This window comes from Calidris pugnax, unplaced genomic scaffold (assembly GCF_001431845.1).
Source record: "Calidris pugnax isolate Ruff unplaced genomic scaffold, ASM143184v1 scaffold20, whole genome shotgun sequence".
Lineage (NCBI taxonomy): Eukaryota > Metazoa > Chordata > Aves > Charadriiformes > Scolopacidae > Calidris > Calidris pugnax.
Genome location: NW_015094510.1, coordinates 23,791,265 through 23,863,353, shown reverse-complemented (window position 1 = coordinate 23,863,353; position 72,089 = coordinate 23,791,265). Strand labels below are relative to the sequence as shown.

General features: G+C 43.8%; 1 protein-coding gene across 4 annotated transcripts; it reads right to left on the bottom strand.

The window, feature by feature from the left end:
• Positions 1–27,166: 27,166 nt before the first annotated feature.
• Positions 27,167–69,832, bottom strand: LNX2 (ligand of numb-protein X 2). 4 transcript variants are annotated; one of them, XM_014966092.1, is made up of 10 exons: positions 69,646–69,832; positions 55,075–55,596; positions 46,440–46,678; positions 45,087–45,286; positions 41,043–41,414; positions 39,374–39,520; positions 36,902–37,079; positions 34,347–34,578; positions 32,407–32,565; positions 27,167–29,598 (listed from the first exon to the last, which is right to left on the bottom strand). In XM_014966092.1, the coding sequence occupies exons 2-10, from the start codon at positions 55,473–55,475 to the stop codon at positions 29,463–29,465; spliced, it is 2,064 nt and encodes a 687-aa protein (XP_014821578.1). In that variant the 5' UTR covers positions 55,476–55,596; positions 69,646–69,832; the 3' UTR covers positions 27,167–29,462. The 4 variants fall into 4 exon arrangements, with proteins under 4 accessions (XP_014821578.1, XP_014821579.1, XP_014821575.1 ...); XM_014966093.1 differs by lacking the exon at positions 69,646–69,832 and adding an exon at positions 69,366–69,539; XM_014966089.1 differs by lacking the exon at positions 69,646–69,832 and adding an exon at positions 65,970–66,206.
• Positions 69,833–72,089: the final 2,257 nt, after the last annotated feature.

The following is a 72,089-nucleotide window of genomic DNA, read 5'->3' as shown; positions in this document are numbered from 1 at the left end:
TAGATCCCCCCTTCTTTGCTGTGTCACTCTGGACAGCCCATGTGCGTGGGTGTTGCTGTGATCTTCACACCAGGCGTGTCCTGGCGTTGTCAGTTGGTTAATGGGCTCATCTGCCAGCTGTATTTTGCTCTTTGTGACCTGACTATTGTCATTCCCCTCCCTGGCTGCTCCCATTTTGCAGGTGGAGGACTGCTCATGCAGAAAGGTTGTGGGCAATATTGGCAGTGCTGACTATATTAGCATTTACGCTAATGAAGGAGGAGAGTTGTTAAAATAACACTTTTTCCTTTGTATCAGTGTGCAACATATGGTGAATTTGTAAAGAAATGAAAAATTTCTAAGATGTGTAGTGTGGGCAAGTATGTGCGCTAGCGAAGTGACTCAATGAGAAGTTGAGATTCCTAGACTTAGTATTTGCCTCCTTCTACCCTAAGACCTTTAAAAGACATTTCACTTCTCTGTGCTGCCATTTTCCCTCCCACCTGTTATCTTGTCAGGTCAGCCAGCAGGCTCCCTGAGGGGCTTTCACTGTGTTTCACTTGATGTTCATACAGTGACGTTCATCATGGGGATATGGTTACCATGGCATAAAAAAGGACTGTCCATCAACCGAGCCACAATCCCTGACTGCACAGCTACTCCTAACCTGTGGGACACAGGAGGAAAATCTTTTAACATTAACCTCAATATAAAACATTCAAGTTAACTTAGTTGATTGGTTCTGGCGTGGTCAAGATAATGCTATGGTGCATCTGAGTTCTCCTGTCCAGCCAGGGTCCCTAGGTCCTGCTGTCATACAAGCAAGTAGGAAACTGTCCTGAGCAAGGAGAACTGTAGGAAAGGAACCCAGTAGTTGTATTGGGTTTGCATGGACAGGTTTTGGTAGTGGGGGTGCTGCAGGGAGTGGCTTCTGTGAGAAGATGCCAGAAGCTTCCCTCCATGTCCAACAGATCCACTGCCAGCTGGCTCCAACACAGACCTACTGCTGGCCAAGGCCAAGCCCATCAGCTACGGTAGTAGCTGATGATAATATATTTTATATTTTATATATATATAATTATATATATATTGAATTTTATATTATATTACATATATATTAAATATATTATCCCAGATATCTGGGATAATGTGTTTAAGAAGGGGAAAAAAACTGCTCTGTTAACTGCAGCCAGAGAGAGGAGTGACAATATGTGAGGAAAAAAACTGCAGACAGTAAGGTCAGTGAAAAAGGAGGGGGAGGAGGAGGAGGTGCTCCAGGCACTGAAGCAGAGATTCCCTTGCAGCCCGTGATGAAGACCATGGTGAGGCAGTTTGTCCGTCTGCAGCCCATGGAGGTCAACAGCTGAGCAGATACTCACCTGCAGTCCATGAAGGACCACACACTGGAGCAGGTGGATGCCTGAAGGAGACTGTGACCCCATGGACAGCCCATGCTGAAGCAGACTCCTTGTAGGAGACCTCTGGACCCATGGAGAAAGGATTTCATGCTGGAGCAGGTTTGCTGGTAGGACTTGTGACCCCATGGGGGACCCACACTGGAGCAGTCTGTTCATGATGAACTGTAGCCCATGGGAAGGCCTCATGTTGGAGAAGTTTATGGAGGACTGTCTCCTGTGGGAGGGACTCCATGCTGAAGCATGGGAAGAGTGTGAGGAGTCCTCCCCCTGAGGAGGAAGGAGAGGCAGTGACAACGTGTGATGAACTCGCAGCAAGCCCCATTCCCCGTCCCCCTGAGCTGCTTGGAGGTAAGAGGCAGAGAAATCAGGAGTGAGCTTCAGTCCAAGAAGAAGGGAGGGGTGGGGAGAAGCAGTTCTAAGATTCGGTTTTTATTTCTCATTACCCTACTCTGATTGGATTCTTAATAAGTTAAATTAATTTTCCCCAAGTCAAGTCTGTTTTGCCCGTGATGGTATTTGTTGAACAATCTCTCCCTCTCCTTATCTCGACCCATGAGCCTTTCATTATATTTTTCTCCTCCTGTCCAACCGAGGAGGGCAGTGATAGGGCGGCTTTGGTGGGCACCTGGCGTTCAGCCAGGGTCAACCCACCACAGTAGTATTGCTTCACAAATGCAGTTTCCTTTTCCTAGGTCAAAATACACTTAGCATCAGTTATGTAGGAATAGGTTAACTAGAAGAATGTCTTGTCACTTCTGATTTACCAGCTTCAGGAGATTTATGTCATTTTCTGAATATATTTTTCCTCCTGCAGCAAAGGTTCCAATATGGAAGGAAAATAAAACGGCAGATTTATCTCATTCCGACGTTATTCTGACTTCGTCAATTTGATTTTAATGTAAATGTAAGAACGAAGTATCCTTTCTATCATTAAGTTAGAATAACCTTCCCTCCTCCCCACCCTGCACATACACCTTCTAGTGCTGCTAGCTGTAGTAATTAGCTCAATGTGCTAATGAGAGTTTCCAGGGAAAATGCTGACAGAATTAATTAATGGGTGAATTTCACTTTAATAAATGTATAGGCAATTTTCTAAATGCAGATGGCACCGTCCACCCTGATAGGGGCTCAGCCTAGTGCTACTTAATACAGCAAGTGTCTGGGGAAAGTGGTTAATTTCTAAAATGCTTCATGATACTGATTAGAAGAGAAATAATGCTTATGTTTGCTTCCCGATGCATTATTCATTTCTCAACAATTTGGAAATGTGGCGCCCTTTTATACGTTCACCGTTTCCAGACCTGTCCCTTGAATCATGAGAAAGGAATGAACGTGCAGTGTCATTAGAGCAGAGCCTCACGTGTTTTTCCTGCAAGCCTGTGCCCCTTCTCAGTCACAAGGTTTATTTTGTATCATAAAAGCAAAGGGTAGCATTGGGACCCTCCCTTTGATTATAACACAGGCTAAGGGGTGTGACAAACATTAAAACATTAGATTGCAGACACCCATCCTGCCCTTGCAGGTACTGATGTTTGTTACTTCTTATGGTCCAAGCTCCTCCATAAACGTGGTATTTATTAACTTAATAAATAATACAACATTCCCAATCTTAATATGAGGACTGAAAAACAAATCATGGAATCATAGAATCATAGAATGGTTAGAGTTGGAAGGGACCTTAAAGATCATCTAGTTCCACCCCCCCTGCCATGGGCAGGGACACCTCCCACCAGACCAGGTTGCTCAAAGCCCCATCCAGCCTGGCCTTAAACACCTCCAGGGATGGGGCATCCACAGCTTCTCTGGGCAACCCGTTCCAGTGTCTCACCACCCTCACAGTAAAGGATTTCTTTCTAGTATTTAATCCAAATCTCCCCTCTTTCAACTTAAAACCATTACCCCTTGTCCTACCGCTCCACTCCCTGACGAAGAGTCCCTCCCCATCTCTCCTGTAGGCCCCCTTTAGGTACTTGAAGGCTGCTAGAAGGTCTCCTTGGAGCCTTCTCTTCTCCAGGCTGAAATGTTTCTATCCATCAGATCCCAGCAGATTTAGGGATTTTGCAATCAGTGGTGTAAACGGTGGGTTACTTTTTTTACTGTTCCTTTCTCACTTGCACGCAGAGGCTGTTCTTTGAACAGAGAGGGTCACATACAGATGCACGTTCCCCTTCTGAAGGCCCAAGCCAGCTGCCAGCGTCACAGTGCCAGGGACTGGCGGTGTGTGGGGTACCACCTCCAGTCAGAGACCAGAGAACAGTGCTTAATGTCTGCTGCAGTGGTCCCATGGAGAAGGGAGGGACGTGAACAGGTCTTAGGAGGGACTGGCACCTGACAGTGACTAATGATGTATGCTGACAGAAGGACGTACAAACAGCAAGTAGACAGATTCTTCCCTTGGTGTGTACCCTTCTGGCTCAGAAATAGTTGTGTTTGTGTGCATTTGTCTATGAGTTTGTGCTTGTATATCCATTCCTGCTTACAAACCTGTGGAAACATGTATTTCCATTTTCTCAAGCTTTTTTACATTTGTTTGTAATAGCACTTGATTATCTCTTTTCTTGTGCTATTTGTGTCTAATCCCTTTTACAACTGATCTGTGCCGGTGTCTCGTATCTTGTGACAATGTTTTCCACAATTTAAGTAAAATAGTACTTTGCTGTTTCTTTAAAAACTTACTCTTCTTTGAGAAATAGCAAATAGTTGTTCTCTTTTGTTTTCTCAATGTCATTCATCAATTTACATCTCACTGTCTTACCTGCATTGATTCATTCTTTTTTGGAAACTTCAGTGTCCTCGTATTTGCGGTCACTTCCCATAAAAGCCATTCCATACTTTTAGTATCCTTATCTCATCCTTTGTCAGTTCTAGCACAGGCCTTTAATGTTGGGAGACCAGAACTGTATTCAAGGTCTGAGTACATCCGTGCTGTGGCATAATGGTGTTTTCTACCTTGCTCTCTGTTCTTTTCCTAATAACTCCCGACATCATATTTACCTTCTTGACCACCACTGAGTAATGAGCTGGTATTTCAGAGAGCTATTCAAAGATCTCTTCCCTGGTGATAATAGCTAATTTAGAGCCCATCACTGAGCACGCATAGTTGGGATTTTTTTCCCCCATGCACATTACTTAGCATTTATCAATGTTGGATTCAATCTTCCATTTTATCCTCAAAGTCACTCCACAGCATAAAATCCATCTGCAGCTCTTCATGGCCAGTTGTCATTGTTACTCCCCAACCATTTCGCAACATCAGCAAACTTTCTCACCTCACTATTCACCCCTTGTCCAAATCACTTACGAAAATGTTGGCCAGCACAGCTCCCCTGTGGTTGTCTCCCTCATTGTGAAAAACTGCCTCATCTTTTCCACCTTTTGTTTCACATCTTTTAACCACTTTAGATTAGTTATTAATCCTCATAGGAGGGTTTTTCATGACAGCTCCATTTCTGTAAGAGCCTTCATGAGGGACCTGAGTGAGAGCTTTTGGAAGAAAAAAAAAGAATTAAAAAAAAGCCAGGACAAAGTTTCTTGTGCACAGAGGAAAAAGTACTTATGAAGGTGTGTGAAGCAAAGCTCACATTGACCTCGTTGTACCTGAAGGTAAAATGCAAGCAAATAGGAAATGAAATATCTGAGGCAAGTCTTTGGATGAAAAGGCACTCAATGGAGCCAGGGTGCTCTCCCAGGCAGCCAGGGAATCTCAGTCATTCCAGAGCTTCAGACCCTGACTGGAGAAGGCCCTAAGAAACTTGACAGCTTTTAAATCATGCTTTCCAGTAGTCAGTGCTAAGTCCCAAGCCTCCATCCACAGCAGCTGCAACTCTGGATATTTTATTTCTCAAGTTCTCCAGTAACTGTCCTGGCCAAAGACAGTGTTGGTCAAAACTTCGGTGGTGGTCCCCATGTGCAACCCACATCATGTCTTCGAGCAGCACCTGCGTACAAGATAATTTCATGTCCCTCATTTTAGCTAGCAAATTATCTTTCTCCCAGACAAATCAGATATTAATTGTCATTTATTACCACAAATTATTGTAATTAGAGCTGGTTTGCTATTAATGCGTTGCAAAAAAGTGAATCACCATTTAATTCAAGCTGCCATTTTGTGAGTTAGTCGTGACTTGCCTGCGTCCTTCAGGCCGGCGGCAAAGGTCAGGTATGAACTGCGCTGTTTGGAGAGTGCAGTGAGCTCCCCAGGTGGAACTGGGGCTCTGGGGTGCAGTTCATCACCCGGCTACACCTGGTAATGGAGAAAGTGGTATTTCTCAACTGAAAGGGCACGGCAGTGTGAGCGGGTAGGCCCGCTGAGGAAAGCGCTTCAGCTCTTCTCCGATTCCCTCACCTCTCCCTCTGCACCCACCTTGGCAGTAACTCCCCTGGGCTCAGGGCAAGACACCGAGCCAAACCTGAGCATCTCTTCACCCACCCCCTGTGTCAGTTCACCCCCAACTTACTCCTCCCTGGGGGCCCACCACTCTCCTCCGAACTCAAGGTTTTGCTCAGGCTTCAAAGACCTGTAGTCTCAGGGGTTAAAAATATATCTTTATGTTCTTCAAATAACTGAAGTGATAATTTTCAGGATTTCATTTACATGGTTTGTTTTATTATTTATTTAGAGAGCTTAATTTTGGAGATAAAGGTCATGGGCCACAACAAAACAAAACAGTTTATATTCCATGTTTACCTCTTCAGTCTTCATCACAGAGGAAAGTGTGACAAGGTGCATGGCAAACTTCCTCTGTCTTTATCATAGCAAGCTTAAAAGAAATCCAACTCCTTTAAGAAGTCTTACATTGTTAGCAGTTAAACACAAATTGCACTGTCAGAACTTGAAGGGGAGGGCTGAAGAATGTTGTACTTAAGGTTGAGAAGTCTTCTGTGGGCACACACATCCCACTTTGGTCCTGACTTACACTGCTCAATGCTTTTACTGTATAAAACAGTCTCAGCAGCTGCTGTAAATGGCATTTCTCTTGTTCCAGGCCATGCTATGTCAAACCACCCATTGCATCGTGCAGGAACTACGTCTGTGCTGTGAATCGTGACTGAAAAACTGATCTGGTTTAAAAATAAATATTTTGCAGGTGTTTTTGGGAGGCGATGCCAAGAGCCCTGACTCTGTTCACAGCGTGGCTGCAAAAAGGTAGCTCCAGAGCCAAGATGTAACACGGTACCAGGTGGGCGAAGGACTGAGCTGCAGGAGTGAGGGGCAGAGATGCGCTGCTGCTCAACCACAAAGCCACAGCCTGACGTGGAGGCAGTTCTCCGTCCTCCATTGCTCTCATCTCCTTTCCCTGTCCTTTCCTTCCCACCCACCACGCGGGCACCTGTGCTGTCCTGGCACCGGCGCTTCTGCGACTGCTGAGCCAGACTGCTGGTGCCGCTGAAAAATGACTTTGCAAAAAGGTGGGTTATTTTTCATCCAAGTAAGTACAGTGGTCCTGGTCACCCTGCGCTGCACAAATGACTGTGGTGGCACAGTTGGTGGGCAGACTAGAAGCAGAAGCAAATGCTGAAGATGGGGTTGGGAGAAACACGGAATGACTGTCTTGTTAGTGGCAATGTAGAAATGTCAATACATTTGTAGTATGCCAATACAGTAGATGCCAATACATTTGGAATGCATACAGCCCAAGAACCAGACTCTGTGCCTTCCATGTCCTACCACGTACGCCACATCCAGAGACCAGGATCCCTCATGCAGCACTGCCCCACCATCACTCAGGTGATACCCATGCGTGGGCAGGTATTCGTGATCATCTGGCTGGTGGTAACACTCTCAGCAGTGGCATTGACTTAGCAATGGTGGGATAGATGATGCTGTCAAACTCCAGAAATACCAAGAAACATGCCTCCGTACCACGTGGTGTCACCAAGGTATTGCAGAAGTGTTTCAGGTGGCCATGGGTGGGTGCAGGGAGCTTGCTTTGTCTCCTGACTAACCTAGTGCCTAATGGTGGAGGTAGCAGCACAAAGCAGAGCCTGTCTCCTGAGAGGATCACGTGTGCCCTGGGTAGGTGTTGCTGAGACTGCCATAGCCCAAGGGCCTGATTGTTCAGTGTCATGAACGTTTGGGCTCGTGATGCTGCTAGGGTGTTGGTGTGCCTCCATCACTACCCTGGAGCCCAGAGAGGAGCCCACATGCAGGCAGAGGAGTCAGTGGCTGCTTCTGACACCTGAGGCTCTCCATGTACATGTAGCCATGTCCCTCATATAGACTCCACAGCTGTTGTGTGTATTAAAATGCACAGTTCAAACATGGCAGTGTGACAGTAATGCATCCATATTAACAGCTTTCCCTCTGGTCTCCAGCTAAAAGCCATTTCCAAGATACAAGACAAAGTCAGTGTTGCTGAGCAGGTTTCCATGTCAGCTCTCCGTGTGTGTGGGTTTCCTCTCCTCACTGTGGTTCAAAATAAGTAAATGCTGCAGCCCTCCCCATGAGCCCAGGGCACGTGTGACAGGTAAGTAGTGGAAGCTGACAGCCCATGACCACCTCTGAGCCCTCTGTCTTGGTAAGGTGATTGTCCCCTATGCCACCAGGGCTCTATGGTGTGGCAGGAGCTGCTTGTTTCTCCAGAGGCAGGTAAATCAGAAATCTGGATTTCCAGACAACTTTTGCTCTGGTTTCTTTCCTTAGCCTGCTGAAGCAAGTCATACCATCCCACGTCATCCAGCACTGCCCTGACATTCTCTTTGACCAAACAATTTCTCCGTTTAAAGTGGCTTGTTCCAAGCTGGCTGTAAATCATGCAGGTTGAGTGTGTCTTCCCCTAGATCTCTCTCAGGCCAAGAACACCCAGGTGGACAAAGCATAATCCTTCAGAGAGCATCTGCAGCCCTGAGGGTGGCAGAGCCCCAGCAGCATCTAACGTGGGTGAAGTGCTGGGACATCCTGGGCCCCCAGGGGCACAGAAGCTCTACATAACAGTGCACTGGAGAGAGGCTCAGACAGCCCATCACTGTGCACACAGTGTTAAAAGGGAGAGGCAACCCACTGTCATCCATTGGGCGTTTAGATGTGCTGTTGGGGGATATGGTGTAGGGGAGAACTTTAGAGTAGGGTAGATGGTTGGACTTGATGATCCCGAGGGTCTCTTCCAGCCTAGATGATTCTGTGATTCTGTGAAATACACTCCATGGCAGAGCCTTTCCAAGGACACCTACTCCAGGGGCAGCAAACATGGACTGCAGCCTCTGGACCCTCTTCTCCAGCCTTCTCTGGAAGCTTCTCTGGAGAAAGCTGTGCAGAGAGAGGGAAGCATTGCTGGGATTAAAAGCTCCATCAGTGCAGGGACAGTAATTACGGGTGGGTAATCTGTTCATCTGGGGAGACAACTGTGTTCACCAGTTATTTTCAGTTGCTGCTACAGCAGTAAACCCACTTCTGTCCATCTTCTGAAGAGAATGGTGGTGGATTTCTTCTGGGTGAAAGGAGAGAAGGTTAGAGAGAATTAAGGAGGCTACAGCTCTTTCGTTAGTACAACCTGGCACGCTCTGTGCTGTGGATCATTTTCCTGGGAAAGAGGCTGTGTCTCTGCATCCAGCCTGGAGAAAGATGTAATAAGCAGCTATTAGCATCGTGCGAAGGTTGCTGGGCACTGCAGCGAGCTGGCTGTCAGCTCTGCACCACCTTCCTGCCATCTGCGCTCTTCAAGAGGAAAAGTCCTTGAGAACCCATCCATTTCTTAAAATTGAGAGATTTCATGGAATTCACCTGATGATAACTATGTCATGAGATTGGTTTGGTGTTGTTTGGTTTGCTCCTACACTAATGTGTTTGTCTCTGTGCTCACAAGCTTTCGTTTTCAGTAAGCTGCACACTGATGGCTTTGGATTTGGTTTGCTGCTGCTTAAATTATGGTGCTAGCCCACGCCTCTCAGACTTTTAAGACAGTCTTATGGTCCTGATCTTAACATGCTCATCAGGGCTTAACACACTCTCCGTAAGCAGGGGGAAAGGAAAAATACTTATGGGGGTGGGAGAAAGGGATTTCTTCATCACCGTCCAGGTTGTACTTCTGGGGTGTAGAGGAGTAGTCTGGAGGTGTAGTCTGGAGAAGAGAAGGGTGAGGGGAGACCTTATTAATGCCTACAAGTATTTCAAGGGCAGGCTGAGGGAGGAGGGAACCAGACTCTTTTCAGTAGTTGCCAGTAAGAAGGGAAGGGGCAATGGGCCCAAGTTGGAACATAAAGGGTTCCACTTGAATATGAGGAAGAACTTTCTCACAGTGAGGGTGATGGAGCCCTTCTTTGGAGATTTTCAAGACCCGCCTGGATGCAGTCCTGAGGGGCGTGATCTGACATGCTCTGGGTGGTCCTGCTTTAGCAGGGGAGTTGGACTAGATGATCTCTATGGTCCCTTCCAACTCTAAAAATTCAGTGAAATTCAGTGGGAGGAAGGCATTTCTTCATCACCGCCCAGGTTGTACTTCTGGGGTGTAGAGGAAAAACTTAAACCTGAACTCTGAAAAGTCCAGAACAACCCCAACTAGTGATGATGTGGTTTTCTGGGTTTTTCAGGCTGGGATCTGTTGCAAAGCATCAGGTTGATTGATGGGAAACCTGACTGTGATTTTCTATGCTGTTTGCCATGTCAGAGGGACCCACCAGGTGAACAGGGGTTTCTGGGGGGTTGCACAGGCAAAGACAGGGGGGAAGAGCCAGCCATGGAGATGTTGCTGCCCTACGTCTCCAGCAAAAGCATGAAGAAACGGGAAAAAGCGCTGTCCTGTCTTTCTCTGCACCCTCACCAGCGTGCTTGCAGCTTTCCCACCATCTGTCTGTGTCTGTCTCTTTCCTTAACACACATACACGAGTAAGAGCAATTTTGGCAAAAGGCAGGATTGAAGGATCTAAAAAGCACATTCCTTTCCCTATTTGGGTCTCCTCTCGCAAAAATACTGTTCATTTTCATTGCTATTGCGTGAAGTAAATGCTAAACAGCCTCCGTTGAGGACAAACCAGAAGCCAGGCGGGTGGCAGAGCGGCTGAGGTGCTAGACGTGGGGCTGGTGGCCTAGGGAGCAGCTGACACTTTCTGGCTGGGTCTGCTGCTCTGCACCGGGGGTGGTCGCAGTGGCCGTGACTGCCAAAGCTGGAGCTGACCTCGGGCTGTCTTTGTCGGAGATAAAGACGAGCGTGGGTATCTCGTGGGGTTTCATCTGTTTATAGTGGAACAGGAGGAACTTGTATTCAAGGACGTGATAAATCCCATGATAAATCTCTCCCTCCCTGCCTCCACCACACTCCTGTGCGTGCCGAGGACCACACAAAAATCCTGCTTTCTCAGAAATTTCTTGGGGTATATTTTATTTACAGAGCTAAAAGTGCGAGAAAATGAGCAAACACAATAGAGGGATGTGCTATTTAAGCAGTTCCTCCATCATGGTCCTTTCTGGCGTGATTCTTAGGTGTGTGAGCCCAGGTGAGCTCCCCGCTGACCTGGCTTTTCAGCTTGCAGATCCTTCTTATAAATTCATAGCATTTAAGGGTAGAAAGGGACCTTAAACCACCTGGGCAGACTGCCTGTCTATCACAGGCTGTTACACTGCATTTGCTCACCTCTGCCTGGAGCCCAATTACTCGTGTGGGAATGGAGGCATCCGGCCTTGAGCTGTCGGCGGCTGTTGCCTTTGGCACTGGGAGGTAATGGTTAAGCACCCTGGCTGGTGGAGCTCTGTGCTCCACTTCCAAGCTGGATTTGTGGGGCTGCAGCTTCATTCCTTAGCTCTTGCGATGACTTTCTCCTCTGTTATCGTACAGTCTCTTCGCAACTCCTGTTTGCTGTCTGAACAAGTTCATACAAACTGTAGCAAGGTCAGCTCTCACTATCCTTTATAAGCTCTTCAGGTTTTTCACAGCAGCGTTTTCTCCAAGTCTTGACATGTGGTCATGTTTTGGTTTTGTGTGTTGTGGGTTTTTTTTTTTTTGTAACTTCTTAAATATTGAACACTTCCCAAAAATGCAGAGGCCAGAAGTGTTAGTATGCATGATTAAAATAGCTTTTTCAGCCCTGGTTGGTTATGCAGGGGTCACAAGGGCCCTTTAGGCACACAAGGGATGTTTTCCCCCACTTTTTGCCTGAATTCCTCATCCCTCCTTGGACACAGCCCCGCTGTTCTGCTCCCTTCCTTACAGCTTCATGTCTGGCTCCAGGATTCAAAGGCCTTTTCCTCTCAAGGCTCGGCAGACTGAGAAATCCAGCTTATGGGGCATAGCTGTCCTGTGCCTTCCACTGGTCCCTGGGCCAGCTGGGAAAGTGCTGCTCTCCTGGCCACTGAGGAGACTGCCAGACCCTGCTGAAGCCCAGCAAAGCCACCCCTGAGTGCTGAGTGCTCTGGCACTGCTGACAGCTGCTTTCTCCTTTCAGGTGTGAAATTTTAAAAATTATTTCTAAAAAATTACTTTTATCATCTTGTGGAGATGACGTGATGCAAGAATCTGGGTGGCTAGTGGAAAATGCAGGACAAAGCACCAGGACCAAATACAGTAACGAGGCAGAAGCCAAAGCAAAGGTCCCAAGGGCTTGGGCATACGTCTGAGGGACCAAGCTCTCTGAGCCCCAGCTGTGTGCTGGCTGCTGGGCTCCAGCTGCTTCATGAAGAGCTTCTAGGTGGTGGTGAGGCAATGGACATCGGCTTGGACAGAAGCCCAGCCCAACCACAACATCTCACCTTTGATGAGTGGTGGGAGAACAGGCTCAGAAAGTGACTGTAGCCCAGGCTGGAGGGTGTAACTTGGCCTGGCACATCCACCTGGCTGGGCTTTACATCCAGGCCTTGGAGGCCTGGATAATTGTCATTTGGCAGAGGTCCCCCAGTAGCTGCTCCAGCACTTTGTAAGTCCTCGCTTAGCAGGTTACTGTAGAAACCCATCCTGGTGCAAGAGCTCATGGGACATTTGCCTGTGCGTCCCCACACAGCCGGAGCATCTCCAGCCTTCGGAAAATGCTGTGAGCACAGTGGATGGATCAGCCTTCCCTAAACTGATGGGTGCATTGTCCATCGCAAGGACATTGAGCCAAATTTACACTGGTGCAAATAGATGCAGCTCCTGTTAAATGTGGTGCAAAAGCAGGTGTATAAACCAAAGCTGAGTTTCATCTGGAGCCTCTTTATTTTGTAATATATTACTAAATGAATTGTCAGATTTGATATTCTCTCATAAATGTCTAATTAAGGAAAAAGCAAACCTCTGCTTCATAAAATCCCTGACTGATAGTACTAATAAAATGTCATCAATGCAATGAATGTTGTGATAATGCTTTTAGAGACTAATTGCCTTTCATCATCATTAGCACAGAACTGGACGAAGATACTGCTGTGCCGCGGTGGCGTTGCTAGATGCAGGACAGGGACTGGCCATGAGGAAGAGGAGAAAGGAGGAGTCTTTGTGTCAGTGGCTGGGTTTGGTGCCTTCCTCACCTGTCCCTGGACTGGAGACCACCTTGCAGCCCTGGGAGCAGGCAGCTCTGTCCCCAGGCCCTTGGGAGTTCACCCACACAGGTTGTCCCCATGCCTGCCCTCTGGCCCATGGAGCATTACCCTTGTGGCAAGGAGCTGAGCGTGAGGATCGAGGTTCCACCACAGCAATTTGGGAAGCCCCCAGCTCATCCTCTCAGCTGTGTTCCAGGCAAGGAGGAGGCTGCTGGCTCCACTTTCATGCCGCTGGACAGGGATGAGGGCAGAGCTTTGCTTCTTTCCCAGCGTCACACCAGTGAGCTCTCCCTGCATCCCATGCTCACACCCCAGCCGTACGAGGGCTTTAGAGTTGGAGATGGTTGCATGGAAATTATGTGCAAATATACAAATTATTTCATTATGCTGCTGGCATGAAATGCCACACACAGAGTGGATAAAAACTTGGCAGCTAGAGAAACGGGGAAAGCGAAAAGGAGTTCAAAGAGGGATGCTAAGCTCTCTCACCCTCCTCTTGCCCTCCGTGTGAGCGAGCTGCAGGGGGAAAAATACTCCTGAGAAAGCGTGACATCTCCACCTAGCTTTCCATGGCTCCCTCCATTGCGTTTGGTTAATGTAGCTGAACTTCAACACTTTGGCTGGAATTTATTCACATATCGAAACACCACGGTTGCAGTATGTGCATATTCTTCCCAACCTCATCTAGTAAATGGTGAGTGGTAGAGAGAAGAAGGGACCACGAGCTCCTCTTCTCTTTGTCCTCCAGAGCAAGAAGTTGAGACCGGCAGAAAGACGAGATTTTTTTGGCATCCTTTGTTGACTAACGCAGCGGGGCCGGGGGCCAGGAAGGGATGGGACAGTACATGTGAAACACCTGGAGTTACAATTCTTTGCCAAAATATGAATAAACCTTTCCAGCCCACGTGTTTTCCCACCCCTGCCTGTTGGTTAGATGGTTGTACCGGCACGAGGCCGGAGGCTGCCAGCACTGACCCAGCATCGCTCTGGCCCCGAGTGCCACCTCCCTCCCAGGACCCCTCCTGCTCCAAACCCTAACCCTGGCTGGCTTCTGCTGACCATGTCCAGCCTCACGCCGGGAGCCTCGGCAATTAGATCATTTAATAAACCATCTCATTTCGGGCTGTTTTGTGTAAAGCATTTTACCTGGCTTTATTTCTCGCATTGCTTTGTATTCCTTCAGACTCCAACCCCGCAAATCGATGCGGTGCCGCTATTGTTGCCTCTAAAATGTTTACTCCTGGCTCTCTTTAGGACCTAAAAGGCTGAAAACTGCATCGTAATTGCCCAATTAGTCCTAATGCTGCGTAGTGTTGACTGTTTAGTTACCATATATTGTGTACAGAACTAATTGTGGTGAAAGTAAATGAATGTGAAGGAAACAAACAAGCTACTAGAAAATAATTACTTGGAGTGTTTCTTTTTAGTACCTGTACAGCAGATTTCATTATAGTCAACAGCTTCTAAAGCTGCTTGAAATAGCGGTATTTGTCATTTTCATAGAAACTTGATAATGACATTAATTTATCTTAATGGTCTGTTCTATTGTTATAAATAGTAAAATTAGCTTAAATTGTCTTGCTTTTGCTGGTTTTGGATGGCTCCAAAGGGCCCCACAACAGCAGATGAGTAGATAATTTGGTGTGCTTGACAGATTTCCAATAATTTGTTATGTGGAACATGAGGTAATGCTAGTACCATTAATGTTCATTTTCCTCTAAATTCATTACTGCCCTTTTCCCTTTTATCTTTTTTAATGTCTGGGCCATTTTTCTATATTTCAAGTGGAGCTACAAAGCCTATTCATATTCAGCTATAGTAGCTATTAACATTCTGCACATAGAGAACATCATGTAGAAAAACAACTCTTTATGAAATGATGAGGCTGGTGGCTATTTATGCTGGAAAGTAGGCAAAATGGGTTGTTTGCTGGTATTAGGGATTGGCTGTAATTAAGTCAAATGTAATTTTAAAGAAATTTAAATGTTTTCATTTTTATAGCCAAGGTAAAACACAATTCAGGGAAATTCTAAGAAGGTGTAAATGCATTAATAAAAACTATTTTCCCTGTTTTCTGCCACTCCTGTTTAAACTTCACTGAGGATTTTATGCACGACTAGTTATTTGCACAATATTTTCTACCCAATTTAATCCTAATTAGTCTTAGGAAAGTATTAACATTAACGGTACTTTCATGTGGGTTTGCTGATATGGTAATGATCTGAACAAACAGGAGAGCTTTCCATCAGGGAAGAATTACTTTGTCGCCTTCTCCTTTTCTTTCTTTTTACTTTTGTATCTGACCAACATTGGCATCCTCTTCCCCTCCAGGTGCAGAGATGCAGAGCAATGGAAGGGGGGGAAGGGGACGAGGTTTCCCTGTCTGTATCTCACCACTGTGGATGTAGAGTATACGAAAACCCATGCAGAAGCAGGGAGACATGAGGTTGGCTGCCATGGGGTGACTATGGAGGGATGCCTGGCACCACAGCCATGTCCCCATGAGGTGGCAGGGGAGCAGAGGCAGGACAGGAGGGGAAGAGGGGAACCCCTGAGGGAGGATGTCCTTGCTCCAGCCCTGGCAGTGCCTCGCTGGTGAGTGGTGGTGGTGAACCCCTGTTTGGCCAGGTGGATGGGGGATGACCCTGCAGACACCCTCTTTCTGCTGGAAACATGAATGCTTCCACCAGACCATGTTGTTTTGATGAAACTTCAAAGAGAAAGTGCTCTTGAGTGATGGAAGTATTTTTGAAAATTCCCGTTTCATCAAATTTCAGAGTTATTTTTCAAAAAAACCTTCATTGGGAACATTCTTCATTTTTATAGTATTTTTACATTATTTTTAGGGTTCACAGAATTGCAGAATCACAGAGGGTCTGAGGTTGTCAGGGATCTCTAGAGATCATGTGGTCCAATCCCCTTGCTCAAGCAAGGCCCCCTAGACCTGGTTGCCCAGGACTATGTCAAGACAGCTTTTGGATATCTCCAACCTGGGAGCTGGTATTTCTTCAGTTTAGGTGTATCAGGCAACACGCACCTCTGAGAGACCATGAATTAATACCATATACAAAAACCAGTGTGCTATTTTAAACTTCTCTTTAAAAATCAGCCGCTGCTTACGCCCAATGGAAATGTCCTACCTTTAAGTCCACGTCCCAATGCTGCCACTTGTTTGTGATAGCATGATGATGGGACTCCCTCACCCAGGCTTAGCCACACAGGAGGGCCCTCCGCTAACCCCCTCATCAGTCAAAGGGCACGAAAGTCTCCAGCCCTTGCTCAGAGTATGTGGAGGGATCCGCTTCCTGGCCTCTCTGTTGCTCGTGAAGGCATGATTAGAGGAGATGCTCAGCCTCCAGGTGGGTGAAGTCAGCTGAGATGGACCCTCCCACAGCTGCCCGTGAGCTGGATGGGCATTTTCCCTCCATGAAACTGGGGACTCCAAAAGGGAGTACCCTAATGCCAGCTGGCATCACCACCCAGCTCCCTGCAGCCGACAGCAGCAGCCAGCTGCTGAGTGCAGGGGCTTGCCAGGGGTGGTTCCTTCCTAAGTTACCTGATGTTACCCCTAAAGAGATCACATTTCCCTGACAGCCCCAGGCAACCAGCTTTGAGCTGGGTTTTGTGTGAGATGCATCATTTCCAACCCAGGAGCATCAAACTAGAGGTGGCTTGAGGTGATGGACCCCCAGTGTGGACCTCCCTGAGTACCCCACCCCTTAGGACTCACTTGGGGACCCCGTGGACTTAATGTTGTCTAATGCCACCTGCGTGCTGGGAGGGGAGGTGAAATCTTCATGGCTTAAAATTTCGTGACTGCTCTCAAAACCATTCTCTCTCAGGGCCTTTACGTCTGACTTATTTGGAAAACTCCTCCTCCTGTCTATGGTGGAACTCATCTCACCCACCTTTAGGCGCTATTATGTGAGAGTCAGTACCTTGGCTGCTCATCCCCACTCCCTTTCAAGATGGGGGTGGGGGGAATGCTATGCCCACAGTGTGAGTCATCTGATTTATTTTGGACAACGACATTAGGATGAGATGAACAGCACCTAAAAGTGCCAATTTCTCTCCATTAAGGGGAAAGGGAGCCCAAGCTCCCTGTAATAAACATTGGGTATCAACATGACGGATGTCTGTGCCCAGGCAGAGCATCTCTGTCCTCATGCCTCCCAAACAGACTGTCAGCAGGAGGGATGCTCAACTGGTGGAATCCTCCTCCATCGTGAAGCTCCCAAGAAGCTCAAAGGCTGTGCAGCTACAGCTGTGTTTTACTTCAAGGTATGGAAACACAATGTAATTCCGCATTGCAAAGTCTTTCTGGACTTCCAAAGCTTGTGTTTCTTTCCAAGTTTGGGCTGAAGCTTACCTGCGGTCTCCCCAAAGGTCTATTTTGCCATTCCTGTCTTGTATATATGAGTTTTAAATATAGATATTTTTTAAAGATATGCTTGTCTAATTTTTAAATTCTGGCAATGTCACTGTGCGTGCTGAATTTTAAGAAAATCCTTTTTTTTTTTGTCACTGCTCCTGCACACAGAAATATATTGACTTGACTGAGCAATTATAATTAAAATATCTGATATTCAAAGCTTCCAAAGACTCACCAAATGACAGTCAGACACACCTGGCTGAAGCTGGAAACAGCACATTTTATCTGTTGTTTGCAAGCGTCTGTCACAACATGCCAGGTCTGCTCCTCACTCCCTGGTTAGCTTTTATCTGTTTGACAATGAAAAATCACGCTCAACGCTCAACAACAGGGAAATTTGCATCGCAAAGATGCATTTCCATGTCTCCGTGCTCAGCCTTCCTTCCTCCTGATAACATCGATGGGTTTTACATTTCAGGATCACAACCCGTATGATTGGTAAAAAAACCCACCAGTTCTCAAGCCCAGGTGAGCAGCTCTTTATTCTTCACTGTGAGCAGCAGACTGTGGGAGAGCAACGCAGCCTCTGAAGGATACGGCTGATGAAGTATTTATCCTAAGCCAAGGAAGGTATCCATCTGGCTGCTCGTTTGTAAAACAATAACCCAAGAACAAGCTTCAAGCCTCGCATCTTATTCACTCCCGTTGACTTTACCCAGAGTCCACTAGATAAAGTTGTGGCCGGTGCCCGGGAAGACCCTGCCCGCTCGCAGCAGCTGGTGGACAAGGGGAAATGGTTTTAAGTTGGAAGAAAAAAGATTCAGATTAGATATCAGGAAGAAATTTTTTACTATGAGGGTGGTGAGACACTGGAACAGGTTGCCCAGGGAAGTTGTGGATGCCCCATCCCTGAAAGTGTTTAAGGCCAGGCTGGATGGGGCCTTGAGCAACCTGGTCTGGTGGGAGGTGTCCCTGCCCATGGCAGGGGGGTTGGAACTCGATGATCTTTGAGGTACCTTCCAACCCAAACCATTCTATGATTCTATGATTCTATGATTCTATGGAAACCACGAGGCCACCAGCATCAGGCAGCAGCATGGTGGCAGGGTCAGCCCTCAGAGTGGGTCTAAGCAGGGGGCTGTCAGCATCCCCACTGGAACCTCCTCTTTTGGGATTTCACACACATTGAAAAACGTTGATTTGGTCTGAGAGCCTGCAAGGAAGAGTTTGTTTAGGGAGCAAGTTTTTTTGGTTTAATTGTACTTCAAAGAACAGGCACTTGAATGCTCCAACCACAATAAACAGCAATAGCTTCTATGATTCTATGATTATATGATTCTATGGACACCATGAGGCCACCAGCATCAGGCAGCAGCATGGTGGCAGGGTCAGCCCTCAGAGTGGGTCTAAGCAGGGGGCTGTCAGCATCCCCACTGGAACCTCCTCTTTTGGGATTTCACACACATTGAAAAACGTTGATTTGGTCTGAGAGCCTGCAAGGAAGAGTTTGTTTAGGGAGCAAGTTTTTTTGGTTTAATTGTACTTCAAAGAACAGGCACTTGAATGCTCCAACCACAATAAACAGCAATAGCTGAAGAGCTGTGGTGGCCTCGGCAGTGTCGGGTTCACAGCTGACTCGATGTTCTTAAGGGTCTATTCCAACCTAAATGACTCTGTGATTCTTGTGTTGATGCAGGACAAATTAAGGCAAAATCAAGCTGTTACGGACACTTCTTGTTGATAATCCGTGCGTGGTGTAGTTGTATAGCCCATGAGACCATAACACACACAAAAACATGGAATTAACCAATTCTAGCAAAAAATGAAGGTTTTTCTGAAAGCAGATGAAGGCATTAGACTTCATTAAATTGGGGCAAGTTTTCCTCTGCCTCGTGGAAGACGGGTGTGCAGCACCAGCTGTCTGCCGAAAGACATTTCTGCGGAGCTTCTCGATGGACTCCACTCCTGATAAAAAAAGCCTTCCCCCTACCTTCCTTGACAGCAAAAATCATGAGACACAGAAATAAAATGAAATAGGTGTAGACAGAAATGAAGCTTCTGGACGTCTTCCAAGCCTGCCCTGGGGCTGTACCACCTGTCCTGGGTGTAGCTTGCAGCAGCACTTCTGGTCCACGGGCACTGGGTGGGTGGTGGGGTCAGTCTGTCCCAGGTCTTGGTACTTTGGGAAAGGTATAAAATATATAACAGGTGAGGGGAAGGTGATTTAGGAGAGAAAGAAGCACAGGAAAAATGGGTGTGGAGGGTTTTTTTTAACCAAGCTAAGACTGATGTACAGCTGGGTAAGAAGCAGGGCCATGCCTCAAGGAGCTGTGAGTCTGGAAGGAGAAAGTGAAATTCAGTCTTGCCCATACTGGGCCACCCCAAAGGCTGCAAACTTTTAGGTGATTATCTATAATTTGTTACCTATAACATATATATTTTTATAGTTAATTATATGGGTAATTATAATATATGGGCAATACATAAAATACGCCAGAAAATTACCTACAAATTCCCTGTCCTGAGTTTTTGACTGATTATGCACCCTCACTCCTGACCACATCCAATCTTGCCTACTGGCTGGGAAGCAGGATGCTTTCAAACCCGATCCTTGTCCAAGAGCTGCTGTTGCAAGTGGCTCTGGGCCCAGGCCAGGGGTTTTGGAGTGTGTTGCTGGAAATTGGGGCCACCCAAGCTCCGAGAGGACACCTGAGGAAGCCACGGCACTACAGGTTCACATACAGGGCCACTGACTGAGGGAATATTTTGCTGTGAGTGTGAGTCCCAGGAGACACAGCTGATGAAAAATATTTTTCTATGGTTGATGTCTCACTAGATTTCTAGCAGTGGCTTTTGAAGAGGGGAAAAAAAAAAACCAAACCAGCAGGTGTTTCATTCAAGAAGCTCCTTGTGAAATACAGTTCCTCTAGACTGCAGTTCAGGTTGCTCCAGACAACTGAGAGATATGTCCTGAAACAATCATTTTTGATGTCAGGGAAGGTACTGAAACTCACATAGATGATGCTACCATCCCAGGGAAAGGCAGAACAGCCCCCAGTAGGGATAAAAGTGCCGGAAACTACCGCTATCCTATTGACAATTGAAAAAAAAAAAAGAAGAGAGAAGAAGAATTATCCTTGGCAGTCTCAGAAGCCACCTCCACTGTGGGTGAAACAGACAGACGGAATGTGGCTTGGCAATGGAGTGAGGTCTAGGATTCAGCAGGGAAAATCTCTGGAATTTTAAGTCTCAGAAGCCGTACTGAGACCTCACCTGGAATACTGTGTGCAGGTCTGGAGCCCTCAATATAGGAAAGACATGGACCTGATGGAGCAAGTCCAGAGGAGGGCCATGAGGATGATCAGGGGGTTGAAGCACCTCTGCTACGAGGACAGGCTGAGGGAGCTGGGGTTGTTCAGCCTGAAGAAGAGGAGGCTCCGGGGGCACCTAATACGAGCCTTCCAGTACCTGAAGGGGGCCTACAGGAAGGCTGGGGAGAGCCTGTTTACAAAGGCCTGCAGTGACAGGACGAGGGGCAATGGCTTCAAGGTGGAGGGGAACAGATTTAGATTGGAGATTAGGAGAAAGTTCTTTACTGTGAGGGTGGTGGAGCACTGGAACAGGTTGCCCAGGGAGGTGGTTGAGGCCCCTTCCCTGGAGATATTCAAGTATAGGCTCAATTAGGCCCTGGGTAACCTGGTCTAGTTGGGGGTGTCCCTGCTGACTGCAGGGAGGTCGGACTAGATGACCTTTGGAGGTCCCTTCCAGCCTGGACCATTCTATGATTCTGTTATTCTATGATCATAAGGTCCCTGCTAGAGAAGCACTTCATTGACTTCATTTCAGTCCACAGTGGGTGGGAACAAGGACCAATCACGCACCCCAGAGGGGACAGCCTGAGGGAAGGACTTCTTGGGCAGGAGTTGGGTTCCATCTAAACATGAGGAGGAACTTCTTTACTTTGAGGGTGGCAGAGCACTGGAACAGGCTGCCCAGAGAGGTTGTGGAGTCTCTACCTCTGGAGACATTCAAAACCTGCCTGGACACATTCCTGTGCAACCTGCTCTAGGTGGACCTGCTCTGGCAGGGGGGTTGAACTAGATGATCTCCAGAGGTCCCTTCAAACCCTGTATCATTCTGTGATTCTTTGAATCTGCTCTGAACCTCCAGTATCCCCACTGCAGAGGAGCAGCAGGGCTGGTTTCACCGTAGGAGGTGCAGAGATGGCTCCTGGCCCATCCTCAGCTCAGTTAATATGCAAAAGTCACTGGGGAAAGAGGGACCACTGGCTTTTCTGCTCTCCTGGAGAGCGATGCCCTGGACACACCTCTGCTTGGCAGGCAAGGAGCTATGAAAGGAGGCAGATGCAGCAGAAGACATCAGCTATTTGTGCCCCTGCCTATAGGGCAGGTTAACTGGGGTGTAGGAGAGGGGCTGGCTGCTGGCTCCCCAAGATTGGTTGCAGCCCACCAGCAGCACTCCAAAATTTGACGACTATCACAGTTTGAGTTTAACCGAGCCAAGATGGAGATGGCGTAACTGAAAATCAACAAGTCTCAGAATATTTGCTGTTCTGCCCCTGCATGAACTCACACAAATCTATTTTTCAAGGTTTATAGTAAAACCCATTCGTGCAGCTCAGGCCAGGCTGGAGTTCTTTTCTGCGTCATTTGTTCCTTGGCTTGTTTTTCTTTTTCCAAAGTTCTCTGCAGGTCACTCCCCCACAAGTGTGGCGAGGGATGGAAGAGCACATTGAAATCATTATTGATAAACAGTTACATCTTGAAGCTACACAGAGCCATTATTTCACAAAGACGCGAACAAAATGGTTTTGCATCGTGTGAATTATTTTCCTATTTGAAACACAGAAATCTCTCTCAAATAGCTTTAAAACCCATATTGTAGTGAAACATCCAGTTTGTTCCATTAACTACTCACAGAGTCAACTGGAGAACCACTGTTATTAATTTCAATGGAAAGCTAAAATGCAGTTCATTTTCTATAATTGCAGGCCCATCACCTAAAGACCCAGGAAAAGCTTTTAATCCAAGGCATTTTTAGAAGGGTATGATTACACCGCATATCTTCATAAGGTGCATAATTACCAGGGCGTCAATCACAAAGAAACACAAAGAGCCAAACTTCCCGGGCTGTTAGAGAGCGGTCCCCTCCCACCACCCCAGGGACCACTGGTGTATGGGGTGCCAGGGTGGGTGATGGAGATGAGGGACCTCTCTGGGACGAGGCCATGATGCTTCCCCCACGCAGACTGTGTGATACCTGTGAGAGGATGATGCAGAGAGACCCCGAGCCTGGAGGAAGCAGCATCAAGCTGGAAGACGCCTTGGGAAAAGCAGCACTTAAAAGGTCATAAGGGAGCAGCCGAGCATCACGGCAGAGGGACTGGGACAGGGACCGTGCAACAAGGTGAGAAAAAATGACAGAAAGCTTGTGAAGAAAAATCTGAGGTTAAATGCTATTTGGTTTAAGGATGAGATTCACAGTAAGAGGTGCAGAGGGCACCCTCAGCCCAATTCATGTGCAAAAAGCACTGGGGAAAGAGGGACCACTGGCTTTTCTGCTCTCCTGGAGAGCGATGCCCTGGGTGCATCTCTGCTTGGCAGGCAAGGAGCTATGAAAGGAGGCAGATGCAGCAGAAGACATGTCAGCTATTTGTGCCCCTGCCTCTAGGGCAGGTTAACTGGGGTGTAGGAGAGGGGCTGGCTGCTGGCTCCCCAAGATCAAGTGTTCAGCAGAATACAATTTCACTCCAATGGCACAGGAGAACCCAGCACAGCCAGACAGCTGTCCCAGGGCCAGCCACGCTCACACTGTGAGGTTTAAATTTGAGGTCTTTGCTACCTTGACTGTTCAATCAAAACAAATCGTGTAGCTGCAGCCTGGCTGTGGGAAGTTGAGACTCCAGCTGGAGGGAAGAAGAAAGGGAAAGCTTTGGGTCTGAATTACTGTTTGTCTGTTTTGCTCAAGGAGGGACGGCCATGATCATCTGTTGACATTCAAGGCTGCTGCAGCCCCGAGGTGCAGTGGCAGGACTCGTGGCCACGGGCAGAGTCTCAGTGCAAGGCCACTGCTTCCAAGCAGGGTCCTTTGTACTCGCAAACCTGACTCGGGGAGGAAACCCAGATCAGTGGAAACACATAGATGCCAGAAGAACAACCCACTTAAATCAGGCGTTTGATGTGCATTAGCAGCCCCTTTCCTTTGGCTCTTGGCTTCGGTCCTCTCCTGCTTTGAGCACGGATGGATGCTGAGCGGTGGCTGCAATGGCAGACGTGTGACAGAAGTGACGCCGTTTCTTTCCAGGGCTGCTTCATCAGTAAAGAGGAGCCATCTCTTGCTGTGTCCCACAATGAGGGACCCTTTAATTGATTGCAAAAAGAGCTGAGTGTACTTAGCACCTCGGTGGAGGAGGACTCTGAGATGGGTAATCGTGGTGGCAGAAGTAGCTGGTTGGGAAGCGATTTAATGAATAAAAAAGTAAGAAGCAAAAAGGTCAAGCCTTGCCTCTGCTGTGCTGCATTTAATCTGCACATGTAGGCAGGACTGCAGGCTCCCCAGTTGTGGGGTTTTTTTTTAGCTGGCACGTTTCCCCAAACACGATAACATTTTTTAACTTCAGTGGCTGACATTTTGTAATATGTTTAAGGATCTGTAATATTTTATGCTTGTAGCTTTTTGAGATTGTTGTTCCAATATGCCACTGATGCTGGTATTAAAGTCTAATGTGATTAGAAAGCTCAATTGTATAACCAAGGGGTTATACTCTTTATCTATCCTAATCTGATTAAAATGCTTCTCTTCAGTAGCTTTTCGCAATCGCTTTATAGCAAAACCTGGGAGCAAAGCCACCAGCACTTTGGTTTGTCCCAGATCGAAAGAAATACCAAATGGGTTCCTTAATTGCGTACTGCACTCGTTACCCTACAAAGCTGGGTCCATACTGCAAACCCGGCTCCGCTGGGCTTCATTGGAGCTGCTGGATGAGAAGGGGCTCCTGGAGCTGGTGGGACGCCCAGGCTCGCCCTGAGGTTGGTTATGGCTCAACGACTGCCTGCTTTAGGGGCAGAAAACAGGTATTTTTGGGTCTTGCTGCCTGGTGCTGAGCAATGAAGTCACTACAAGTAGCTAATGTCACAGCTACATCTAAACCCCATCATAGCATTAAACTCATCATTGTAATTACATTCTCTCACTGCTTATGATACCATCTCCCTTACGAGATGTATCTTGTCCAACCTAGTGGTAAACTAGTTAATGCAACAGAACACATCCACCTCTAATTTCCATTGCCATTTAGTGCTCATATGCCACAATTTATCACAAATCTGAAGGCACAGTACGGAAAATGTGCTGCAGAGAATGTGATTAGTCCACAGATAGCTAAAAGCACAAAGAAAGATCTTGATATTACTAAAACTTACCTTCTCTCCTTCAACTGTTTCTCTAATGATCACCAACACTGGTACAGCAGAAGAGCTGTAGAAGACCACAGAGAGCTGCTGAAATAGTGGTGGTTTTGCACCCCCATAGAGGACGCTTTGGGGATAAAGCAGAGCTGCTAGATGAACCCCCTGCACAGCAGAGGTTACTCTGTGTGCTCCGAGACCAGAGTGCTCCTGATGTGTTTACATGGACCCTTGCAGCTGCATCTTAAGCGGTGGGGGCAGTTGTTCTGCAGACCACCTCCCTGCAAGACCCCCAAGTCACCACTGAGACCATGACTGCTGACTCCAGTGTAGCTGAAGGTCGTGATTGCCATCCCAGCAGGCTGCTGCAGGATGCAAAACGGCCTTGAAGCCGCTGCATCTTCTCTCTAAACTGGATCCATGGTCTCCACAGCTGGTTGCTGTGGCTAAGGCAGGGTAGAAAAGGCATGGGAGGGCAGTTGAGGTGGTTAAGGTAGCTGGTCCTACCTGGGAAGGAGGGTGAAGAGGGGCAGCCCCTCCTGGATGCAGTATTTGCCCCAAGGAGTCACAAAAGGGGCTCTCCCCTTCCATCTCTTGCCCAATTCCTCCCCCTCCTGCAATGGGAGTGCCGACTCTCATTCCTCCTTTGGCAAAACAAACTTGGCTTTTCCAGCTGCGGAGCGTGCTGTTTCTGCTTGGCTGTGCTTGCAGCCCACAGATTCCTCCAGCCAACCTTTACCAGCAGAGTTTAACAACAAAAACAACCCCCAAACCCTAAAACATTCTTTCTTCTAAAACAGCTCCAGGTGCAGTTTACACCATGGCTGATGCCAAGCAGGCTCTGCACCTTTGACTGGACTCTCAGACATCTTTGATTTCTGAGTTGTCTGAAGTTTTCTGCATCATGCTACAGAAGGGAGCTCATCACCCCCATATCAATTGCAATCCATCACTGACATGGGCATTGCATCCGTATGGCACTGCTAATATTAGGAGACTCATCCATGTGACAGGGCAACAAACAGAAGGATAACACCAACATTTAGCTAGAACTAAATATTCCTGCCCACATAACATTTGTTGGCCCAGAATCATAACGTTCTCCATCCTCTGGCCAACAAGTAATCTAAGAATTGTTCTTCACTAGCAGCACAGATTTATGTCAGGTGTGATGAGGCCATTGTAAATCATTTTCTCTCTCTCCTTTTTCTTTGTGTTGGCAGAGATCCACTTTTTAGCTGAGTACGCTTGCTTAGAATTTTCCTGAGACAACTGGGATGAGGGCTGTTCACTGACCTTCCTTGGTGTTACAACATCTTCACAGCAGCGTGGCATCACACACGTGTGACCCTAACTCTGTGTTTGCCACCATTGCTGCCCTGCCTGGCATACTCATTTCTTTAACTCATCAGGATCTCCTATATTAGTTCATTAACAATTTTTTATGATCCATTAAAATTGCCTCAAAAATAAATGGTCAAGTTTCTTGAGTAAAAGGAACTTGCCTTGCTTCTGATATTATCTGGGTCATACTGTATCTGACAACCAGGCTTAGATTTTCGCTAAACCCACCCCAGATGTATTAGGGAATCTGCAAATAAATGAATTCTTAATTCTTTTGCAATGTTGAATTTTCCCCTCAGTTTTTTCTGACTCTGAATAGGAAGCTTGGAGCAGCAAATGAAATATCTTCAGATTTTGCTTCATTGGCGTGCTGTGAAGCAGAATAAATTGGTTTACATTCTTCACTGGAAATCCCTAGGGTTGTTTGGGGAAGGTGTTCCTCCCACGACGCTCCAGCACACAGATGACTAGGTCCACCACCTCACACACCAGTTCTGTCCACCTTCAGCAGCAACAATGAATTGGTTAATGTGTCTGGAAATCAAAATTCTAAAGGTCTGGCTCTTACGTTACAAGTACAAAAGATAGTAACCCACTGGCAGATGTGGCTGGTTTCTTCTGTGTTTCTGTGCGTGGGCATGGCTTTGTTTTAGAGGACCTCATCTATTTGTAACCCACTAACTACCGCAAGGGATAAGAATCCAGGTTCTGGGCAACTTCACTGCAAATCATTAAGAAATTGCTTTTAGACTTATTCCAGCTTTGCAGACTTCTAAAGATAGAGCGTACTTGCCCGCAGGAAATGGAGATGGGAATTGATTACCAGGAGGCTCAAGTTGCAGCTGTAAAACTGAGGTTTCCAGCAAGACTGTCTCCTTGCATCAAATCTGTGCTGTGAAAACATCCTCCAGCTGATCGGTACCAGCTGGCGCGGAGGGGAAAAGAGGAAACGCTGCTGGAAGTGTGAGGCACAGATCCTACCTCCCCTTTAAAAACGCTGCTCAGTGCTGGGCTTACTGGTCAAACAGCTGGTACACTGCCCTGGCTGGATGACCATGCCCTCAGATTCCTTTGCTACATTCACTAACTGTATTTATGATAAATCACAGTCAAAAAGAAATATCTTTAAATTGAGCCTGCACTGAGCTACGCGTATCTTTTGCAAAGAGCGAGACAATACTTTGAGTTATGACAATGAGTAGAATGAACTTTTATTTTCATTCATCCTTCATTAATACCATACAATTAGACAGTAATATCAGGGAGAAGAAAAAAAAAAACAAACCCCAACCAAAAAACCCTTGAAATAATTTAAAACAGAAGGCACAGAAAACCAAACCCAACTATGCAGCTACAAGAGAAAGGGGAAAAATTATTCAGGAAAGGAATTAATTCAGAAAGGTTTTTACCACTAGATGTTCTGATCAAAAGCTACAGCACACAGAAACAAAACCGCACAGTTTAAGCTAACCCATGCTTTTGTTACACATACATATAAAAAGAAAAAAAAAAACCACCTGATTTTTGCAGGGTTTTGAATGGAAAGTGTGATTTTTAAAATAAAAAACATTAAATCTAGTACATATGTCAAAATCTTCCCTAAAAGCTACACTAAGATGTACTTTACAAAAAAAATAATCTGTATTAAGAGCAAAGCATACAGCATCTGGGGGTGGGAGGAAACTTGTTCACAAATCAGTTATAGTATCAAATAAGTTTGGTGTTTGCTTCAGAAACAAAGGTTCTCAGTACAGTAATATACTGTAGAGGACATTCTTTTGTATTTTAGTATTATGAAATTAAACTGACAGCATACATTACAGAGAGGAATAAAACCACTTCATTCATACGAGATTTTTACAATTTTTTTTTTGCAAAAGAGTAACTTTATTTATTTTTAAAACAAAGCTACTGGAATTAATGACATGCGATAATATGCCCCGATATTATACCGGCTAAGTTTGAAAATAAAGTTCATGCTTCACAATTGAAATATGCCGTGATTCTCAAGTACATTCTCTGGTAATTAATATTACAAGACAGAGGTCATTCATAAAATGAGTTCAGGTTGGGAACCTGGTTTATAAATGAAGCTCTTTTTCAAATACGCAGAACACTGACAACACACAGGATTAGCTCCAGGTCAGCACATTTCTCTCCGTGCTCCACCTCTCTTTTCTAAAACAAATGGGTGCTTAGCCTGCAAATATCATGGAAAGGCAAAGTCTAGAAGTTACAGATTGGTTTGTAAAAATACTAAATACAATCCAAGATAAATAATGTTACTCTTACTGACAACTTAATAGCAGGTGCTTTCTAAAGGAAAAAAAAATATAATATCCCGAAATGCAAGAGAGAACGTTTCAGCATTTGATATCAAGGCATTTGTACATTTGTCAGGAGGTGACAGAATAAGAGTGAACTTTGCAGCTAACTTTGCAGTCGGACTTGAATTCGAAAAGCCTTCCTTCCAGCCTGCCCACCTGTAAACCATAACGTATGGTTTCTTAATAGCTTGCTTTTTTTTCCTGGAAATAATTCTCTCATTTAGAAAGTACAAGTCAAAGTATTGTTTTCCACACATGAATAAAGAGAGCTGACAACTACAATAGAAACGGTAAAAATGATCTTCGTAAAAATGTTCATCAAAATTCTCTGACATAGCAAAACATTCATTTGTAAAGTAAAGTCTAATACTGCAGGCCATTCACTGAAAGGCGACCTCGGGCACACGTATTCTCGCCAGCGTTGCAACAGTAATGACTTCCATATTTCTTGTTGTTATAGGATACAAACTCTGTAATATAGTAAAGTTTCCTAACAAAGAGTCCAATTATTGCACTTTATAAAAATTCCAGTAATATCAGGCTTTTGTCCTACTTTTCTACGAACACTGATGCCCTGCAAGAAAAATCTGGGGGACCAAGTTATTTCTGATGAGCGAGATGGATTCCTTGAACCAGTCTGAAACACTGAATCAAAGATGGAAAGGCTTTCGAATCGAAGAGACGTACCTTTGGAAACAGACTGTGATCGATAGCAGCAGATCGATGTGTCACTGCGGTGCTGACACACGTTCTCTTCGCAGGGAAGAATGAGCACATGGCTGTTACCTTTATATATCATGTATAACTTGAGGACTGTGCAGAGAAACCTGAAGAACCACCAAGTTCTTCTGCTGACTCTACAAGCCTGATGGGGAAAGCTCCATGACAGCCATACAGGCGCAGGAGTTCCTCTGTGAGCACACGTATATTTGCATTTGCATCACCAATGGGTACAGCAAACAGAAATGGCTATTTCAGCATGGAAAGATAATATAGAGTAAGTCTGAGAGGCCTGTAAAAAAATGAAAATACAGCAGTTTTGGCCCTGCTTATAACCAGCTGTATCAATAGTATCAATAGGGGAAAATAGATAGAGGAGAATTTTGTGCCAGCTCTATAGTGAAACACGCTGCTTGAACCAAAGTGATTCAAAATCTAGATGAGGCTTCCAGGCCAGCAAATCACTGTTAAAGTTACTTTGTTCCTCTGCTCCTTCAGCATGGGAACCAGTGCAGAATGGCTCATTCCAACCGTGGATAGTCCGTTTACAGCAACAATCATATCACCACACCTAAAAGACACAAGAAGAAGAAGAAGAAAAAAACAAACCAAATGAAGACTACTGCTCTGCAGTATCTAGTACACACCAACCAACAGCACTTCATTGCTGGGGTGACAAGTTTGCATCAGGTTGGAAGCGTAGCTAAAAAACCCAAAGGGGTTCAATTTTAAGTCTGTTTTACTGCTGAACCTCATCTGGGAATTTCCCAAATCACTAAATTTCAATTCTCATACAAAGACAGTTCTGCGTTAAGAGCTGACCTTCAGAGAAATGTGGAAAGAGAGAGTTGGAAAGATCTAACCAAGTCAAGAGAAGATAATGAGATAGCATGCGCATGAGAGAAGCATTTCTGTTTGTTTGTGTGGATTATAACACATTTACACCAAACATGGCTTTACTGTAGGAGGTGTAAGTAAAGATACTTATGGTTACCGACGACATTTCAACTGAAAACCTCATTTTCAATGCTTTACGATTTTGTCAAATGTAACCATTTGGCTTGAAATCTCCTTCAGCAGATGGTCCAACTGAGAAGCTATAGCTTCTCTGTGTTTTGAAGCAGGAAACAGAAATTTGGGAGGGCACTGTTTGCTGGCCTTGAGAAAATTGACCTCGAAGGGTTAAGTTTCAGTTTTTACAAGCTCAAGAGAAACTTCAAAAAAGCACCTAAGTTCTTCCTACACTGAGCACACTCCATCTGCAGGTACCTCTTCTCTGAGACTTGACTTGTATGTGTGTTTGGCATCCCCCAGAGCAGTCAAACATAACCTGGAGATCAAACAGGACTTTTCCTAAAACTGATCCTCCCAACTATTGGAGGCACCAAAATAGATGGCAAAAAGATGGTCTCTGGAGCATTCCCAGCGCCCTTCACTAGGGCAGAGCAGAGGAAGAAGAGGTGGTGTGACCTACACAGGCCAAGTATGCATTCAAAAGCACTTCTCTGGCTGAACCAAGGCACCCCATCACCCAAACCCCACTGCTACAGTTCACTGAGTGGGGTCTCACTCACTCAGCCTTCCTGCTTAAGTCATTTCACCTTCTATAAAATCACACCACACAGATTATGTAGGCAGAAAATTCTCTTAACTCCTGAACTGTGAAGTTATTTTCTTCCTTCATCTCTGGCTGAACAAAACATTTAGACAATTTGAACAAAACAGAACAGCTTCAAAAAGCCCTGCCCCAGGATAACTCATGATGCAGGTTGTAAGGAGTTCTCCCTTGTTCGTTGCCCATTTTTAAGTCCATATTCTCAGTGAGACAGTACATTTGAACAGAGGGTTCTACATCACAATATCACACAAAAGCATCTTTTCCATTCCTTACAAGGGGGTAAGTGTGACCACAACTACTCTTCTCCCCTTCTTAGGAATGATGCTTGAATTTCCATGTGTGTGAAGACTCTAGTTATTATTTCCCCAATCTGAAATTATTTACTTTGAGTTGAACTGAAATCTTTCATTTAATCCAAAGCGTTTCATAGTTGGCCAAAAAAATGTAATTTTATGTTCAGCCAAGCTATTTTTTCATTTATTTATTTAGTCATTGAACTGAAAAATCAATTACTGGCAAGGCTCTAGGCATAACTACATTTTTTCTTAAGTTACTTTGTAAGTAAAGCTACACATAAAAATCATGCCATAAAACTTCAAGTTGCATATTCTTTACTGCCACCTTCACAAAAGATCAGTTTATGAACAAGAGAACCTGTAATAGGAACTGTATGTCCTAGTTCTGAACTAATTCTACACAAGACTAAGATGCATATATGCATATTAGGCCTCAGGGCTGCATCCAAACACAATGTCTAAGTAGAATCATACAATTGTTAAGGTCAGAGGGGTCCTCAGGAGGTCTCTAGTCCCACCTCCTCCTCAAGGCAAGGTCAGCTCTGAGATCTGACCAGGTTTCTCAGGGCTTTATCCAGTTGGGTCTCAGAAACCTCCAAGGGCAGAGATTGGGCAACCCGTGCTACCACCTGACTGTCCTCATGGGAAACAAGTTTCTCTTCCTCTTGCCTTGCACCTCTGTGAAGAGCCAGGGCTCCATCTTCTCAATAATATCTTTGCAGGTACTGGAAGGGGCTGTTTGGTGCCTGCAAAGACATCTCTGCTCCAGGCTTGAGCAAGCCCAGCTCCTCCAGCCTCTCCTTGTAGGGCAAGTGCTCCAGCTCACACCATCTTAGAGGCCTCCACTGAACTCTCCTCATTTATCAGTGTTTTTCCTGCCAACTAATGACCCTCAGGGAACTGATGTGGTGACTTGGTTCCTTAACTCTCTTTTCAGAGGTAATGACTTTTTCTACTACTTTCTTGCCTTTCCAATAAAGCAGCAGCATGTGTCTTCAGGGCCAGAGTTTCCAGCAGTGCCTTCAGAAGGCTTTATGAAAGGATAAAGCAGTTTTCCCCACTTTAAAGAAGTAAATTTAATTTTCTAGCCGTTCTCTAAGAAGACAAAAACGTTATGAACTAACCAGGTTCTGCACATATACATTTTCCAATGTCTCTTGGCCTATAGGAGCGCTCAACAGGGAGACGGAGACAGCAGGTGACATCTGGGGCTGGGAAGGAGGACAGGAGATGGCAGAGGTGCCAGCACAAGCACCACCTCTGACACCCTTTCCCCAGCAGAAACACCTCATACTTCCCTGCATCACACTCCTCAGGGGAGGCAAAGCTCTGCTGGGCTGCATGATCCTCCCCAGTACAAGACGCTCCAGCGTATTTCCTTAAGCAATTAGTTGCACCAGCTCGTAACTATTTAAAAGTGTTGATTATAATTATTATTGCTATTACTACTATTATTTTAGCTTACTTTAATCTTCCATCAAAGTAGGCGGGAGTTCCAAGAACAATCGTTTTAATGAAGAAAGGCTGGTTCGTGTGGTTCTCCTCGTAGCCACCGACGATGCTGAAGCCCCAGCTCCCTAAATTGCTGCGCCGCAGGACTACGTCATGGCAGCTATGTAGGCAGCTGTGGAATGGAAGCACAGGATAGCAAGGGAAAAAAAAACCCACCAAACTCATGTATACCACATATAGATATTTTTATAGTAGGCACAACACCTGCTGTCTCATCACTACCTCTGAGCTAGGCGTGGGAGAGCAGGGGAGGGATGGTGATTCCACTCCTCTTCCCAGAGTAATCTTGCAATATTCAAACTGATTACCAAAAAAAGCCCCACAATCTTGAGGCAGAAAAGTGCTTTGAAAGAAACAACGCAATGCTGGAATAATCACCTAAACACAGTTAACGCTGTAAACTGACAGTAATAGAATGGCATTTTAGGGATTTCACAGGTGGCAAGAGTGTGGGTGGAAAATGGATGCCTGACATATTTAGTTTGCAAGTCAAAAACGCAGAGCATCTTTCTTCCACCCCCAGTCAGTTTAGGCTTTTTCTACTTTAAGTAAAGATCTAGAACTCCATGCATCATCTTCGCTACCTCTGAACTGATGCATCACCAGTAATGAAAATATAAATGATTAACCATTTTATTACACAGAATGTAAATTATTCAGATCATGCTTCATTAACTGTACCAGTATATGTTATCTCCCCCATGGAAATTAATTCTTGTCAATGAAGTTGGCAATGACTTCAATTAAAAGAAAAAAAAACCCAACAAACCACAACATAGAAATTAACTTTTGGGTAAAAAAGATGCCAAGTTCTTTACTGATGTACAACACTCCTTTAAAGAATAGCAGCACAATGCATAACATAACTTTAAGGTCCACACATGGGCATGAGTAGGATATAAGCAAGAAACCTCTGCTGAAGTGTGGAAAGGAAGTACATTTGCCAAATCTGAGAGCTGCTTATTGAGATTAGGTAACTCACTAATTAATGGGAAAGAAATTAATTGATAGTAAAACTCAGAAACAGTGTGAAATCTTTGGAGGGCCAGCGCACAGGTCTGTTATCTTCAACAGCATTCTGCTTCCAATACGCCTGGTTCTTGTTCTGGTTTTATGCTTAAACTACAGACCTGAGCCCAGTAACCCGATCAGAGGAAGAGGAATTAATTCAGTCAGGGCGTGAAGGTTAACAACTATTTGCTGTAGTGGGAGTTCTACTTGATAGCAAGCAATGCTGCAAAGAGCTTACAGCTATAGCCACGAAAGAGTGAAAAATAGAAGAGTAAAAATGAAACATAGTGATGTCCAGCAGACTGCAGGTTAGTCAAGGGGAGGGAGCTCACTTGGAGGGAAACCTTGAAGAGTTTTTGTGTTTGGAAGACGTGATAGTGGGTTCTTGAAAAAAAACCCAGACCATGGGGATTTGTAACTACAGGCTGCGTGAGAGACCTGTGTCAAGAGTCTGTCAGAATGCCAAGTCTGTCCAATATTGTAAAGTTATATATTTGGCCTCATACCTTTAGGTAGCAGACCAGCCAAGAGACATGTGGGTATATACTTTGTGTTTTTATTAATAATCTCTCTGGGTTTAGATATTCAACAGAAAGTTATGATATGGTTAAACAATAGAAAAAATGACTTGTGTTCAATAAGAAGAATTCATGTGGGTAGTTTCTGAAGGAATAAGCCAAACCATTCTTCCAGCTTCCTTAGGAAACCCTGCTCCTGTTCACAACCTGTTCATAAGGACACTGCCAACCAAATGTAGCTGAGATGGTCAGGCGGGCAGAAATAAGGGCAGATGGGCTGCAACTAATAAGGTCTCTGCTTTTGTGTCCCTCCCGGACTTAGCTTGCAACTAGTAACTAATTAATTTATCAATTAATTCCATACCTTGGAAGTCCCAGCCACATGACCCACGATGGCGACCAGCTGGCATCGTATTCATTTTCACTGATGGTACTCAACTGTTCTTCATTAGCCTGGGGCTGCTCTTCTACGATCTGGACTTCCAGGGCTTTCAGGGCGACTACTGAAGAGGCAGCACTAGCCTTCAGCATGGCCACGGCCTCGCTGTGACTGAGGTTAGTCAAATCAATGCCGTTGATGTTCAGCAGCACATCACCTGTTCAAAGGCGCAAGTGAGAACACATCAGTCCGTCAGAGCCGTTCCTACCGACAGCACCTCCCACGCCAGGGTTTCAGTTAATACTGTATTTTTTGGAGATGAGACGGTCTGAGCTAACAGCCCGAGAATGTGAACAGCTCTGAAGCCTTACGCTATCACCTTGAAACATGAAGGTGTTGAACTATTAAGCTGGATCAGTATCATTTATTTCCACAGAACAGATCAAATGCTGTGGCTTCTATGATGTATCGCCCTGAAAAGCACTTCACCATCTCGGCTGCAACTGCTATTGCAGATGCCACGATGTAATCGTTTCCAGTAGTGGATCTTAGGCCTACCCTAACTTAAAAAGGGAAGGAAGAACAATGCAGGCACCACAAAGTAACCAACTTTTGTAGATAAATGCGGCTCCATGGAGTGTTTTAGGTCATCTGCTTTTTCTAACTTGTTACTCAGGAGAGCAAAATGGAATTCAAAAACTACTGGAAAGGTTGTCCATTAGAAGAAGCCTGACCAGCAGGTCTCGGGAGGTGATTCTGCCCCTCTACTCTGCGCTTGTGAGACCCCACCTGGAGCACTGTGTACAGCTTTGGAGTCCTCAACATAGAAAGGACATGGACCTGCTGGAACGGGTCCAGCAGAGGGCCATGAAGATGATCAGAGGGATGGAGCACCTCTCCTATGAAGACAGGCTGAGAGAGCTGGGGCTGTTCAGCCTGGAGAAGGCTCCAGGGAGACCTTATAGCAGCCTTCCAATATCTGAAGGGAGCCTACAGGAGAGCTGGGAAAGGACTCTTTGTCAGGAAGTGTAGTGACCCACAAAGGGGTAGTGGTTTTAATTGGAAGAGGGGAGATTTAGATTAGATATCAGGAAGAAATTCTTTACTGTGAGGGTGGTAAGGCCCTCGAACAGGTTGCCCAGAGAAGCTGTGGATGCCCCATCCCTGGAAGTGTTCAAGGCCAGGCTGGATGGGGCTTTGAGCAACCTGCTCCAGTGGGAGGTGTCCCTGCCCATGGCAGGAAGGTTGGAACTTGATGATCTTTAAGGTCCCTTCCAACCCAAACCATTCTACGATTCATTCTATGAAAACCATCTACAAGGGTAATCTTGAAAGAGTCAAAGCTACAAAAAAAATTTCCACAATTTTTATTTTATTTCAGAATATTTTTTAAAAGCCTCAGGATGCAAACAAGAATGTTATTTACTGTCCAAGTGGTGACAGGCTGCTCTTTCACACAATGTCTCACTTATCGATGAAAGCCAGAAAAAACAAAGGAAAAGTGTGGACACCTGGGTCACATTCACATGAGAATCATTTTTTAAAAGCTTTTTCCTCACAGGGAAACCTGAAGTTGGGGTGCAGCTTAACTTGAAATCACTTTTTGTTGCTGCTGTGGCTACTTTAATGTTACACAATGAAAGAACAATTGCAATTCTTCGATCAAGTGTGTTTTTCATAGTAGTACAGAAAAAGGAAGCGTACCCGTTGGCATGTGGGTGTAAATCTCCCTCTCTCAGAAGTATATAAGGATGCTCCCACACTGTTCTTTTTAAATTTGCAATCTGTGAAGTGTTTTTTTCCCCCCCTAAATTTCTTGCCTAAAACAGTCTGTAATTCTGTGAACTCTGAATCACAGAGATCCCACAGGCAGTCTTCGTTTCACATACGGCATAATGTCTTTTAACCATCAAATGGTTTGCTATGGATGAGGCAGGACTGCCTCCACCTGCACCGAGCCTATCCTCCACCTCCTGGTTCCCTTCTGCAAAGCCGAGGAACACGGATGGGAGCTGCAGCACCCCTGAAGACCAGCAAACCCAAGCTCTCCCAAAGGGTAAGAGACCATTCAGGAACCAGGGTCAACACTGACACAGCTTTGGGGGTGAACTTGGCTGGGGTGCACTGTGGTCCGTCATCAGAGCATCTCTGCTGTTCAGATACTACACTGACCGGCGGAGATTTCTCAGACAGAGGTGGGGCTCAGCCCAGCACATTAAACACAAAAACAGGATGCGTGCACTAAGCACCACACCAGACCCTCAGCTCAGGGGATTACCATCAGCTTTAAAGAATTTAAACAGATATTTCCTGATCTTATTTACTTCCCCTGCTACCGTTCTCTAAACATCCCCTTTCCTAGAAAAGGTGGAAGTGCCATACTAAATACTCTATTTCCATTATTGAAACACGAAGCAAAGCATCTATCAGCACTTCCCTACATCTGTGAGAAGACTTTTTGACACCATCTGACTCCAGAGCACGTACTCATCAAAGAGCAGTCAGAAGCCACCCGTGCCATCAGGGAAACCAAGCCCCACCTCGTTTAATCCTGCCGTCTCTTGCCAAACACCCGTGAGGCTGCACACTTGTCACGAAGATGGGCAGTTCGCCACTTTTGCTACCTCTGCCTCCTGCCACTGTCATTCCCAGAGATTCATGTGGCTCTTTTTTCACAGTAATGTGCTTTTCTTGGCATGTAACACACTGGGAGAGATCCTGTTTGAGAAGGATAAATAACATCGTTAAAACTTTAAAAAAACCCACAAAAAACCAGAACAAAACACAACTAAATACACCCCAAAGCTATAATTTGGCACTTGTACAGAGTGGTTTAAAAGGTGTCCCTGCCCATGGCAGGCGGGTTGGAACTAGATGATCTTTAAGGTCCCTTCCAACTCTAACCGTTCTATGACTAAGTAGTGCAAACTGGCACTACTACAGGTCAGAAAAAAAAAAAAAAGAAAAAAAAAGCCACTCCTGTAGATACATAAATATGGACAGAAATTTATAAAGGCTCTACTTGAAAATCTCACTCCAGTTTTCCTTAGCATCCCACACTGGAACAGGCTAAATTTTAGGACTGCACTACAAAATCATATGGTCAAAGGACTGGGCACAAACTAGAAACAAATCTTTTGACGTCTTAGTGAACATCAGCATTATCTCATTTGTGGGCAGAATACGGCCTGGAACTACAAAGAAGCTTCTGAGATATGAAAACACACATGTGTTTTCATGATGACAAAGAGAGACCATTCAAAGCCCTTACACGTCATGTTTTCTTTCGCAGCTGGCATGGAGAATCTCCCAGAGCACAAAGGCCAATCAATGCTACAGGCTGGTAATGGGTGCCTTGTGCAGACTCACTAATGATTTACAATGAAGACCCAAACTCAAAGCAAAAAGAGATCTTGTATTTAATTTTCTAACACCTGAATTACAATGTTTAACCCGTATTTAGTTTTGCCCCATCAAAAGGATCTAAACCTGATTCAAAATATATTTTACTTGCTGAAAACCTTCCCCTTTGGGATATTTAGTGATACATTCAAACCACAGCACGGACACCTGTGATAGCATCTTAAATCAACAGAACATTTGCAAGGAATCCAAAATAACAGAAGAAATAACCTGGGAGATTGTTCCAACTACAAATACCTATTTATTCCCCCGCCTTCTCGTCTCGTCTCATCTGGAAGACGGCAACAACGGCCGCCTTCTACTTCCAATGCCACTTGCTCCTTCTGACTGACTCTGCTCCTCATGTATACATGTTAATCACGTATGTACACATACCATAGCTGATAAAGACAGCTCCTTTTTAAGTCTCCAGGCTTTAGGACTAACTGGCTGGTGCCAGGCAATTATATAAACATTTTTTAAGCCACAAGACTTCTAAGCCAACTGCGGGTTAATGAGAGAGAGGCAAAGATAAACGGTATGAAACATGGGAAATATCCACCTGTTGTTAGATGGGACTTCCTACTTTGGACGAGCCTAGGGATGGTATTGATGTGTGAGGGAAATCAGCTCAGCCAACGATCAACTTTGGAACCACGATATGAACACAACCCATGCTGACAGATGGAAAGTGGGCTCAAGGTCTGACACAGATGAGCTGTACCCATTGTGCTGATACGGCCTAACATTGTGGCATGTACTAATGGCCACTAACTGTATTCAGGAGCTTCACCTCATCCCTCAGGAGGAAAAGAAGCTTCCTAGAGCCTCACTTGTTCTCTTCTGATATGACCCAAACTTTTAAAAGAAAACACTATCAACACAGGTAAATCTTCCCAACAGAAGTACGACGTTAAACATTTATGCCAAGTGGACAGGAGGAAAGGTGGCTTGGTTGACATGGCCAACATGACAATTATTTCATGAAATCAACTTCTCAACAGTGAGAAGTCATATTTTTCTAACTACAAAAAACACCTCAAGCACAGGCTTTATTTCTGCAGGTCTTCCAGATAATTTGACACTAGCTTCATCAAAGTCTCTTTATTCTGCCTCTCTCCCTGCTTGACTCTGCAGAATCAGCAGTCTTGGAGCCAGCACTGCTGGCTCCATGGAGAAGATGACACATCCCTCCAGCATGCTCTTTACATGCTGCATGGTGTGTACTACATCTTCTTTCCTTGCTGGTTGCATCCAGCACAGTGGCAACAAAAAAATAACTTTCTTGAGTGACAGCTCTCCCATGCAGCAGTAAGACATAAGCCACTTTCTCAGACAAGTTCTAACAACCACAGCTGTATGAGCTCAGAGAATTTGCTTCTGTAACAGCAGTCAGCAAATCTAAAAAAATACCGAAAAGCTGTTGCATATCTTCTGTTCCCACTTCAGACATGATGCAGGACTTGAGTAGTGGGAAGTCTTCATCTTTTCTTTGTTTTATTTTTACATAGGTAAGAAATAAGATATAACCCATTCTTCTTGCCTTGCTACACACTTATACCATCACAAGTACAATGGTATTTATACCTCTTAGAGTCAGAAACACCAACCTTATGTGAGTTGGGTCTGCTGTGAAAGAGCTGCTGGGACTGGTGTTGGTGTGGGTTGCTGTTGTGAGTCCCGGTGTCTCGGATAATACTGACCGTCTGTGACTTCAGGGGTCTAGAGATGATCAAATTCACTCTCTCCCCACTAGCCTGTTGAATATATAGAACAAAGTAATGAAGTTGCTAGGATATTGATTATTAGCAGAGAGAGAGGAAAACATGCAATGAAATATGAAACAAGAACAGCAGAACTTGTTTTCCAGTTCCTGGGGGTGCCATCAACTGCTTAGACTGCACAGTCCCTTACTTGCTTCTTGCTGCAATTTCCCCCAAAATGGAGGGGATATTAACACTCCTCCTTTGCCTCTGATGTTACATTTACATCAGCTGAAAATCCTCTGCCAAAAGGACCATTTCTCACTTTGGATTATGAAGCTTCACACATCAAAAATGATCCAATTCCATTTGCAGTCTCTGTGAACTTCCGCAACATGTAGCAATAAAAGAAAAAAAATGCCCACGTCTGCAGATTTTGGTCAAAAGCTCTGCACACCTCTGGTACTTTCCAAAGAGACTTCCAAGAATGATGTTATATATGAGCAGACTGTCAAATTCTGGATTTTGGGGAGTATCAGGAGACTCAGTTACCAGATGTTGAATAAAACACCAACTCTTTCTGTTGCCGCAAACCCACACCTCAATAGAGGAAAGTTACCCAGTGTAAAATTCTGACCACTTCACAGTATACAAAACACTGGGAAACAGAAATTAAAATTCCCATGATCATTGTAGTTTTTCTTGAACTGCAAGGGGAGCTCTTGAAATGATTCAGGAAACAAATATGTACTACTTATTTATACCAGACTTCTCTATGTGGTGCTGAGCCAAGTAAAGACGACTGCACTAGACTGCAATCACCTACTACTGGTTTATTCCAACTTTCCTAAAAACAGAGCGATTTTCACTAACATCCCATCAGCAGGAAGCAGCGATGTGCTGCAGCTGTTTCCTTACAGACTGGGAGAAAGCCATGGAGTAAAGGTTTTCCTGTGGGAACAGGGAGGGGTCATATGTCACACTGCATCAAGCTTTGGGTAATATTTTTGTCCAGAGCAAAGCCAGACATTGGGAATAGCCCTTTCCTGAGTACCCAGAAAATGAGTTTTACTGCACGGGACTCGTGGCAGACCTGTTTTTTCTTTCCCAGCTGCTACCTGTTGCCTCCTCGGAGTTTGACAAATCACCTTCCTGTTTTAACTCCAATTCCATGCACAAGCAAATCAATACAAAACAAATTCCACTTTTATAGAGCTTATTGAGAGATTAAAACTACAGTACATATATAAATATGATAATAATCCTCTTTTTTTTTTCTGCTAAGCAATAGGGTACACGGTACTCTCCTTGCTCACAGGAACAGCCTTCTAACCTTCAGGCTGCGTGCCAGGGAAGACTAATGCACTTTTACTTCTGAGGAGGTGAAGTTCATCTGTTAAGGTGCCAAGGCAAGCCCTGTTTTGTGCTATTATTTTCAGAACATAAATCACAGCAAATTGCATCGCTGCAGGCTTTTAGGTGTTACACAAGCCGTTCTGTCCAGGACAGACTCTACCCCGGGCTTTGCCCAAGAAATAGAGCTGAGCTAAGGACTCGGGGAGGGAATGCAAATTACCTGTATAACCTGAGCGGCAAGCTCAGGCGTCCCGTGCTTCAGGTCGTGTCCATTAATTGCCAGCACGCGGTCATTGCTGCAGAGCCTGCCGTCCTGAGCGGCCAACCCCCCTTCCAAGAGGTCGAGAATGAAGACCCCCGGCTCGTCGGTTCTGCGCACGAGCTTAATGCCAAGCTGCTCGCTGGAGTCGCGTTTGTGCAGGGTGACCTGAAAGCTGTCCTCCCGCGAGCAGCTGGGGGTGTCGGGGTGGCTGTGCGTGCGGCTGCCGAAACGCCTCTCCCGCAGCACCGTGAGGTGCAGCACCGAGCAGGGCTGGGACAGCACCGCGCGAGCGTGGTTGTGGGACACGTTGCTTATGTCAAAGCTATTGACCTGAAAAAACAACAACAAATAAGAATGATAGTTTCATGGGTTTCATTGTTCCCGGTTATGGAAATAAAGTCCTTTCCGAACCAAATCCAGAGCTTACTGCAAAACCAACCTTGGAGCAACCTACGTATCTGATCCTACCAGGCTTCCTCTCTCATCCTTCCATCCTCTCTTCCAAACCTATTGCGGCTGCCCAATCTACAAACTTATTTTTAGGCTGGAAAAGACCCTTATGATCATCGAGTCCAACCATTAACCTAGCACTGCCAACTCCACCACTAAACCATGTCCGTAAGTGCCATATCTACATATCTTATGAATACCTGTGGGATGGTGACTCAACCACTTTCCTGGGCAACCTGTTCCAATGCTTGACAACCCTTTCAGTGAAGAAATTTTTCCTAATATCCATCCTAAACCACCCCAGGTGCAATTTGAGGCCTTTTCCCACAAAGGTGACAACACCTTTCTAACAGTGAACACCCTCTGCCATTACAGTCCAGTTTGTTTGTTTTTTTCTCCTGGTCTGCTACACTTGTCTTCCTTAGATCTTCACATTGTTTGCTCTCCAGGACAAGAACTTTCCATGTGCTTCCAGTGTCAAGCCCAGGAACACTTAAAACTATAAAATAATAGCTATAAAAAAGAATACATCCAAATATTTGAAGAAAACTTATGTGTATCAATATGCACTACTTCCATGATGTGGAAAATTTAAAAAACCCTTGAAGTCCAGAATAATGAAAACTGCTAATTAAGACACCACAAAAAGGTGGTTGTACTAGTTCTCAAGTCTTAGCATGAACTTAGGAGATTTTCCTCCAACTTCAACTGGGTCAGAATTTCAGACTTATAACCTGTACCACTCAAAATTGGGTTTGTAAGTGAAAAACTGATTAAACCTTTATTGCCTATAAACAAGAATTGTGTTTGTTGTGTGGCCCACTGATCAGTAATCTTCAGTCATTTCTTGCACTATAAAGTTAAGATAAAAATTGACAGGGCAGTGAGATTTGGCAGCACCACAAAAACCTGCACAAAAGCTCTATTTGCCTTGTTCTGTAAGAAGGGTTTCAGAGTTAACATTCAAACTTCATCCTTAGTGCGTTCTATTGTGCCCTGATGGAGGAACCTCTGCCCCACAATTTCAGCAGATAGAAACTAACACCAAATGGATTATACTGACATGCCTTACCTAAGCCTTTAATGCACCCTAAGGATAGAAACTAACACCAAATGGATTATACTGACATGCCTTACCTAAGCCTTTAATGGTCCCTATTGCACCCTAAATAAGTAAAAAATATAAATCTGCAGCTTCCCATCATCTAATAGCAACATTAGCACTTAAAAAAAAAAAAAAAAGAAGTGAAAAGATGTAGAAATCTATGCATGACAGCTGTCACATTTGCATCACATGTCTGAGCTGAGGGGCTCCAAAAGGTCCATACCAAACGATTTGGCTGTGGTGGTCTCAGCAGGGTGAAGGGGTGGCCATACCCTCATTGAGCCACCTCCACCTCCAGCCCCATGCCCAGTACAAAGCCATCGCTTCCAGCAGGACCATGAGGCTCAGACACTGAACCGTGGCCATGTCTTGGTCTGCTACTGCCCTGAGACAGGCTGTAACCTTGGGCAGAGGGAAAGGAGGCACAGCTAGGAGAAATACATTTAGAGCTGCCACCAGCAAAACCCACTAGGGCTCATCTGTTAGAGCCCTTAAATTAAATCTAGTTTTATTTTTAGCTGTCGCTAGCTAAAGTAAATACATAAAATATGGAAGCACTCAAAGGGCACAGAAGAATATATGCAATGAAATGTAGTAATTCTTTCTACAAGGCAGTTCACAATTTCAGAATCAAACAGCCTTAGCATTTCTTGGGGAAAGAGATTCTCATTAGGTCATGCTTTACATGAATTACAGTCACAGTCCAGCACAGAAAAGGGACAATTTGTAGAGCACTTTGAAAATGTTAGGCACCTATCTATACCTTGCAGACAACATACGCTTTTATGTAGCTGTAACTAAATGCTGTTCCCTCAGATCTTTAAAGGGTAATACTTCTTGTCTGACTGGGCAAGAAAATGCTGAGTTTCACCTCACAGTCCTTTCTGGCTTTTTTTTAGTCCTTTACTGCTCATAAAAGCCTTTAAAGACATTTTTGGAAATACCCAACTGAAGTGTGCACGCTGAGCTGCATCTAACCGCACTTAATTACAGCTGGCAGAGACTGAGCCTGGACATTTTAATACAACAGCTCAGCACCTCCACAGGTAAATTCAAAGCAATAAAGATACTCTATCTTCAAAAAAATTTGGCTTTTAGCTCCTGTACCTCTCCCTCGGCGTGATAACAGGACTCCCGTGGATACCCCCCAGCATCTGACAGCCTCAGTGCCAGCACATCGATAGGGAAGACTCATTGTAGCTTATAAATCCTATTTATAGTCAATTTATTACCACTTAAACTATAATTGACACCTGCCCAAACAGCAAGAATTTCGAAAGCTTTGCTGGAGCACAAGCTCCCTATTCTAGCAACCAAGGAGAGCCCTTGAGTATCGAAATAAATTAGGCAGCATTCAATCAGAGCCTGCAACCGCTTGTTAAAAAGGCAACATTTCGCAAACCCCTTGGGTTGCTTTCTTGGCCAGCTACTATGCTAGCATTCCATAAGAGGAAAAAGACAGGTTTCTCAAAAGGAACTTTATTTTCTGAAGTGCAAACTGATTTAATTCCAAGGGTAACTACAGTATTTAAGCTACTTCTAACAACTTGATTTCAAAAAAGTGAAATGAAAACGCTGATACTACTTTTGGACTGATCTTAGGCTATCAGATCAAAAGCAAACCTTGTTACTGAAGTGATTTTGAAATGATGGTAATATACTATTTTCAGGTGGAATGATTAAAAATAGAAGAAAGCTGAAGGACTGTCCTGATTATGTAGAACTCAGTTACTGCCTTCTTAAGAGGCCTATAAACAACCCTTTCCCCTAATATAAAATTAAAACTCCAAAATTAATAGATCTTTTTACTGTGGATTACTTAAAACTGTAACAAAAATGCACACTCAACTATAAACAAACAATTCAAATTTAAGTTGGTTAATTCTTTGGCAAAAATATTTAGAGCACGTTGCTTCAGATCACGCCAGTGAAGAATATCACTGACTCTTTTACACTTACTGAAAACTGCAGGTCAACTGCTGAGGCTATTGGAAGGCAACAGTGAAGCCAGAATAAAATAGCAGCTTAGATGAAGTCAGCCTTATGATCCACAAATTGCTTTTTACATAGGACAAATTATGCCACCATGTTAGCCAGAAGTAACCTTGGGTTCCTTCAGAAAGCATGCATACAGTTGAAATAAAGACCAAGTCCCACAACATTTAAAACCAGAAAAATAAACTCATATTTTAAACACTGATAAGAGGTGCTAAGGAGGAAAAATAATTCCAGGGACTGGCCCAACAGACAGCATAAAGCATGATAGCCAAAAGTGCTAGAACAACAGGCTCTGCTCTGAATATTAATTTGCCTTCCAACTGATAATTGCAGATCTAACATTTACACAACATGGTCTGACAAGGAAAATCTTCCATCTCAGTTAACAGGCAGTTCTGCAAGGAGTGAATGGAAAGCAAGCAGACAGAATATGTAATTAGGTTCCATACTTGAAGTATTTGGTCTCCAGCGAGAAGTCTTCCATCTCTGGCAATGATCCCATCTCGATAAACCTCTTGAATGACAATGTTGATCAAAGGTGTTTCGTTGCCACCCACTATGCTAATTCCTAATTCGATATAAGGATTGGACCGATGAATTTCAATAGTAGTGATCTCTCCTTCAGGCAAGGTAGGTGGCTGTTGATTTGCTGCCAATTATTTTTAAAAAGAAAGATGATTAATATCCTTTATAGGTCGTTTACTTTCAATAAAGCAAATCACCAAAGGACAATGTAGACAAGCCACATGACAACGGTTTAACAACAAACTAAGCAAGTTCAATTGGATTAGTTCCACTAGTTGTTGGAAAACCTAGCTCGTTAGAAACAGCTCTCTAACGACTTAGTAGCATCCATGCTTCCTGAAATGTCATAGAGTCATAGAATTGTCCAGGCCGGAAGGGACCTCCAAAGGTCATCTAGTCCGACCTCCCTGAAGTCAGCAGGGACACAAATGGGGCCATTTGGATTGGAAAGGATGTTCTGAACCCTTTGGATCCTGTCCTTTATAATAAATTTCATATGCTACATCTCCAATGGGGTCACTTGTGTATTCACATTTGGTGACGATGATAGAAATGTGGTTTAGGGGTTACCCCATGGCATACGGCCTGGTCATGCCTCTCTGTTAGCTGGTCTCATGACTGCACTAGGGGCAGCCAATGAGTTACTGAGTCAAGAGGAGGAGCCCATTTCTGAAGCAAACATGGAAACAACTGAAAAGGAAAAAGGGGGATGCTAAGGGATGGCAAATACAGAGGAGAAGGAAGGGGACAGGACCACCTTCCTCTGTGGTAAGGCCCAGCGCTTCCTCTCTAAGATCCCAGGTGCTAGAGATGTTACTGCTCGTTCGGTGCAGATGGATGCAGGAGTTACTCAGCTGCCTTTTTGCTCGAGCAGGACAGCACTCTGTGTGTGGGAAGGCTGTTGATCCAGGCCAGGAGGAAGAGGGGAAAAGAAATTTCATCTTAGAAAACAACTTTTGTAATTTTACAGAAAATACACTCCTTCCGACTCAGTGCGAGGCCAGTGCTACTAGCAGATTAACACGGTATGATAAGTGATGATACAGCACCATGATATCTGGTACACACTCTGAGATATTGCTTTCCTTCCTAACTGTGACCTTATCCCAGTTGTATACTTGTACACAACCAAAACTCACTAATATTTCTCCAGGAACTGCAAAAGAAAAGAGCCCAAGATGAAGATGCACATTCACGTTTGGCAAGAGACAAGCTCTAACACCACAAATCTTTCCACATCTGATAAAAGAGACTTGAGAAGATAAGTGGTGACATACTGTCTGCTACTGTGTTCTCCTCAAAAGGTGGATTGTCGATGCTGGGCTCATCTGTCCAGGCAGGAAGGGCGGGCGAGGTGAAGCTCTGCTCAGATGGCACTATTCCCTGATCCGTGTCTGGAGACAAACTGGTAGGCTGCTCCGTCCCACCGGGACCGCTCTCGCCCTCTGCTTCACCTTGTGGCTTGCTCATTTTCCTTCTCTCCAGAGCAGCCCTTCGATGGGAAGCCCCAGGACACCTGTGAAGACAACATTTACACCGTGCTTCAAGCCTGCAGCAACGTTTGTAGCACAAAATGCCCAAGTACTCCATCAAATGAAATCAGTCTTCTTAAAGCCACAACTTCAAACTAGCCATAAAAAAAATACTAAACCCATTGGACTTTAAGGTCAATTTTTTAGTGAACAGAACTCCAAAACAATACTGCTTTCTTCACAAAACTTCAACAATGTAGTTTTTTGGCTGTAAAGTAAATGTGCTGTAACACCTTGTGAATGTCAACTTACTCTGTTACGCACATTCCAGTTTCTGGAAGAAAACCTTGCTGGAAAGATTAAACAGGACTGGCATAAAATTCCTCAAAAGAGGAGTCCCCTTCCAAGACACATTTGGAGAGCCAGTGAAGCAATTTCCTTTCACCTTAGTAAGCCAAGAGAAGGAAGCATCATATTTTCCTAGGGTCATTCATGAGAGGAAAGAGATGAAAATTTTACCTATATTGCAATCTAGTGTTAAAAAAACGAAAAAAAAAATATGCTTGTCTAGGAGTTCGTATGAAAAGCTAGCAAAAGTAACAGCTCTGCTCATCATCTCCTCTTGAATCAGCAGAAGGTGTTTCGTATTCCTCCCGTCTCCCCTGTTTTCTTCCTGACTTCACGCAGGAGGTGCAATTTTTTGCTTTCCCTCATGTAACAATGCTCCATCAGCATTTGGCGCTTTTCACTATAAACTTATTTTTGTGAGTTACCATTATTCTTAATGCAATATTTTTTTTTGCTTATGTCTAAAATCCTACAACAGTTTATTGCAAAGAAGAGCTGCATTGTTGCGAATTCACAGAAAGCCTTCATTTATTGACTGGTCTTACATTTACGTAGAGATAATTGGATGTGGACATCAATCTTACATCTTCCTGCGTGACAGTTTTGCCAACGTCTGATATTTCACTTCTTACAGTATTTGATGTCCTCCTTAATGTTCCTGCTCCTGGAGCTGCTGACCACCTAAAGATGCTCGTGCTGTAGCAGTGTCAGGAAGAAAGGAACAATGGTCTTGAAAGGACTCCCTGTTTGGGAACTTGACAGCTTGATAAAACAAAAGCAGAAATGCTCTATTTTTGCAACAGGAGAAAGAAATGTGTTAACAGAGTAAAAGACAGCAGAAGTCTAATGATGTCCTAACTTGTTAAACCAGAATGTTTTGAGACTCATAATTATGTTCAGACATTCTGTGAAGGGGATTTGATAATTATATAGTTACACTGTTTTGATGTAAGGGATTTTGAAGAAATGTTAACAAAGTTATTCAGCCTAAAGAATGTTGATTAAGACATCTGTACAGCTTTTGTGACCTCCAGCAATGTTATACATAAATAAAACTATATATCTAAATTAAAAAATCATGATATATATGTTTATAAGACTGGGATAAGGTAACCCAGATGTGCTATGAAATATGCATAAATACATAAATTAGAGATGTCTCACATTATGAAACAACACACTTAAGAAATCACTTCTTGGGGCTTCCCCCAAGATGATGTGTTTTACACCTGCTGGTCCTCTTGTTCTTCCAAGTTAAGAAAATGCAAACCCAAAAGATGAAAATTACTTGAAAGGTTTTGCTTTCTGAAAAAGTTCCTGATTTCAACAATGTAACACAACCCTACTTCTTGGTTTTGCCCAGGTAAAATCATTGCCACAGAAATCCGGCTGGTCTCAATTTATTTTGGAGGCCAGAGACTCAGAGTTACAGGTGAAACTCTGCAGAAAAATTTTATTGTTCATCATTTCACCATGCCAGCCTTAAAACAAGAATCCCAACTGGCCAAGAAAAGGAAAGATGCAATTCCTTTCCTCAACATTTTAAAAATATTTTAACTTGATGGGTTAGCCCTACAAGCCCTACTTGATGGGGCCCCAAATCTTAGCGCTGGCAAAGGACCAATCTCCAACATCACCTACTCTGCAGCAACACAGCAAGGGGTAAATGCTCCTGCAGAGGAAATCTCTTGCCTACTGGGAGCTCTGACAGATCCTCTCTCCCAAAATGACCCACAAGAGTTTAGGACAAAGCCACCCCAAGCTGCATGTCCTTGTGTGCCTGAACTGCTCTGCTATAGGGGTGCTGGTTTTCAGCAGAGAAATGAATTAACTCAAAATTGACACTGTCAGAGGACCACGCTGCAGTCCCACCAGACTTGGTCCACAGAGTCTGTTCAGCCTTTCGGGATTGCCTGATGAACCAGATACTTGCTTTGGTATCTTCTACCAAAACACCATGCTGTTGACTCACAGAATCACACAATGATAGGGGGTTGAAAGGGACCTCTGGAGATCATCTAGTCCAAGCCCTCCTGCCAAAGCAGGTCCACCTAGAGCAGGTTGCATAGGAACGTGTCCAGGAGGGTTCTGAATGTCTCCAGAGACAGAGACTTCACCACGTCTCTATGCAGCCTGTTCTAGGGCTCTGCCACCCTCACAGGAAAGAAGTTCCTCCTTATGTTTACATGGAACTTCTTATATACAAGTTTGTGCCCATTTCCTCGTCCCGTCACTGGGCACCACTAAAAAAGATTGGCCCCATCCTCTTGACACTCACCCTTAAAGTATTTATAGCTCTTGATCAGATCTCCCCTCAGCCTTCTCTTCCCCAGACTAAAAAGACCCAAGTCCCTCAGCCTCTCTCCGTACAAGAGATGCTCCAGGCCCCTCATCATCTTTGTAGCCCTCTGCCGTACCCTCTCCAGCAGTTCCCTGTCCTTCTTGAACTGGGGAGCCCAGAACTGGGCACAGTACTTGGATGGGGCCTCACCAGGGCAAAGTAAAGGGGGGCTGACCTTCCTGAGAAGATGGCAAAGCACATCTTGGAAATTTTACTATTATTTTAAAACTGTATCAAACCAGGACAGAACAAAAGAAATCACCCTTGGAAGCGTCCCATTTCTGTCAAAGCCTTCTCAACCACAGCCAGGTCCTCCTCCACCTTCTTTCCATCGTTACCTGGCAGCTGATGAAAGTCGTCGTGTGAAATATAAATAGATTTGAGGTTTATTTTTGCCAATGATATTTAATTATCATTTCAAAGGCTGATATGAAGATATGTAAACAGCCTCCTGAGCACACCTACTCAGCTCAATGGAATGCCTTTTGTGCAGCACTTTATGAGGGGAAAAAAAAGGAAAAAAATCCCAGATTCTTCCCCAAATTAACCAGTAATTGTAACAGACTACAACTTTCAGCCTAGTATAGTGGAATTGTGTTGCCATTAAAATAGTTCCCTGGTGGAGACATTAATTATGGGGTGCCAGTTCCTAGGTCTTTAAACATGATATGCCACCTACCAAGCAGCAAAGCCCAGTATTGGTATTCAAGTGCATCTATAAGGAGATTTTTTCATTTCAACTTGCAACATAAAATGATTTTTATTGGCAGTAGGAATGTATTACTCACAAACAGCAAAACCATACAGCAGCTGTAACAGTTAACAAGCACCAATAAATCTCTAAAGGTGCACACCTTCACTAATACCATTTTTGCCAAATATCTGGGATAAAGAGCATTTTAGACTAAATCTTGTAACAAGTTATGTACATGGATGGGCATCTTGGGATCAAAACAAGCATTGGAGATTGTTTTTATGGGTACAGGAATCTATTCTCATATAACAAATTGCATAAATAAGGGCTGAAATTAGACTGAAATGTGTCTTACAAGAACAGCATTTCATTTCTATCTACAAAGCCAGAATATCTTGGCTAGGAGCAAGATGGGAGGCAGGAATGTTTTTTAGCATTTCCAGAAATTACTTTAATTTCTTTCATGAATCAAGACGCTCGGGAGTGGAGATACCGAAAGAATGAGCAAAAGCAACTGAGTGATGCTATTTATCAGGAAACTCGAAGGGCAGTAGTTATTTTGGATGTAAAATGAGCTTCTGCTTATATTCATTGACTCCCTCCTCTCCTCCCTTCAGCATCAGCTTTTGCTCAATTCTGGACGGTGACAAAGCAGAGCTTTCACCTTTAACTCCTCTTAATCCATATCAGACAGAAAAGAAAAATTTGGAGTTTTTTTACAGCCAAGTCTGCTGGGTTTCTCATTTAAAAGCTGACTTCTTGGAACACTAGCAGCAATCCCTCTCTGCAGATAAAGAGAGCTTTCATACAAAATTAAGATGTAGTTTACAGTGTATTCCGTGGAATAACAGCAGGGGCTCAGAAAACACATTTGCTCACTGACTACTGAAAAGAAAGATTTCATTGTAACTTGTGCCATCAGCTTCTACCCAGCCTAGAGGTTCGATAAAAGCAAACACACCAAACAGCCTCAAACCAGTTGCACTAAATTGTTTTCCAGGCAGGAGCTGAATTTAAGCAAAGACTGCAGAGAAGCAACCCAAATGCCTTTGCTATTGCTCGTAAAACTTTGCCAGCAAAGTGACCTTAAGCAGTCATCCTGGCAAGATTTACAGATGCAATTCAGAGTAAAACACGGTGCTGCTTTGGAAAGTTAAGTGTTTGGGTCTTAGTTTTTCTTTTGCCATTAAAAAAAAAAAAGAAAAGGAAAGTTAAAAAAACAAAGGAGCAACTAGGAGTTACCTAGATTTAGGACTCAGAGAAGACACAGGAAAGAGAAAAAAATGAGGGAGAGGGCTTTTGTTGCACAACTCCCTCTCCCACCCAATGATCTGAGAAGCTTACAAGAAGCCAGGTGACGTTGGAGCAAAGAACCACTATGGAAAGATCCTTCACCTTTGCAGTAACAGAAGGAGTCTGTAGGGTATGGAGAAACTCTGAATTTGTTGTCTGTCCATGTACCCAGGTGTAAGAAAAGATCTACCAAAAGAGGGCTAAGTTCTACAGATCCTCTTGATCTCTCCTGGTGGTACAAGGAGCAGGGTAGGGACAGTGCTTGCACCTAACGTGGAACCTGCTAGAAAGAAACAGGTCTCAGCAGCACTATCATAAACACCAAAATAACTGGGATTGCCAAGATTTTGCATGAAAAAAATCTGGATTTATACAACTAACTTTACCGTGGATCTTGGTAATCTGAATCCATGTATTAAGCATGCTGACTGACACACTGTGAATAGCTATATAGTTCCATCAACTCTGGAAAATAGAATCCTATATAAAATTTAAACTTAACTTGACATAAAGTTAGCTTGAATAATCACCTCAACGTTTGGAAAAATGTCTCCATTGAAACTGATAACTTAAACTACCATAGGACAATATAGGAGGGGAAAACTAAAGCCCAACTCAAAAGCAATACATGAACAAAATACCATCTCATTAAAAAGTTGTACGAATTTCAGAGTATGTTTCTGTACAATGGAATTTCTTCAGGTGTGAATAATCTGTAAGAATTAACTGAATTAACATCATACACAGAGAAGCTCAGTAATTTTTTTTGTTGGATTTCCTTCTGATAAATTTACCTTTGATATTTGGAAGTGGAATTGGCACCTACTTTACTACGCATTAACAAATTTTCTATAGGAAGTGACTGGGAAGAACAGTACAACTCAGCATGACTCATTTATTTTTTTTCCTTTAAATCAGATTACGTGCATTATGTTTTAACTTTGAAAACCACAGCTTTCAAGTGAACGTGATGAAACTGAAAACTGATAAATCAAGAATATTTTCCTTTCTGCAACGAGGTATCCCGGCGTGCAATTAGTAACCATGAAGTAATCAAGTTTGTGTCTTGTGCCTCTTATCTCCTTGCTGGAGCACCTTGCAGTAACCTCACACTCCGAGGTGCCTGCTGGATACGATGACATTTTCTTCCAGCTTTTATGCTCAAATGGAGCTGATTAAAGCAACACTGGAAAACCTGAGCATGAATGTTTTTAGACAGTGAAAACTAACCAACCATACTGCATTTCTCAGAAATACAAAGTAGCTCACGTAAGGGCTTGTTGAGACTGCTTTATATTAATCTATGCTGAGAATTATAATACTGAATTTTATATTTCTTTCCTACATTTAATGATCAGTAGTAGAATTTTACTGGATTCACTAATCTATATAAAATCAAATTTAAACTATGCAGTTGCTGCCATTGTTTATGTCAGCAATGATAATTTACAGGTGTTCGCATGTTTGCAAATAAACTTAATTGAAAACTGTAAATCACCATATACTCAAAATGCGTATTGGCATCCCAAGACAACAGAAGGAATTGAAAATGAGCAGCCTTCTGCAACTGAAAGCTTTTTCCAGCTGACAAACAGGAAAAGCTAGTGACTCAGCTCACTCAGATTTCATAATAACCTTGTACATTAAGTAAATTAATATTTCATATATACCTAAAGAGAGCATACATAGTGTTCCATGTACAAATAAATTATGTGGCCCTGTTGTAAACAGCCCTAATACCAATCAAAGAGATGTCAGCCAAGGAAAACTGACTGAAAAGGTGAGGGATATGACAGTAGGAAACCAGAAGGTAAACCAAATATGTAGCAGGAGTTTTGCCAGCATTTTGCTTTTTATTAAAATCAAATCAGTTTAATATTAGGATTATAAATCAAACAGTTAGGCTTCCTCATCACCCTCAAGTCATCAGATAGATCAGAATTTACTTGCCTGGAGGAAACAAGGAAGAGCCTAAGATAACGTGGACACTGTGTGGAGAAATAAAATAAAAAAAGGAAAAAAAACCTAGAGAGACAGGCTCCTCATTTGTCCCTGTACCTCCCTGGTACGGACACTGCACATGTGTATATATTCATTCTGTGGGTACAACAACCAACAAAACCCAGGCAATTCCAGGCTCACCACAGTCTGTAGGGTTGCTGCATGTCCTGCATGCCCAAGGTCCTCCCAGGCTCTGAATCCCTGGCAGCCTTCAGGATGTGGGGAAGAAGGAAGAGGGCACGCTGGAAATGTGCACGTGAGCAAACTGTTCCCAAGGGAGCTGGTAGCTGCCCTCTTCCACTTCTCTGTGGGGCACCTGCCTGCGCATACACTCACACCATGCCTGACTCCAGAACAACCTCATCTGCAACATCACCCTTCACCCAAAGATGGTCTCCAAGACTCTTCAATGAACAAAGACCAAGACTTGGAAAGAAGTTCATGGGGTAGAACTCTCAACTCAAGTAATGAAATAGGTAATGATTAAAAAAACCCTCTCTTTATTTACTGAAAATATTCTCCAGCCTATAGAGGAAACCAAAGACGACAAGTGTATCCCTCAAAACAAGTTTAACATTTTTCCATTAGAAAAAACGATATTGCCTTGCAGATTAGAATGGAACATCTTCACATAGCAGGCTACTGCACACATGGTACAGAGGCAATTGCTTTGCTGGAAGAACAAAGTGCACTAGTCTGCACAATATGAAGTACCATTCTAGTTGAATTTGATAATCATAGAATCATAGCACACCAGCTTGGAAGGGACCACAACGATCATCTGCTCCAACCATACAATAGTCTTATTTCTCTCTTTCTATCATGGCCTCCTTTCAATATTTAAATATTTGGGGTAGGACAGCATAAATCAGAACCACTATAAAATTATTAACAGTTCAAAATAAGGTCCTAAACATTTAGGTGCAGGTGATATTGGAATGTATCTCTCTAACACAAAATCACTCACAAAAGCTGTACCAAAACTTCCCTCTGGTGTGAAGTGATGTTTCTACCAAATTAATAGGGTGTTGTAAGTGTTCTATAAGCAATCAAATCAAACCAATGAAAAATCCTGGAAACTACATCATGCTCACATGGCATACCATCAACCTGTTCAGTAAACAGATTAAAAAAAAAACACAAAACAACACAAAGGAGAAAAATAGGTCTTGAAGGAGTCTCAAGAGATACCCTGTCCATCTGCTTACCTCAAAGCAAAATCAATTCTTCCCTACCTGTTCCTGATAAAGCTTGGTTTAACATGTTGTTAAACACTTCTGAAAGTGATATACAATCACTACACAAGCAATCTATGCCAGTGCTGGATGGCTTATAAAGCTTTTTTCACTCTAAAATCGGAATTAAATCTCCATTGTTCCTATTGCACTATTTCCTTCCCCTTTGTAGACACAGTTTTCACATCTCTCCCTTTTCCCCTCCTTCAGCCCTTTTTTTCCCCTACCATAAACAACCTGTATTTTCTTTAATTTTTTCTGCTAAATCATGTTTTTGAGAACTCATATGAATCTTGTCCTTCTCCCCATGACCCCCTCCAAATGTTCTTCACTAATTTCTGGTGTGATGCCCAAACTGGGATCCAGTGCTCCAGTTGTGCACAGTTACAGACTATTTCCTACAGTCTTCTACTGCAAATTTAAAAACCACCACCAACCCCCTCCCCAGCTCCTGCCCTCAATTTCTTCTGCTACACAAAGTGCCCCACTGAGTGTGGAAGATGCAATGCCAGCATCTACACCGCTCACCTGTTTTTGAGATGTGCTGCCAGGTCACACCGCTGCATGACTTCCTGACAGACGGACGAGAAGGGGCACAAAACAAAGAGCTTGTCTAACAGTTTATGAACAAGAATGCTGGATTTTTTGCAGAGTTTAAAATGGAGTCTTTTTCGATCCAGCGGGCAGAAATCCTTCTCCTGCAGAAAGTTCCTTAGGCACTTGTAGCAGAAAGTGTGTCCACAGGGAGTGTCCAGCGGCTGCAACAAGGGCTGAAGGCAAATGTGGCAGACCAAGTCATCGTCCACTTCATTCTGGTAGTTGTAGAGGTGGTTCTCCCTTGTCCAGTGCTGCTGGCCACACTCGAAGCACAGAGGGTTCAAGGAGGCGTTCTGCTCCACCGAAGCCATGTCGTCACCTGTAGTCCCCATTGTACAGCTAAGAAGGCTGAAGGATCCTCCTCCTCCTCATAGGATGGGGTTGCTCACGTAAAGCTCAAAGGACAGTAACCTCTTCCAGGGTGACTTACGCTCTGCAGTCACGTGTCATTTTCTGCAACAAATAAAGAAATTAAAATTACTCATTTTGCATGAATAATGAAAGTTCCGGTCAGAACTTTTGACTTTTTCTGGGTTTACCAAAACACAACAGCCAGACAGATCAAGAGAATATTCCCGTTTCCTGTAAATCTGCCATAGAAGACAGCAACAAAGAAAAATCTGTAAGTGCTATTCCTTTCACAACGTAAACATTTTACGGCTTCATAACATCTGCTGCACTGCACAGTTTTCACCTGCAAGATGACCAGTTTGTGACAGCAAGGACACCGCATTATGCAATGTCACACCAGAATCATGCAATTAGCGTCTAAGCACAAAAATACCCTATTGTGGAATAATGGTTATATGACCAAGTAATTAAATGCATTCTTTAGTATGAGATTATGATTTTAATCTGGCCCTACTGTCTTTTTTGGATTTTGACTATTAATATAGAATAATACACATTAAAAGTCTAAATACATTGCATTAAAAATACAAGCAACAAACGGCTTACCTTGTTCTTTCCATTAGTAATATTGCATATATGACACTGCTTACCTTCAGGTTTTCTCTGTGGGTTGCTGCACAATAAGAGACACTGATTCTATCCAGTACACCACATTTGATTTAGTACAGAGGCCAGTAATAAAAATATGGAATAAACTAACCATATGAAGCTATTGCTTCCAAACAACTAACCTGTTTTGCTTTTTATCTAAAAAAATTACAGCATACTCGGTGCAATAATAACAATGTCAGTCAAAGGATTGTAAGGCTGTCACTGTGGGATTTATTTTCTAAACTCTGTAAGTTATTCAACTTTGCCTCTCTTAAAATAGCTGCCTGGACAGGAAACTGTGCAGCCACCAGTCTGCAGTTCCAAACACTAAATCCTCACCCCTCCCAGACTTATTTACCCTTCTTTTCCTTACAAAATCACATTGCTTGACACTCATAACAGGATGATTTAGAAAATAAAACAATTTTTCTCACATTCTTAAGAGAGCTCCTCATTCATTAGTTTTGGTAAATGTTCTCATCAATAGGGAAAAAAAAAATAAACCCAATTTGAGCAATGTTTCCTTTGTACCTAAATTCTTTATTGCAATTCAGCGAGCAACACTCATGACAGACACTTACTGTATTCTAGCAGAGTAGCAGCAAGCATACGGAAACATGAAAACTGCTAGTCTAGGTACCAGCCCATCACCTTTATTTTTAGCTGCTGAAATGTAGTCATAAATACATTCTGAGATTTATGCGGAAAACACGCATTTCACCATGTCTTCCTTTTTAAGAGAATCCCTGTTTTGGTTTTTGCCCCTTAACCTCACACAGCCAAGCACAAGACTTAGAGCACATTTTACAAGGATTATTATATCCTTTGACGCAAAAAGGATTAAATAGTAATTTGTAATCCAGGCTTCTATTCCGCCGTGGAAATTGATGCTCATCATTGCCCTGCCTCATCGTAGATAATGTGCACCTTCTGGAAAGGATTTCACCAGGGAAGAGCATAGCGGTTCTTTGTTACTGGAGACTAAGAATGCAAAATGAGACCCCAAAAGGGATTACTCAGAAAAACCCAGTCTTAAATGTATTATGTAAGAGTCCAAAGATTGGAAAGCAGATGAGGAGAGCCGCGCACGGGGCCCTCGTGCTCCAGCCTCAGCCCTCTCCCTCTGCCTTCGTGCGACTGGATTAACGCAGACGGGATGAGACCCGTCTAATGGCTGTCCTTTATGTAACGCAAAATAAACCAGATAAGTGTTCTGGAAAAACACTGCACCGATTTGTGACTTTACCACAGGAGAGGAGCACACGGCATGTGTTGTATTGGGGGTACCTGCAACACCAGCAGGCAGGGGAGGGGAGAGGGAGATGCAGAATGGGCAGAGAAAGCCTTTTTAAGAGTGTGTTGTCCAAATGCTAAACCCATTTCTACTACTGACTATGGCCAGGACTCTTCCTCCTCTTCCCAGTAACCCAGGTTCCAAGAAAGCAGCAAGTCCTACATCAGCAAGGCTACGGAAACACCTGGGGAATGTTCTGTGCACTGCAGTTACGGAGCTCCAGTTACGGACCTCTGACACTGAGCATCCCAAATTCACCTTCTTGAAGGCTTCCAGTACTTCTGTCCTCTGAAGTCTATGTGACTCACATGGCAGTCTGCTACAGGGCACCAGTATATTTGAGATATACTTTGAGTGTATATCTCAAAGTCTACACTCGTGAGATACTTTGGCCATATACTTGCCATGGTCAAAGATACCTGCACCCCTCTTTGGGAAGGTTGTAACTAAATCCTTTTGTGTGTTAAAAACTTTTTAAAAATAGCTTACTATAAATTCTGAACAAAAAGTAAAATAAGAAAAGTTATTGAGAGATGAGACCTGAGACAGTGTCATGTGTTAAATTACCATGACAAGCCTTCCTTCTTAGGAAAGGTATATCCAGATACAAGCTCTCTCTACTGAAATCACAAGAGTTTGTCCTCAGTCGCCTCTCTCTATTGTGCACCACAGAAGGAGGAGAGCAGACAGATCTGATCCTAAGACTGCCCCATCCCAGTGTCTTAATGCCTCTGGTGCAGGGACGAGTGCCCTTGGCTGTGTTTTGCTGCGGCGGTGCCACGTCAGGCCAGGGGCAGGCTGTTTCTGCTGGTGGCTGACATTGCCTCTCGCCACCACCAGTGCCCTCTTAGCTTAAACCATCGATAAATACCATAGAAACTAACCCCACCACCTTTTCTGCAGCTGACGTGACCACCCTTCCACCACCTCTCTGCCAGCAGTGCTGCGGGAGAAATAGGTAGTGGATTACAACATGAAGATGCAAGGAAAAAATAAAAAAACAACAAACCATCCTGAAAACAAAACCCCATGAAGGTTTCTTCCCTTCGGTGCTGCTGCCTGCTTCCTTCCCTGCTGGGCTGCACTTGGGGCAAGCCTGTTCCACGAGTGAGGAATCAGTCACCAGGTTCTGTATCGATTACATACCACAGCTGCCCAATTACCAATTCCAAGACTTTTTACAGGCTATTCCTGCTGCTAAATATCAACTGATCTACCAAGTCCACAAACAGAGAGAGTATCTATGGTCTGAGCAACAACTGGGAGGGCAGGAAGGGTCTAAATTTCACTGATGTAAAGACCTATATCCCAAAAATCCAGAATACCAGAGCACTGCCATTTATAATACCCTATGTTACAGACACCCTGTATCTCTTATCGCTGCAGATCACCAGCTCCAAAGAACAGTATCAGCTCAGGAAAGCTGCAAAACAGGAAAACCAGTCAAAATTATAAAAAAATATAAAGAGGGCAGAAGAGCCAGCCAGGCCTGTTATTCAAGTCATATAACTCCCTAGGAAATAATTCTCCTGGGACTTCATTACAACAGCCGAACAGTGCAGTGGTGCCCTGCTTTCAGGTTTAAATCACAATCCACTTGGGAACTAGGCAAGACTGGCCATCCAACTGTGCAAACTTTTAGTTTTATTTTAATTTTTTAAGTGGAGTGTGCGTGAGAGTGATTTTAGACTTAAAAAAGACAGCCTTGTCCTTAGGCCTCCTCTGGCTCTGACTTATTGATTCAACTAACATTCTTTGGAGAAGGTTTACACATTTTTACAAAAGCACAAGATGTCAGGCTTTGTACCTACATCAGATTTCATGATGTTTATTCCTTCTGTCTGAATGGGCACTATAAAAAAAAAACACAAACCAAAGCAAACCACAAGCAACCTGGAATTGTAGCAATAGCTTAGCCCTTTTACTATGGCTGTCTTTTTTATGTAAGTCACAAATAATTAACACTAGTTTCAGGTTGAAGTTAATGGAAATACGTATTTTGCAATGAATGCTCTCGGAGATTTATGTCACCTATTTCTAAATTCTCTTATTAAAACCTTGGAGATTTAAAGCCCATTAACTGACTGCTCAAAATTTTACAAAAAGATCTGACTATACCCCAGAAGCAAAAAACCAAGGAAAATATCTGTCTTAACAATCTCTCCAAAAGTTACCTTTAATATACCACAATTTCCTATTTTGTTTCCTACCCTATGCAATTTCATTAACCAGAAGCAAAAGTCAAGAGAACAGCCTTTGATGAGTGATGCCCCTATTCCTTTGCTGGACTTGGGAGTCCCTGCATCCCAAGACGCAGATCTCTCAATTCTGTGGCTAACAATGCTCCACGCTAGAATGGACATCTCCTCATCAAGATGTACCTAACCACGGAATTAATGCCTAATTTGTACTGTGCACTTGCAGGTGAGAAAATATCACCTGAATTTCTTGGGGATTCAACGCCACTGGGTGCTGGCTGCTTCTTCTCTTCCCACACGGCTCAAAGTTTTGCTGCCTGCTGCCAGCCCAGGGATGCCTCAGCATATCCCCTTCTTGCCCCTCTGCAGTGGGGAAGGGAAGGGTATGGAAGATTTCATATGATCCTGAACGCAGGCAGTCCTTTTTGGTCCTATTTGTACTTGGCAAGGCAACACAAATGCTCTTATGTATTGATTGATAACTCTGAACAGTAGTGTGCTCACCACTCTGGCTTCATCTGAAAACATTACAGGATTTCTGAAGTTGCCCTCCATGGCACTTCAGCAGCCAAGTTAGGCTAGGAAGGATCCCAGGGTGTCTAAATTCCTCTGCCTTGTTCAAACACCAGGGCTGTGAAGAGGAAACTAGAGTGTGGTGACATCCTTTGCTTAAAAAAAGCCCATACCATAACCGATTAAAAATTAGTTCTTCGTTCCGAGTCCAGTATCCTTCACAGGAATTACAGTGTCAGGCTGATGAGTCACAACTGCTTTCAAAGCAGACCCTAGCTCAAGTGGAAGAATAAAAGATAGCAGAAACTGTAGTAAAAAACATGATGAGAATAAATAGGTGGCGCGCAGCACTAGAGGGCAAAAGTGTTATTCCACATCTTCCAATAAGCATGACCCAGCTCATTAGATACAATCTCTGCTTTAATATTAAAGCCATACAGCAAACAAGTGAAGCAGAACTAGCAACTGGTATTGACTTTGCAATATCCATGTTAATTACACCAATATCTGAGGGCTGCACTGTCTTCAAATACCAAACCCCAATTCCAAGTTTATGAGACAGTAATCCTGTTAGACTTTTCCTCTTCTGAAAACACAAACAACTGAAAGCGTTGTCAAAAGATGGCATCTGGCAGCTCAAAGTCAGGAAAAAAAGCTACAAGAGACACGCAGAGCACAGCAATTAGACTGGGACAGATTTCTGCTAGTGCTGCAGCCACACTGTCACCGCAATTATCCAACACACCTATTTTTTGTACCAATGAGCAACCCTTTCCCACGTGTTTTTTTAAGTTGTTCAGCAGAACGAGTGGAATTTTTATATTCAAACTAAACAAAATTGTGCCTGAATGGTGACTTTGTTCCACTGAACCACAACCAGGCAAGGCTGGGCTTGCAGTAAAACCATCTCTCCACTGATTATTTCTTTGCTGTTGTGCTTGTCTTTGTGCTCCATCAAAGCAATGACCACGCAGCCAAGGTGTCAGCCCTACACCAGATGTTGACATGGCATCATCGCTGCAAAGGCAATGGCCTGCACGCCACGGTTTTCCTTTCCCACCTCAGAGGTGCAGGTTTTTACTCACAACATCCTAAAAAAGATGCGCACGTGTGCTCCCCTCGCTGGGTATTTCTGGAGTACAGCATTTTTCCAGGTTGCGAAATGAAAACCTGCTTAAAGCTGGCAAATAAGGAGCGTTTGGGAAAATTAGTAGGACCGTTAAGTTGTGTTTGGTATTTGTGGAGTGCTGCGTTTCCGTGGCAACAGGGGGCTAGGTCTTTAATTACCACCCGCGCCGTTAAGGGTCCCCGCTGTACTGCAGGAGATGCTGCCAGTGGGAACCAGGAGAAATGCCTGCGCTGCCCTCTGTGCCCCATGGAAGTGATGGGGATCCGAGCCACCATCGCACCAGGGAAGGAAAAGATGTAAAGAAAAGGGAAACAGAGGAGAAGCACAAGACCATCCGAACTTAAGAGTGAAGATGGATGACGTCCTCCTCCCCAAACCAGCACCTCGAACCCAGCGATGCTCAACACCAAGGCATCGCCAGAGGAAAGAGATTCATGCAGTGCCCAGAGATAAAACAAGGGGCCAGAAGGTTTTGCTTAAACACGCAAAGATCATCCTGCAGCCATCTTCTACGGCACAAATGGAATAGCTTCTATTTTGGGACCAGGAGATTAAAATAGCTTTACTTTAGTCAAATTGGTCTTGAATGAGAAAGGGAAGATGAGGATTTTGGCCCTATCGAGGTCTCTGCAATGAAATACCCATTCTTTACAGCAAATACAGGGCTACATCTGATAAATCATCTCAGAATAGAAGAAAAAGAGACAAGAGTATGAATCTTTAATGAAGACACATCTACACATCTACAGATTAAACTTTGCATATTCCTACTGCACAAGAGGAGAGCTGGAAGAGGTAAAATACACAAGCTGAGCTAAACGAGAGCTGCCCAGGTTGGGATGGCCATTCTCCTGGCCTGCAGGGAGCCTGAACCCTCCTGGAGGAGAGAAGGACTTGAACCTGCACTCCCACCTCTGCAGGCACAGCTGCCCACCTTACTTGAAGTCTCGCCCATGAGTGTTTGCCCTTCTCTGCCATCATGTTTCTCAAGAGAGGTGGAGGCTGCCTTTACAATCTGCAAGAAGATCCATTTTCTGTGCATACATTAAATTTTCTACTAAGTGGAAAGAGAAGAGCCTGTTTCTGAGGGCTAACCCTGCTTGGTTTCAGAAGCCACCCCACCACAGGAACCCCCAAATGTGGGACAATCACCTGGGGGCCCGAGATGCCTCCAGGTCTCCCACCAACTGTGCAAGGTTTGCAGCTTTTTGGCCTGACTGTATAAAAAAAATTGTCCACAAAACCTCCTTTGAGCTCCTAAAACCCTTTGAGGATTTTGCAGCAGTGAAAAAAAAAAAAAAAAAGGCAACAAAGTGAAATGGAAGTGAAAACAACCCACACTTACCTGCCAGGAGAGCCAAAGACAAATTCACTTCCTAGAGCAAAGAGCATAACAAAAGCTGTGTCTCATTACTGCTGCTGTTAACAGGTGGGCTTTTATATCCAGTGGAAGCAAAAAAAGTACCCCAACAGTCAAAAATCCACCGCAAGGAGGCTATTAGTGAGGCTTTCTTCTCACTGATGGAGCAGAGGAAAAAGGCAAGAAAGAGTAAAACATTTGCTTCTCCTCCATGGTTATTTTCCGCAGTGCAATCTGTCCACCAGCCCTTGCCATATGTGCCACGCTTTCTGTTTGGAGAGATGAAGGCAGCAGAAAGCTGTCCATCAAGATGCTAAACCCTCTGGAAAGCCCTCCCCTGTGCACTTTGCCCTGAAATGGGGACTTTTGTGGATGAACAGAAAACACTTAACTAGATTAAACGTAGCTGGTTCCTGGATATGCACAGAGACAATTTGATTTGATTAATTCAAGTTTTCAAGTGCTGAAGCAATTCAAAGAAAATAAAGGAGGAAGCGGTGAGCTACGTTCCCTTCTTCTGCTCTTTTGTATAACCAGCCCCATCCCTACGGGTGTGCGTGGAGAAAATTCAGGGAGACAACACTTGGATTAATCACAAAATGGCTTTGATGACAGAGAGAAGCTGGGGGTGGAAAGAAAGATAAAAGAACGTTCTGGCTAGTTAAATTGCAGAACTAACTATTTTCAGGGAAAAACACCAGCCCCGTCGCTTCCTTCAGGCGAATGCCACCTTGTGTTAACGTGTTACAGCTGGTTTCCCCCATCAACCACAACCCAAGTGATGGTGGAAAGCTATTTTGAAAGGTAAACCATGTTGTTACTAAGCGGTTCTTCAACTCAGCCACATCATGAAAAAAATGAATTTACCCACTACTAAGCTAACAAAAAATAACAATCCCTCTCAGAACAAGGATTTCTAAGATCTGTGCGAGAGGTAACCAAGGGGACACGCTTTAGAGATGGCTCAGATAAATGATAAGCCACATGCTGTCCTTCCTCTGCAGGAAAGCAGGCAGAGTGCTCTGCAGGAGTAAGTGCCCATCACATGGCTGTGAGGAACCCATGACAACTTATGTCCAGAGGAAAAAATCTGAAAGTACAGAAGAAAGACTGCAGAGAATGGTCTAGACAGAAGGTTTGTGGCTTCAGCCTCCAGCCTCAACCTGCCAAACAGCACCCCGGCAGCTCAGGAGCATCACTTGAAGAGCTATGGCAACCCCCTAAACTGGTCTGCCCAGCCTAGAGACTGGTTATTTTCTCCCTAATGAATGAAAACAAATATCATCACGTCAGGACCCTTCAAAAAAGAAGAAAATGAAAGCCTTAAGCCCACAGTCAAAAGAGCGTTTAACTCGGGCTACCTACAGGTAGGCAAAATTAGCCAGGAGACATGACTTGCTCATGAGCAGGGAGTACCGCATGCAGAGTGATGGGTTCACCTCTGAAACCAACCCACTTGGTCCAAACCACCCCTTGGCAAGCAGGTGACTGGTCCTGAAAGCGCCTACCTGTGCCTGGGAATGAAGTTAGGATGCTATCTGCTAGCTGTCACTCAAATTAACACCACAATAAAGGCAAGTTCTTTGGTTCTTAAAGCTTGAGGGTGATGGCTCCCTATTAATTCTGCTGAAGACATTTCGCTTTGCTGCTGTACATAACTTATTTTCCACCTAATTTCCAGGGAGAACTTTCCTTCTGGTTCACATAAAAACGTCATTTTCAAGGCCAGCCTGACCCTGCGTTGAGCACACAGGAAAGGCAGAGCGTGACCTGTCCTCATGCTCTTTTATAATTATACAAAAGGCCTCCATGTTATTTTGGAGGATATTTGTCAGAAAATAAAAACTTTATTTTGAGTTCCTCTGTTTACACTGTCTCTATGTGCATGTACCATATCTCAGACAGATGTACTCCATACACAAATACTGAAAATAAATGGCTCCACACATCATTAGAATTTGCATAACAAGAACATGTTAGATCTAGAAGCTGTAGTCTTAAATATACAAATATTATCTTAAATAAAACTAATTTAAATATTTTGTATGTAAACAGGTCTTTACATACACAGTAGACTATTACTTGATCTGGGGCCTCCAGACAGGATTCAGAGAGGGAAGTGGACATTGAGTTGACTATGTAAAGTCAAGTCTGGGTATATAGATTTGACAGACACAAAGAATATGGAAGGAAAGACAGTGCTGCATTTGGTTTTAGTCCAACTGTAGGAATCATATATTCTCCACTTTAGCCCTCGTAATTCCACAGCCACCAAGAAAGAGTGAAGACAACATCTGTTGAATAAAAAAAATAATAAAAAACCAACAAAAAACCCCAAACATTTTTCCTAAAACATTTCTCTATCCCCTAACCTTGCTTGCCAGCTGTTTATTTCAATTACTTTCCCTATTAGGGACTGCATATTAAACATATACATTGGCTGGCTCCATGTTAAATATATACATTCATAAGTATATTTAAAAAATAGAATTTCAGCACCTATTGCATAGGGAGGCTTTTACAGTGCAGTTATTTATCGGCCCAAGGTGCGAAGTTTGGCTTCTGCAATGTCCCCCCCTGAATCCCATTAGTGCTCTTTGAAAAAAACTACTTCAGCAGCAGCACTGTTGAAAAAGTCCTTTAAGACTCAAGTGAAAATGTTAGCAAAACTGCACAGTAACACACAGTAAGCCAACAGGTCCTGGTGTATATTCTCAGGTGAGTGACAGGGGCTAAATATTAAGCAGCAATCTTCTACTTCCCCCTTGCAGGATGAATAATGTGGAGGAGTGAGCGCTGAACTGCTGTTACAGCATTTCTGTCCGCTTTCCTCGGTAGTCTGGTTCTCTGTTTAAAAAAGCAAGGTTCCTAACAAAGGCAGACAAATGAAAATCATTACCTTCTAAGCGAATAGTACAAACTAAAATAAAATCAAATTAAAAAGAAAAGGACACTAAGGACACATAAGTGGTAGCACCTCTGTAAAACACCACACTGGTAGCCATATGCAGAAATTACATGTAACAGATATATTTCAGTAACTATAAATAAAGAAATAAACTAGAATAAAAGAATAAAATTGTCCAGTAAAAGTACAAGAGGGTTAAGTGTTCAGAGAAGGTTTCTTGTCCTACAAGCAAACAGGGGGAAGGGTCAGGTGAAGTTTGGTAGGATGGGGAGGCATAAGGGCCCCAACTGCTACACCCACCTAGCAAACAAAAGCCAAGTTGTTAAAAAACCAAAGGCCTAGAATTACAAAAGAAAAAATGTATTTCAGTTCTCAGATACTTAATCATGAATTTGCAAAACATACAGAAGACATTTACTCACATCAGTAGGGAATGCTGGTTCACCACATTTTGGGAAGAGAGTGGGAAAGGAGCGATGTACTGAGGAGCCCCACCAGGTCGGATGCTCAGACTCCTAACTTCAGGCACCACTTTTCTGTATCCGTGGTCAAAATGGCTCCAGCAACAGAGGCTGAGAGAAGCATGCTACGTTGGGAAGGAGCCAACCTTCTCCTCCTCCTCCTCCTCCCTGTCCAATCTCTTCTCAGCACGCTGAAAATTTTGCATTTGAGATTCTGTGGGGGATGATACAATTTTCACTTCCTCATTTATTCTATGTATTCAACCCTTAAGAGTCAGCTCTTAAAATACCAGTCTTGCTTTGAAGGATATTGCTTCATTAGCATCGCTTTTGGAAAAAGGTCTTTAAGAGGCAGACGATTCAGCCTCAGGAGTGCCCATCTTCTTTGCACTCCCTAACCACAATGCTCATTTTCCCAAACCAAGCACTTCTCAACAAGTTAGGTTAGGTTCACAGACATAAAAAATTCAAACTCTCATTTATTTCCATACTTTTTTTTTTACTCCTAACCCATGCTAAACACTTTCACATCTTTTATGCCAGATACTCAGATGAAACATTTTTTAAACTTTATAAACCTTTTTTTTTTTATTGCTATATTGTCCAAGAGCCAGAAACCATCACAGACAGCGCTCCTACTGCACTGAGAGCCGTGCAAATGAACCCAAAAGATTATGCTGTCTCTGTGAGATAAGGACCTCGCATTCCCATGGCATATACCTCTTTTTCATAAAAGGGGAGCAGTGTGGGGCACCAAGATGATGCTACACAAAGTCCAGAGCTGCTGTACACTTGTCTACCCTTGGTACAGAAGCAGCAGCAGTAGCAGCTGTCTTGGTAAGGTTAGGTTAGCCTGATGGAGTGGCACTGGCATGTGATGGAGCACTGGAAATAACATACTTAAAAGCTTCTCTGCTCCTATCAGCAACAACGGGGATTCGGGGGTCCACCCGCAAACTGCCAGTTCCTAAAATCCAAACCACGTAAGAAATGACTCAAACTTACTATCAAGTTCAGAGCAATTTAGTGGCTCACGGGAACAGGGTCTGGTGGGTCCAAGGGACTACGCCACAGGTCATCTTCACCTGGCAGGGCCGCTAAAAAGCTAAGGAATACCTAGAAACTGAGTGCACACTTTATTCTGAGAAGGGTCCCTTCTGTATCAGGCTTTTAATACAGAGAAGTATGAGGGAACTCCCCCACAAAAAAAAAAATAGTCTGTTCTACAGTTACTAGTTTCCGGCTAGGCACATTTAGGTCAGAAAAACAACTTTTCACATTTCTGTGAAGAAGAGTTAAATATTGCAATAAAAAGCAGCCTTTATTTTCACTGGGTTTTAGAGTTAAAAACTAATAATTTCAATTTAATGAACCAAGAGGTGGGCAAACAGGGTAATTAAAAGCCGCCATCCCATCCTTCCTGTGTTCCATCTGAAAACCACAATTGCAGTCAAGAACACGATGAGATTTTCATTCAAAGGAGACATCTTACTTTAAAAGCAGCAGACTCAACTACAAGCAACACTGTCTATTATTATCAGTCATATGGGACGAGAACACAGAAACAATAAATAAAATCCCAGGCAACTAGTCAGCCTCCATATATCGAGTGAATGTAAAGAAAACATACAGAGAAAAGGAAAGATTCCTTAGAAGGCCATTCTAGCTGAACAATTTTTAGATGGAAAAAGTAAAATCTTAAACAGAACCAAGAAGTTACACTGGAAAACTACTGTCGTAATACACCATACTGTAGCTTAAAGGAGTCATTTGCATACATTTCCCTTTATAAACTTCAGAACTGGAAATAAATGAACTCAGTTTTACTGCTTGTCCATACAGACCGGTTTAACTGAACATTAAGTTTCAATAAGGTTAAATTCTGAACTGATACTTACTGTGTTGTTAAAGCATGTTGTGTTGCTTTAGCTTCAGCCAGTCCCTACTCCTAAATGGAAGTAAATATGAAGCTAAAAGGGTTTAGCAGGAGTCTTGAGGTTTTTTCTCACTAAGTACATGAAAATAAATCACTGCAACTTTCCTATATGCAATAGAAGATGGATTATTTTTTTTTTTGGATGCTGGACTTGGAGAACAGCTCATCTACTGGGGCTCTAGCTGGATGGGGACCCAAGTTCTCCACTGCCCTCCCTTCAGACTTGTGAATGCAACCAAGGGGATGCTTGGTTGCATTCCTATTTAGCTGCAAACTGGGGGTCAAAGCATGCAATGAAGTGACTATAAAACCTTGTCCCATGTAATTATTGTAAACATTAGTACACAGCATGCTTAGGGTACACAAAATACACAAACAAAATCACTGAACCTCGCCAACAATTTCAAATCTTCAATTAGAAAACCTCCTAAGACCCAGACCTGACATCTTACTTGCTCTCCCATTTCTCTGTCTCCCTCCTTCCCCTCCTGGGAAAACAGTGAAACAGGAATTATTCTTCTGGGACAGACATTTCTACTTAAAAACATTTAGTACGGATATTTCAAAATACCTACACACTCTACATCTTAATTCTTATTTTTCTACCAAGAATTCCTGAAAGCAAACAGTTTTGGCAAAAAGAAGGAACAAACGGATGAATGATCTTGTGTTTCTCAGTCTGTTTTTCAGAAGTATATCATCCCTTTTATTTTTTAAAAAAAGTCTTAACCAGATGACTTGTGCTACTTAAAGTTCGCACACACTGTGCAATGTCCAACCAAATAAGAAGGTTTTTTTGCAAGGTGGTTATAAAGGCTACCTGGAAGTTTACCAGGGTTTCTAGGATGCCTGTTGGAAAACCTTATGGATAACTGTACAAGTATTACTACATACGTATCCTAGGAGACCAAAGAGCTTTCACATTTAAGAGCTTATTTCCCAGCCACCCTCTCGATACACATCTCATGCATTTATACATAACACAAATAGCTGTGAGAAAGGAGGACGTTGGTTTAATTTCAGCCAGAACGTACACTGACCTCTGCTTATATCAGCATAAGTGTTTCATTTTATCTCACTTCTTCTTTCTCATCTTCTGACTACAAAGATGTCAGAAATCTCACATAATTCATGAAACCTGTTTTTAAACTTGAATTTTACAACTGAGCAAAGCTATAATTTTTTAATCTTTAAAAATTCATATACATACATGCAAATCACCAGAAAGAACCTTTGTGTTCATTCATGCAAGTGAAATTTAGATTCCTGATCACAACATTTTGCAAAGCATCAACCTGTTAAATACAACATATCAGAGAACCATATAATTCAGGAAAAACCCTCAGAAAGAGAAAAAAAAAAAAAAAAAATTAAACAAGAAGCACAAGAAGCACAATTCAGCTAATTCAAGAGAGACTCACTTTACACTTCGGGTTAAAATAGCCTATGCATCTGAAACAAGCCGAATAGAAAGCATTCCCTTCGTTTCTTGTTTGTAATTCTCGTCACAGGGTCTAACCTGCAATTAAGCACTCGGTGCCCAGCCTCTGAAGAAGAGCATCTTTAAAATGCCGAGCGGAGCCCTGGAAACACCCAGGTACGATTCCTCAGCAGCCGGCACCGAGGATCTGTTACAAAACCTGCCACGCAGAGCACGACAGCCCCTTCCCTTCATCACCTTTTTAAGTCTAGATTTCTTACCCTTCCATCCCAGCGGTGGCGAGGAGGGAGCACAGCGTTACCTGCCCAATGTAAAGGAAAAGAAGAAACAATATACTGTTGTTCTCCTGGAGGAGGGGATATCACATGACAACAGGGAACTTCAAGGAAAAACGTTGTCGGCATGCCGGTATACACAAATTAATTCACTGGTGGGTAATTAAAACAGGGCCAGCCCCTCCTATAACCACTAAGCAGCTCTGGGGGTTTGATTTACTTAAAGCAGTAAATTCATCTAATCACCTAACCTCGCACGAACAGGAGTGGAGCCCCGAGAGCCGCGGCTGGGTAAATACAAACCGGAGCAGAAGCCAGCCTAGGAGCTCTGCGAGCGCTCTCGTACGCTGTGTCCTTTCCAAATCCTAAACCTAACATTAAAATTAACCGCAGGCTAAAATGTCGCCAGCAATTTCTCATGAATGCATAATGAAAGGGTGCTACTACATCTAGAGCATCTCGGTTTGGTAAGCGCAGGCGGGGAGCGTGTGCGGGTACCACACACGCAGGATCCTCGTACGGGGTGGCTTTACAACACCGACAGGGCATTCCGAGCCCCTGCCATGCTCCCCCTCTGCTAGGAATATTATGTAAAGAAAACACAATGCTTGCAAGAAAAACAAAAAAATTGGATTATATAACGTGGCTTTTCTTTCCTCCCCTCCTCTATTTAAGCGAGCTCTGCTTTTTAAAAGAAGAAAATTCAAATGAAATGTTGAAACTGTTCTCAGAAGTGCGCATACTTTCTGAAAAAGTCTCCGTTTCTGTACAGCTTTATAATTCAGGATCTCAATACTAGAAGGGTATTCAGTGCAGGAAGTCAGTTTTATATCCTGAAATTACTCTGCTTCTGTCAATTAAAAAAAGAAGGGGGGGAAGAATATTCTGGTTTTCTTTCAGATAAACTAACTTCCTGGCTTTTTGAGTACCAGATATACTTCATATTTGCAGACTCACAAACCACTGTCTTCCACAGTAGCTTTTATAAAGTCTGGTATATTGGACTTCAATAACTCCACTTTCCAATTGAGTACTTAAGCATTATTTTTCCATTAAACTGGACATAATACAAATGACATGCAGGAGAGCCTACAGCCAGCTAAATGCAATAACCACCATATCCCTCAAGACACCATCCTTTCCCTTCCCTTACTTAGTTCCATGAAGTGGATGAAATAAAAACCCTAAACCTACAAACACCACCATAAACCAGCAGGAGACACGTACGCTCCAGCGGGAAAGGGTTCAGTTTGAGGTCTCAGTGGATGCTTCAGAAGACTTCAGGGTGGTCTTTATACCACCCTCCGCTTGAGAAAACACGATTGCAAAGTCAATTACCCATCTAAAAAAGTACCAAAACAGTTTTTCTTGACTCTTCTTGGCTTGGCATGGTCTTAAAACAAACAAGTTTGGATAAACAGCATAACGAAGAGGACCCATGTCTTTCTGGTTCATAGGAGAGCTGCATGGCCTAGAGGAGACATCACCCCTGGTGAGGCCACCAGAGCAGTTAAATAAATTGTCTGATCAGCAGTGAGGCCCACTCTGCTCCTTCCCATGAGATAAAACCTGCGATGGTATTTCAAAGACCCAGAGAGCGCTATGGAAACTTTTGACCTCTGCTAGAGACATTTCCAATGGCACTAAAATGACAATGTCAATGATGTTTATGCTAGGCTAGGGGCACTCCCTTTGGGCTTGACCATTTGCCTGTAATACACCATCTGATCTGGAGAACCAATATAAACCAATCCTGGCCACAGAGTTCCTCTGTCAACACACCAATACTACACCTACATTGGCTTTCCGTAGCACACAAGTGTCAATTAAAAGAAAGTTGTGGCTGAAAATGGCATTTGCTAGATCCCCGTGTTAAAAATCTTGGTATCTTAGCTGTACTGTGAAGCGGTGTGGTGAAACACCCCACAGCAAAGGAAGGGGGTAAAAGCAGAGCACAAAAGCTGCTCCCCAGCCAGGCCTTGCCGCCACAAGGTTCCCTCCAAACCCCCAAACACCAGCTCTGCTCTCACTGCTGGTGGAGGTGGAGGAGGACAGCCAGATCTGCCTGCTCAGCCAATGGGCTCAACTGAAATGCTGGGTTTGGGCCCCAAAACTGCCTTCAGGCCATCTTCAAAAGACCTGAATGGTTGAAGGAAGCATGTTCTCCTCCTGAGCGATGAACCTGTTCCCTCCATCAACACGGGGTTTAACGCACAGACTCTGCAGTTTTAGCAGTGCTTTGCAGCAGGAAAATTAAGATTTAAAGATTTGATTTCAACTAAGTATGCCACATGATTGCAATGAGCAGCTGCATAATGAGATTTTATTGGAAAGAAAGAAAAACCCGCCACAAACCCCCATATTATACTAACCTCAAGGAAAAAAAAAGATGCATTTCCGAAGGAAGAGGTAAACAACTTTTACCCTCA

Coding starts and splice junctions, on each gene's coding strand:
- LNX2 (XM_014966092.1), bottom strand. CDS start 55,475: ATGGGGACTACAGGTGACGACATGGCTTCGGTGGAGCAGAACGCCTCC. Junction 37,080..39,373: donor GCAGACCCAACTCACATAAG/GTTGGTGTTTCT, acceptor CTTCTCAAACAG/GATCTCTCCCAGTGTGTTAC. Junction 32,566..34,346: donor ATGTGGCTGGGACTTCCAAG/GTATGGAATTAA, acceptor TCCATTCCACAG/CTGCCTACATAGCTGCCATG.